This window comes from Opisthocomus hoazin, chromosome 2 (assembly GCF_030867145.1).
Source record: "Opisthocomus hoazin isolate bOpiHoa1 chromosome 2, bOpiHoa1.hap1, whole genome shotgun sequence".
NCBI classification, from domain to species: Eukaryota; Metazoa; Chordata; class Aves; order Opisthocomiformes; family Opisthocomidae; genus Opisthocomus; species Opisthocomus hoazin.
The window spans coordinates 37,112,465-37,184,553 of record NC_134415.1 but is presented as its reverse complement, the minus strand read 5'-3'; the positions used below and the strand labels follow the sequence as shown (position 1 = coordinate 37,184,553).

The window sequence follows — 72,089 nt, the reverse complement described above, 5'->3', positions numbered from 1 at the left end:
CTCAAAATAGAATTGTAAAGAGACAATAATTTTACACATCTGTGTTCCTGGTGGAGTGCCTAGAGGGACTGCTTTTTAACCCTAAGGTATTTACATTTTTCTTTTAATCTGTGAGCAAAAGTGCAAAATCATCACAAATTTAAGTTTGCAAGGCAACTCCAGTTTGGGAGAAGTGGGTCAGTGGCAAAGAGAACAAGCTGACTGCTCTGAGTAATGCTGAGTCATTTGGTAAGCCTAACACAAGGAGATGGTGTTCAGTAAGGCCAAGTGTAAAATCAGGCTTGTGGCAGGGAATGCTGAACACACTTAAGGCATGGGAATCTCTGTCCTGTGGAAAAATTTAAGGGTACAGACCAGGTGAAAAGGACTTAGAGTATGACCTTGAAGGCTAATGTAACAGTTGGATTTAAGAGCAGATGAATATAGCACTGAAGTGGAGAAAGTCCCAGCGCTTGTCATGCTGATGACTGCAGTAAGGGTAGCAAAACGCGGAAACGACTCATTCCCTGGTGTGTTCTTCATTGCCAGAAATTTTCATCGAGAGTGGCTGTTGCTCTGAAAAAATTCCTAGATCAGATTAATTCGGGAAAACATGTTTTTGCACACCAGCTGAGACCCCATGCCTCTTTATCAGTCAGACCTGCTGCATGAAGGAAAACTTTCTTTCACTCTTGATCTTTGAAAGCAGTGGGCAAGGTAACCCTTACACTGTGGTTGAACAGCTGGTTTTTTGCTTACCAGGGCACTACAAAGCAACTAGAGTGTCCTGTTATCTCTCCTACGGGTATGACTTTGCTATCAAAATGTATATGATATCTTAAATTAACTCCATGTCTACAGCATGGAGATTTGATAAGGTTTTGCGCGTTATTGTAGGAAAATTCTGGATCCTGTGCTGTTTCTTGGGTGGATCATCTTTCCAGTGTTGATTTCTTACTGCTGTTCTACCACATCAGTCTCTCTTTATAAGTTGTTAGATGCCACATGGGAATAATTTCTTTTATCTAGTTAAAGAGCTGTCATACCTATGATAGATAGATGGTGCTCTGCTTTCCCTCCTTTTTATGTTCTTCAAACTGCCTCCATCTAGTTGTTGCCACTAAATTATGTTCAACTGTAATAACACTTTTATTTGCTACAAGTTCATTTTGTTTTCAGTTCCTTGTTTGCCAGCTTATGAGTGTTAGGTGAAAACCAGTACCTCCTATTGATAATAGTTATAGCTTTAATATGAAATACTGGAAATATTTTAGGAATTTAAGTTTATTAGCTTTGAACCCTCTCCTCTGGTCAGTTAATGTGTGAATACTGAAGTGCATTTTAGTGGGCTTTAAAATCTGCTAGGTTTTTCAGGTACAAAATTTGTGAGAACCTTTTTGTGTCACTGCCACAATTATGTTCAGAATGAGTGTGTGTATATATATACGAATGAATGTTGATAACACTTGATAACTTCTACGTGGGGATTTATATTAATGTAAGTATATAATCACAGAAGTACCTGTACATAAATATGCATCTGTGAGAATGGAATTTGTTAAATAATGCATGCAGAGATCTTTAGCTGCAGAGAGATAGCAATGCTATCTGATGAGTCTAATGGCTTCAGCACGGTGTTTTGTTAACATCTTTTGGTTCCTTTCTGAGCTTCTTAAGAAAGAGAAAGCAAGCATCTGATTTCACGTCTCTCATGAGTGGAGTGTGTCGATTTATTTTTCCTTAGACTCTTCACAGTTTTTGGGCGGTTGATCAAAATACTGTCCAGAGTGGAATCTTTCAGCCTTCCTATGTGTCTCTTGCCGCGTTATGCTAACTAAACCTAACCGAGAAATTTGTCATCATGAGTAAACGCTTGTATATTACTGTGTTGCTAACTCTTTGTGACTGTTGCCAGTGACCCAAAAAAGTCAAGGTAGAGACCTTCTTGTTAGTTGGTCTTTCCAGGTGAGGTTGTGTGGAAAGCTTATCTGCCTGTGTTCAGAGTGCGTGTTATCAAGAACTGTTGAATGGACATTTTTCAAATTTCATTAAAGATACATAATAAAATCAAAGTTCTTATGGTAAAGACAATCATTGGTAAAGCAAAGATCTAATTGACAAAAGGCTACATGAAGTACTCATTTAGAAATATGTTGCTGTTTTCTGATCAGTGATAATGGAAAAGTTAAGATAGGATTTGGCTGCATGCAAATTTATACTAGTTCACTGCATTGATTGAAGTAAAGCTATACAAATTGTTGTGGACAGACTTAGTTAAGAAAGGCTGCTCCTAATTGAATTGAGCTGTACTGAAAGTCTGGCTTTAATGGAAATAAGAGATCCCACATACTTGTTTGCAGCAATTTAGCTTATGTAGTTTAAAATTTAACAGAAGCAAATTATAGTGTAGATGGCCTTTCATAGATTTGAACTATACACATGGGAGTAGACTGTCAGCTGATGATACATGCCTGCTGAAGTTCTCACCATGTTCATAGTGGTATCTGCAAACTCTGCCTCCTTTCCCAGGTGTTCTGTGCTACTTTTACTGAGTGCACACAGCGGGGATAGGCGAATTACCTGTGAACCCGAGGTTTGACTTGATACCTAGGGACGCTTAACTGCCGTTCCAAAGCTGTTTCAGCTGTTTCAGAGATGTGCCTCCTCCAGATGAGGACGGATTGCAAATCCTGTCGTTCTGCACCTGTGCCCATTGTCCTTGGAATACCCTGTTGCAGTTCTGCAGGATGGAGTTTCATATATTTAAATGATGGGCACCAGTATATTGCCTGGTGGACTGGGAAAGCTTACATAATAGTGCTTTTTTAAGAGTAGCATTGGCAGTTACATGCATCTGCTCATATGAATAAGCAACTATGAAATTGGTTTGTTTAACTAAAAGCAACTCCCAGTCCTCCAAAGCAGCCACCCTTTTACAAATGCGGAAAGTCTTTAACAGAAAGGCGTTTATCAGATTTCCCTAACTCTGCAAGCCTTGTAAACCTATGAAAAAGAGATTATGTGTATGTATTTACAGAGATGCTAAGAAACTTAACTGCACGATGGTTGCTACTTTCCACAAAGAAAGCTATAAGAGTGATTGAAATTCATATGTGTACACTAAAATACTGATGCTGGTAACTTCTTGCATGTAGGAGGCATCCTGTGATGTCAGCAGAAGGTCCTGGCGATAAGGGGACTGTCAGAGCAAAGCAGACTCTCAGGGTTAGCAGTGTGCACAAGCAAATGTGGAGAAAGATATTATGTAAGAGTGTGGTGGGTTTTTTTTAATGCATAGAGAACACAGAACATTAAATGAGATTTGGACAGTGTTTGACTATGCACAATATAAAATATAAATAATATAAAGTCAGTAGCATCATATACTTTATAGAACAGTGTATCCTTGTAGACGCTCAGACTGACTCTTGTGGGCACCCACAACAGTGTACCTGCATGTAGAGGCAGGGGATACCATGAAACGAGCAGTTTAGGCATCCACTCAAATGTTTCAATCAGTTACTTAGTTAAGATTACAGCTTCCAGTTGTATAGTTTAAAAATACATTACTGAAGCTGTAATGCCCTCCTCATTTTTAATCATTTTCACCAGAGCAAATTCCACTCCAGAGGTTCGTCTGCTCTAACAATGCATTTGATACAAACTTCCCTAAGGCACAAAGCAAGATGGGCAACCAATTTGGAAATTATAATAATCCAGTCAAGGTTAAGATTGCCTTGTTCTGCTGGGATATTATAAAATTTGAACCATGTACATACATCTAAAATAAATTAGCTGTGGGTGGTTGCTGGAGTTTTATCACTCCAGGGAACTCTTTCTTTAAATTTGAGATACATTGGACTCCTATTATCTGGTAATGCATTAATTTCAGTGGCATATATTTTTAGATTAATGTTGGCTGCAAAATTATTTGAGTATTTGGGATAAAGTGGAGTCATAAGAAGACAGTTTGAAAGGCAAAGAATATCATTATTATTTTAGAGTCCATGACTACTGGCAATTTAAAATACCTGCTACGCTGTGAAGGAGTTAACAAAAAAGCATCACTTAGCTGACTGATGCTGATGTTCTCTGCTTGGCATTTCTAAGCAATTTTAAATATATGCCATACCTTATAAACTATATATATATATTTTTCTCTAAAAATATGATCATTTAAAGCCCTGTATTCCCTAAGCTGGTGTATGTAGTCTCTGCCAAGTTCCACTTTGGGGCTGCAGCAGAGCCCACAAATTCTGGAGCAAGATCAGGGCCTGAATCAGTCAAATCAGACACAGAGAGGGAGCACACAACAGTTTGAAGGTCTTGTCAGCCAGCTGTGATATTTTATGAATGTTCTTTTGTCTTGTGTTTTTGTTGTATGTATATACTGACAGGTATGCCTGAAGTGTTGGTTAAAGTCATGGTGGTTCTATTAATCCGAAAGAAACATGAAAGCTTTGATAATCACTCGGTACTGCATCTAAACCAACCTGCAGGTATGCATGTTGGTGTGACCCAGGCTCACGTTCTCTTGATCAGCTGTTGGTTACCAACCATTCCCCAGGAAAGGAACAAGTAGCGTCGGTTCGTATCTGCCATAAATTCAGGATATGGCTAGGGCATATCTAGTTTAGATACAACCTCTGGGAGCAGTCCTAGTTCTGAGACCTGTGGTGAAGACTTCTGATGACTCCTAAAAGAGGACATGGAAATGAACTTGGTGTTCATTCTTAGAAAATACTGTCAGGCACCTGTTGTATCATAGGAGGATTTCAGGCTATTTCTATATGTTACAAGATCCAGACAGTGAATTAGACAGAGACTATTAGTGATACAATTAAAAGGAAACAAAGGAGAAAGCTGGAGGGAAATAGATCTAGGAAGCAAAATAAATAGCATGCTTGGGGGCAAACAGAAGGGAGTAAGATGGTGGTTAGGGAAAGGAGACTGGAAAAGTGTTGTCTTTTTGTTGGTTTGGTTTTGTTAACATTATACAGACCAAATTATGGTTAAATACACTGACAAAGCACCTTTAAAGGGGGGAGAGTGAGAGGAAGTCAGTGCAAATGTGTAGAAGAGGGTGCATCTGTCTATGAAAAGCAGATACCAAAAGAGGAAATTAAACCTCAAACAGAAGCGAAAAGGATTGCTGGGTATTTGTTAGCTTTGAGACAACTAATGAAGTGCTGTGGAGCATGAGAAGGAGCTACTGATGGAGAGGGATAAAGTGTAGGCAGGAGTCAGCAGGGCTAATGACCTAAGAAACTGCACAGAGATGAAACAAAAGATATTTAGGAGTAGAAGAGGCAAGATGAAATATGAGTTGGGGAACTCTGAAAGAAGAAGTTGGTGCAGGCGCGGAGCTTCCCAGGAAGTGCTCAGCAGCTGCGTGAGGAATGGAAGGCAACAGCAGCCGGTGAGAAATGAAGTACGGCTTAGGTCCTAGGTATGTGTTTAGGGTATGTGTGATAAATTGCCTTCATTTGTCCAACCATCCTGTCTCGCAAAGGGCAGCACAGTCATTTTCTCTTGCTGTTAACTCTACATTTCTCACCGGAGTGTCTCAGAGGAAGTGAGTCACTATGGCTTCGGCAAGCTCCCCAAACAACCAACCGATCAAACGTAATCAGCGTAATCCCCTTCCTGCTAAAAACTGTAACAGGTATTTGTGACAAATTTTAAGTAGAAAGTCACAGAATGTGATGTGGATATTTTTGCGAGTTTACTGCAGTTACTCCTTTTTTTCTTGGTGTTTTATGATCTCTACAACAAGGTAGGTTTAGAGGTACAATATCTTGCCTGTAAATCTCTTCCCAGATTATCTAAGCTCCTATGCATAATATGATTTCTGACAATTCTTGAGGAAGTGTTATGTTTTCTCTTTCTTAAGGATGTCAGTCTGCATATGAAGTTAATGTAATTAAACAAGCAAACCTGGCCCAGGCAGGTGGTTATCAGAAAGGTTTGTGCATCCTGGAACTGGTGTATGTTCAAATCTTGTGTTTCTTACCTGGCTTCATACACTAATAAAGAGGTGAGTATCCCAGAGCCTCAGGCACTTGGACCAAAATGTATATACTATTTTTTTTCCCGTATGCTCACTGAAGAGTCTGTGTAACTCTGAGGAGCACCGCTCCACGAAGGTGCCTTGAATATAGAGTCTCAGCGCACCGAATTTAAATAAAGGCTTGCCCTTGGTGTGCGCATCAACCCTTGCTGATGGGAGCACTCCATAACGTGCAGCCACTGTAGCAATATGGTGAGACAGAAAACAACATAAAAGCCATAAAAACAGTTAATAAAAAAGTTATTTACATTAACCTTGCAGTATTTTTCATGTTGAAGTATATTAAAAAGACTAAAGCTTTTATGTCCATTTGTGCAGAGAGTTCTTTCCCAAGGGCCACCGAGTTAATTGGCTGCCAGGCAAGAGTGTGAGTGTACGCTGCAGCAAAGAGGAATAGAGGCAAAGCATTCAGACTTCTGAGCCTGATAATCTTTATTACCCCTTGCGAGATTAAAAGAGTTTGTCTTCATCCCATAGGAAATGGCACAGTGCAGCAGTTTGACACAATATGATCAGTATTCAGTATATTGTAAGGCAGATTCAATTCCACTTCATAAAGCTCTCACTGTATGTTGCCATAATCAATAGGAATAGTACCCAATAGTAAATATTATATAGAAGCAGTTTAGCGTCTCTGTCAAGTGGCAGTGGATGTCCTGACTCTTAGTGATTCACTTCTTAGTGTAAATACTGTAAGTTTTAACTATTTCTATAAACCGAAACCTCAGGTTCCTGGAGGGAGTTAAGCTGCCCACTCGGCAGTTCCCACATATCAGTTTCAGCCCAAGCGTCCCACTGTTTTCTACAGAGCAAAATCAGCTCTGCCCAGAGACCAAGCTCAGGCTCAGCTCTCGCCTGCTGCGTAGAGAGGTTTCGTTCTGAGAACCACATCTGTGCAGATGAGAGTTACCAAAGTGAAATAATATGTTTTTCCAAGATTAAATAGGTATTTTGAAGCTAAAGACTGAGTAACAGTGACACCTATACACTGAATTCTTCCTGTTTTTCTTTTTTGGAAGCATTTTAAAAGTATCAGCTGTATATAATTTTTATGTCAAAACCTGGCCTGATCTTTCCCAGTGAAAGGAAAACCAGTAAGAACAATTGTGTTTGTGGTGGTTACGAGTGCTAGGAGGAATCTGCTTGGATATCACATTTTCTTTCATTGTGGAGAATTATACTGACAAAATTTGATATAGAACAAACTTTGAGCATGATGTTAATCCCTGTTTATCCCACAGCAATGAAGTTGTGAGAGTCAAAACAGTTCACTGAAAGTAGAACGTACACCAGTTGTACTACAGAAATACTCTACATGAACAGAAACTAAAGAGATTCCCTGTTTAGTTGAGAAAGGAGATTAGGTGTGGGGACAACAGAGAAGACGACAGCGGCAAGGTGTTCAGAGAGTAGCTAAGGTAAATCAGGTGCCCTTCTTTGTAAGGCAGAACCAAGATCAAAAAGTCTTAAAACTGTGGTCTGTGTACAACCTCCGGTTTTAAAGAATGGGTTGGGTGTTTTCATACTTCAGGAGCTGAACTCTTCTTGCCTTTGAGACAAGGCAACAACAAGAACTCTTCTTGCCTTTGAGACATTGGTATAAAAATGCCATTTGAACTTGAAGCTCTAGCTTATAGATCATTAATTTGCTGCTGATTTCAGTGACAGCTGCATGACATTGGTAGGGCTCTCCCTTTTCTCAGGAATGCTGAGCACCAATCACTTGAAATGACATCAATGAAAATGATCAAGGACTGGTTTCCCTGAGAGGTTAATCCTTAATTTCTTCTGTAAATCACGGTTTTATACCCTGGAGAACAATTGGTAAGTAAAGGAGTGGACCATTTAACTGATTCACTGAAAGGACTCTGATTGTAAGTTGTGATTCTCGATAAATTCAATGGAACTGAAGTACAGCCGTGCCTTGTGACCTGCTGAAAATGTTTTAATTTTGAATAATCTGGTGTAGGCATACCCTTGTGACAACGTATGTGATAACTGTGATTTCTGATCTTTTGTAGTTCAGGTAAAAGGATATTTCTGGATGTAGCCTTTACTGCCAGTAGACGAATATTTTGTTTGCTAATGTGTCTTAGATTGCTGTTCCACTCTTTCAGTGCCAGAACACAGCAACAGAAGTATACTGATGTTCTGAATTCATGTGTACTACGAATCACTGCTCAATCATTTGACTCTGAAAGAGGAAAGCAGGTTTCAGTAGAACAGACAGTATACTGAGTGAGATCTTCCTGGTTTTCAGGGCCTATTCTTCCCGTTATTTGTTTCTTTCCCCTTCTGGCTTCTGTGTAATTGGTGCTGAATGTTTAAGATGAGCTTTTTTATTTTCTATTGTGGTTTGGGTACTGAGTATTTGAATTTTTCAGATTCTGGATTTTTGGACAAGAGGTACCCAGCTATATTTGTACTACGTTTATATGTACTTTATTGTTATTTATTTTTTTGACAGATAAGATTAAGAAAAGTGTTAAGGTAGAGGCTGAGGCTTAATGTTGCATTGCTAATGGCATAATTATTGAGCATAGATTAACCTGATTTAAAATTTAACATAATTTTTTTGTGTTTAGTTATTTCAAAAACGTCAGTCTTGCTGGCATGTTGCACAGCAGGGTTTCCTGGACTTTCCTTTTCCATCCATGGGTGTTAGTAGGGGCAGCAGTGCCCAGTTTTGTGCCAGGATATATGTTTTGAAAAAGGTTGTGTAGGGCTGGTTGTCTGTGTATCAGGGAAAGCAGTGTGGGGGCTGAATCCGGTTCCTGGGAGGTGGCTGCTCTTGGTGGCGGCGGAGAGGAGGGTGTGCAGAGGCAGCGCTTGTTCAGCTAGTGCAGCAGGCAGGGTCTGTCCCTCCATGCAGCAGGCTCTGGGGGGCTCGAATTCACTCCCCGGTCATGGGGAGCAGCCTCCAGCAAAAGCATGTGTGTGGTTTGAGGAGGATGGTGCTTCCTAGGCAAGGTCCGTGAGTGCACCTCACTGCAGGGATGCGGTCGCTACAGCAGCTCCTGACCTTGTTCTGGGAGGGTGCAACTTGCAGCCCTTGTGTGGCGATTTCCAGACTTGACTGAACTTATTGTCAAAAAACAGCCTTTAACTGAATAGCTGCATTTCTTTTTGATGACGCTCAGAAAAAGGGGAAGGAAGAAGAAGAAATAGATAGGTGGGGAGGATCATGCTTTCCTTCTCCGTTTCAGCTACAAGCTGGAGCTGGAATCTTATTCTAGTCTGTGGTAGATAATTTGCAGTGGGGATAGTCTTTCTTTTTTTAACGGCCATGAGTAGCTGGCTGTTTTCTTTGTGTTTTGAATGCTCTTAATGAAGTGGAGCACACTGGCCATATTTGTGCTCCGCAGCACTGTGCTTTGCCAGCTGTGCAGTTCAGTGGTGCCTGTGTAGCTCTGTATCGCTTCTGAACCCACCACCCTCAAATGCTTCCCCCACCTTATTCTTCTGTTCTGTTTCTGGGTTATAACATCATGCCTTTTAAGTGACCTGTTGGTATATAAACTCTGTATTTCTTTACCCTTGTAGATCTTGAGTGCTCAGTTGCAAGTCTGTTTGGAATATCTTATTTTTTCAGTGGAGACTGAGTGTCTTTGGGGATAATTTTTGTATTTTATTCCTGCTGCAATCTATGAGAGAGAATACTGTAACAGCAATGCAACTGCAATGAACCAATGTTTTCTAAAGTCTGGCTGGTTTATCATTCAATATCTGTGGTATTTTTTTGCTTATTTGTATACACTTCTAATAGATTAAAAAGAATTATTAATAACAAAAAGAAAAATATTTGATCTTATGCTGTATTGTTATTTAAGATACAGAGAGGTCTTGAAATGTTCTTGAATACATGCAGAATATTTTTATCCAGCACATTTGCAGAATGTTTTTTCATCTCGCTGTGCAGGTCAATGGGTTGAAAAGGGCTGAAAACAAAACAAACAGCTCCCACGCTTTCCAAACCTTCCAGAAACTGCAAGTCTGTTACCTTAGAAAGATAAAAAAGAATGCGTAAAAATTTCTGTTGCACTCTGTATTGTGCTTAGTCACACTGTTCTGGCGTGTCACATTACATCATGTCTGATTTGATATAGCACACCCGTAGGTAACCAGAGGAGAACAATATCATGAGGTTAGAAACCCTTGCAGTCTTTGAAAGTCTAGGATTTTGGATGTTACTTACTTGTTCTAGTTTTATTAAATAACAGTGACTTTAATAACTCATTTTTTGTTTTCTTTTAGACAGACATGAGGGATAATGCAGCAGTCCAGGGTAGATACTCCTTACCTGCTGTTATTAGAGAAAGCGTTGCAATATCTACCAGACCTGTAGGGGTTTCATTTTGAATATAGCTTGCAACAGCGCTTTTGAGACTTTGTACCAGCTGGCAGAATCACCTCCCTCACTCTGCTGGCCACGCTTCTCTTGATGCAGCCCAGGATACAGTTGGCTTTCTTGGCTGTGAGCGCACATTGCTGGGTCATGTTGAGTTTCTCGTCAACCAGCACGCCCAAGTCCTTCTCCTCAGGGCTGCTCTTAATCCATTCTCCGCCCAGCCCATGTATCTGTGTTTGGGATTGCCCTGACCCATGTGCAGGACCTTGCACTTGGCCTTGTTGAACCTCAGGAGGTTTGCACAGACCCACCTCTCAAGCCTCTCCAGGTCCCTCTGAGTGGCATCCTTTCCCTTCGGTGTGTCAACAGCACCACACAGCTTGGTGGCATCGGCAAACTTGCTGAGGGTGCACTTGATCTTGCTGCCCATGTTGCCGACAAAGATGTTAAACAGTGCCGGTCCCAGTACTGACTCCTGAGGAACACTGCTCATTACTGGTCTCCACTTGGACATCGAGTCATTCTTTTTGAGTTAATTATTGGTTGGCAGGTGTATTTCTAAAACCTTGTGATTGGAATAAATTAAGTGGATTCAAGATGTCAAATAGCTGAAAAAATATGAAAAAATAATGACTGCTGAAATGATTTAAATTCACTTTGAGGAGCTTAAGTGATAAGTTGGTCTGTTTCTTTTTTCGTTCTATCTGGCATGCACAGTAACTTGTTATTATTTCTATTGCATCTGTCATCCAGCAACAACTGGAGCATGATTAGTTCAGATGCTATATCTATAAATTCTGAGGGGTTTCTGGACATGAAGAGTTTATAGTCTAAAGTAACATAACAAGAAAGACGATTTTTGGAGATTTTTGTTTGCAAGAAGAGGGAGTGATGCTCAGAGCTTCACATGATTTTCCCAGATGTCATTGTAATAGTCCATCAGAGCTGGGAACCATGCCCAGATACTTTCAATCTGAGTGCCACTGCCTCAGATGCAAAGCCCATCTTCCTCTTTAAGGGGACGAGGTTTTTTTGTTGTTACAAAATTATTTATAGTATGATATCAGATGGTCACAGTTTAAAAGGAGTTTTATGCTTAGCTCCTGCTATTACTTTGAAAACTTCCTGGTAGCATCTTCCTGTTTTTAAAAGGAGCTCTGAACTTGAAGAGCTCTAGCACTTCCAAGGCAGCTTCAGACCTTGTCTGGGACTAACCGTCTTTGTTATTGAAGGAAACAAGTGGGATTTGTGTCATATGAGATTGACAGTATAAAAGGAACACATTCTCCAAGCATTTTTTTGTGAAGTAACGCAGAATTGAGCCCTTGGCCTGACAAATGCATTTGAGGTTCTAGAGAGATGTGCTTTATTTTATTCCTCACAATTTTTTTGGCCTATATCTGACTTTCTATATGCTACATTTGACATATTTAAACAGCTTAGTTCACAAATTATTTCTCCTGTCCTGCTTCTGCTACTCAGATAGTAGGCAATGGAAGATATTTATCAGTGGCAATATTTCATTTCTTGGCAGAAACTGCAGGCAAATGAGGTAATTGTTGTTATGGCTTCTGGAACTGCTCTTGGAGTGTGTCACACAGCTGATGTAATGATGAGTTGGTTGGGCTGCCTTGTCCACCTGGACACACTTTGGCTTTGATTCTTCATTAATTCTGTAGGAAAAGAAGCTGCTGTGCCAGTCCCATGCACCGAGGGACTGTCGCAGCTGACTGCTTGTTCTTAAGAGGAAATGGTGTTTTCTCATGAGTGCATGTTCTTTGGGATTCTCCTCTGCAACTCTCAGGAAACCTGTTTGTTGCCCTTTGAGATGGGGCAATATGAAGAAGTAGAAGCTGAGTTGCCCTTTGAGATGGGGCAATATGAAGTAGAAGCTGAGCGCTGGAATTCAGAGAGGGATTGGAAGACTAATAAAAGTGTGACAAACGAAGTACTTATCCTAAAGGGAAAAAGACTTTTGCATATTGATAACCTCAAAAATTAACACTAAAATATTAATGATGGTGTATTGTGGACTAAGCGCGTGTCTTTGTGACTAAACCAGATATGAGACCGGATCTCAGGATATTCTGATTCCAACAGAAGTAGTTTTCATCATTTGTTTTACTGGTAACGGAGACTTAATCAAGTGTCTTTACGCTACTTGAAATTCTTTTAAAGTTTTATTATTAATGTGGTATTATCAAAACGCTCAAATTAATAAAAAAGAACACTATAACAGTAAATAATGAAAGAAAATTAATTTGTGATTGTAATGTAAAGGTCAGTGAAAGTGATGATCTTCTCTGCTAGGTGTGAATCCTGCTTTCTTTCTTGTATGTGGGAGGAAGTATTGAAATTTAACCAATAGACAAAGTGACTGAAATTATGTAGTTGAATGTTTTGGGGAATAAATCAGAAACGTATAGTGAAGATTTTTTTTTTTGTGCCTAAAGCTTATCTAGTTACATTAAGATCCCGTTGTCTTTCAGCATTGCGTGTATTGGAGATGCAGACTTCTAGGTATGTATATGCAATTTTCACAGTTAATTGGGAAACATGCTTTCCACAGCCAAAAGGGACAGACCACACAGGTCTATCAAGAGTAACTGGTAGTTCCTTCCAGTTAGACCATTATTGCTCCTTTCTCTTTCTTTTGAATTTCGAAGGGAGTTCCAGTGGAGCTGTGGCACTGACCTTGAGTGCTGTACATGTAATATTCTCAGAGGAAGAGGTGGCAGAAATAGATGGTAAAATGAGAGCAGCTGGCCAGGGATGGTCACAGTTTGATGCTTTACAACAGAAAGTTTTGGCACATCCTTATTTTCCCTGTGTTCGTGGCAGAGAAGAGAAGAATGCACAGCTTGGTCATGTTCTTTAGAAGGCTTGAAGCAAGTACATGGTTTGGGGCTCATGAGACATCCCATTGATATCCGGTGAAATACACTTAAGTATAACACATTTCATTTTGACTGTGATCCTGTTGGCTGAGGCCTGGAAGCCAGCAAAACACTTAGGCACATGATAAAGTACGCATTGAAGGAATTCAGAATTAATTAAACTGTACTGAGTGACCCAGTAGCATTTAGCAAAATGCTTCACACGTGCCAGTGGGCTCTACTGAAAATTTCAGTTATGTTTCATCACGTGCAGGCATTTTGTGAATTCTAGTTTTAGAAAACTGGAGATTTTGGCCCACTGTGTAATTCACTCATTGAAAGTAGTCACTTCTAGTGTTTAACAGTGCATGGGCAGCTTAGAGCAGGCTGAAGAGTATCTGACCTAAAGGAATCGCAACGGGAATTGGGGGAGGCAGGAGGCAATTACCTGAACTGGAATTTGGCCAGGAGATGGGAACTAACGTTGCAGTGCTTATTAAACCCGGTGAGTAACGAAGAGCTGTCTTTTACTGCCAGATAGTAATGGATGCTGTTGATCTTGGAATGACTCAATATGATTCACTTTTTCTGGCAAGAAGTAAATGACTGACATTGTCAATAACTATGAAGTACTCACTGGATAAAGCATTTCTTTTGTCTAGTGTCTAGTGGGCTTCTGTCTGGCAAATTCCTTTTCCTCAGTAAAAGCCATGGTTAGAGTACCAAGCAGCCTGTAAAGAGCATTCTGCTTGATTTGCTAGGGGAGCAGCCTCATTCTTTGTTGCCAAGACTTGTTGAGCATTGCAAAATATTTCTGAAAATTGGCAAAAAGGGAGTTTGTAGGTTTTAATTTTCTTTTCCAGGATATTTCAAATGATCATACAGAATCATTGTATATCATAATACAGTGTATTTATCAAAAGTTATTCTGCAATTTCTATAAATATCCTATTACTATTCCTGTAATATATTATAATATTTTTTCTTTTCAATATGGAATAATGAGAAGTATGTATAATAGATTTGAAAATACTTAATCAAGATTCTGAATCCTGCATATTGAGCATATGTATTTAACTTACAGGTTTACACGATTTTTTAGGTTCATCTGCCTCCTTTATTTGATAATTCTTCCAAAGAAATTGAAAAAGTCTTGCCGAAGGCATAGTGGTAGAGCTGCTGATTTTTTCTTTTGTTTTTTAAGTAGAGATGAAATAGAATTATTTCAAAGGCCCACATTTCTCAGAGGAGCAATGGGACCCAACTAATTTCAAGGAATTCTTTAGGAGACTCTCAGAAATCTAAATTAGCATTGTCTGTATATTGTGCCCACCCAGAAACTGTTAGAATAACCACTAAAGTTTGCCTGGGAAGGCAGTATGGTTTTGTTGATAACCTAAACATTAGAAATCTTGGTTTCTATTCCAGTTCAGTTTCCGCCTCTCTATCTCTTTTCTCTCTCATTTTTTGCTGCTTTTGTTTAATGAGACTGCCAGACCTTTGGTCAGGGACTGTTTTACTGTTTTTATACACTGTATAGTGTAATTATAATCTTGACAGTATGTGAGATTCTCAACACTGTATAGAATAAATTTCAAGTACTTTAAAATAATTTGAAATTACTGATTTCACCAAGACACTCATTCGGCAAAGCACTTGACTGTGTGGTTCACTTTTAGCCTATGAATTCCAGTCTTGATTATTATTGAGACCACTTTAAGGCTTGAATTTGAACACCTGTTTGATGTGCTTTGTAGTGAAATACATGGTAGAGCAAAGCTGCTCAGAATGCATTTATAAATATAGTTTAATTCATTCTAGCTCTATCTGTCTTCTGACAAGCTTATGGGGAGGAGCTCAAAACACTGCTTCAAATCAGACTTCAGAAATCTAAATAAAAATGAAGGAGGTTTTTTTTTTCCTTGAAAATTAGTAAAGTTTTTTCCTGTATATATGTGCATGGCTATGAGAGATGTATTTAGTTGCAGTGAATTTCACTAGCCCAGAGAAAGGCCTCTAAGAGGTATGATAATGCAGTGACTCCATGTTATAGTCTACTAGATTGTCAGCTGTTTGCACCCAATATCTGAATGTTGAGGCTATCATTTAGGCTGGCATTTGAATTAAAAGTTTTGGTGATTTTTTTTCATTTTTAAGTGCAGATGGAAGAGCTGGTTAATAAGAAAAACAAGGAAATAAATGTGAAACCTGGAACACAGCATTGTTTGTCAGCTCTCTTATGACTGGGGTCTTGATGCATTTAACGAAGGCACATTGAAGCAAAAGAAACCCTGAGAATTTCAGTGAAACAAAATAGGCAAGTCTTGCCTAGATGAAACACATTTTAATTTGAAGAATGCTTCAGTTTGTGGGTGTACTCCACTGCATAGCGAATTCCATCTCCCATGCCACACAGCTGTATGAGCAGAGAGTAGTACGGGCAGTGTATATGAATTTCTGTAAACTCCCAAACAAATATTCCCCCTTTGCATTTATGTATTTCCTTTCACTCAAGGTTTTTCTTATACTTTACAGACCGCAGGTGGGTGTGGAAGGCCCACTTGGAAGCCCTGGAGAATGTAACAGCAAAGAAAGATGGGCCGGCTTTCCTTGCTGGTGGATAGCAAAGCTGGGAGCAGAGCATGGAGCTGTGACCTATGGCCACATGTTTTAATTTTTTTGAGCTTGATCTAAAACGTATTAAAGACAATGCTGTAGTTTCATTCTCCCACTGTTTTTAATAGTCTTCAGCTGGTTAATTGAGGTCAGTGGGAAAGCACAAGTTGAATTTGAATCCTTTGGATTTAGCCAGTCTCGCTTTCCCTTCAACACTGCTTATAGACTGGCAGTCTTTGACCACCTTCCCTGTCCAGTCAGCCAGCTATGGCTTAAGGTCTTTTCAATTTGAATGCATTTTTGTTCGTTTTTTTTCCATTTCTGCTATCAGTTTTAGCTTTATTGTAAGGTTCTTGATTTACCTGGAATAAAGCTCCACTCTCCACAACTTCTTAAGATGCAGAAGGCTATCAGGGAGATGTGTTAAATTTTATTGCAGCATTTCATAAATGGATGCTGCTTATTGAAGAAAACCCATTTCAGCCAGCTAAGTGAAAATAAATAGAAAGATATGCATTATTTACGGGACATAATGTGAGTAAGTAGGCTGCATGCACAAATAGCAGATGAAAAACCAGCAGATGTTGCTAGGAAAATGGCTGTTAGGGAAAAACGCTTGTCTTCAGGCACACATGCTGTATATATATACTTTGTTAAAAAACAGAGGCAAATCAGTTTTTCACAATAATTCTCATCCCTGGAGTTTACTCTGAGAAACTGGGGACGCTGGCATTCGCTTCATTCAGCAGTTAAGACTACATCTTGATTGCTATCTTCTTTCTTTACGTAAACGGGAGAAAGATGTTAACCTGTTTAATTAGGAGATCACTGTCCGCGCTGGCTAAGGCTTTTGCTTGATTTTCCTAGCTGGTATTTCCATATGCTGCAGAAAATGATCAGCAACCAGCATGGCGTGCATAATGCTGGCAAGTAGGATTCAGCCAGGCAAACTCTTCCTCAAAGCCATGTATTGTACACCTCAAATAATGTACAATTTTCTTGCCTGTTTCATGGTTAATTCTGATCAAAGTGACATTTTTTTCTTCATGTGGCGTTAACTAGTTTGAAAAATCTCCCCAGTTATATCTACCTTGCTAGACATAACTTGTCTTCTTGGATGTAGAGTGCTTTATGTCATTGTCAGCTGTCTCAAGTTGATTAGGATGGATAAGATAGGGTATCAGAGGCTACCAACATTTCTGAGAAGTCGAAGAGCAAGAGTCGGGGAGCAAAAGGACAGAGCTGTGCTGCAAGGGAAAGCAAGACAGGAGCAAAGGTGACAACTCTGCATGCAGGGAAAGGCTTCTCACAGGTCTTTTTTCATAGCAGTACTATGCCAGGTTACACACCATACCACAGCAGAGCAGCTTTAAGGGCAGTCTTCAAGTATTCAGGTTTTCTGAAGCTTTTCTGACCTTACCGGAACTTTCTCCTTCAGTAGAAAGTGGCTAAGAACCTTGCAGACACAAGTCACAAGACAAGGGATGTGATGCTCAGAACTCCTGCATGGTCCAAGATGACAGATTCTGTGTTATTAGCTGGTTTAGGCTTTCTGTGAGGAATTAGCAGAACTCAAAATTAAGAAGGTGGGATAAAAATATTAAAAATACTGAATGAAATATTAGGCTGATTTCTGTTCTTTTAAGAACCATTTTACTCATGATCTGTCAATGGCATAGATTTATTTATATCTGTGCCGTGTGGGCCTGACCCAAAGCCAGAAGCTGCAAATGATCCTGCATCATGCTAGAGGGCTCAGAGGAAAGAGAAATCCCGCTATGCTGGTGAAGGAAAAGGAGCGGAATAGATCACATTTCTCTGCGTATGTCTGAATAAACTCGAGGTTTCTGTTGATAAATACATGGTAGCTGCTGTAAGGAACATTTATAATATGCCATAAATATAAATGAGTTCTGGGATGAAGAGATACTATCTTGGAAGATGAATCATGAATGCGTTTTTTTTATACACAGGGGAAAACTATATAATTATGTCTTAGTTAATTCATAATAAGAAAATCGTTATAGTTTCCTTCTATAAGTGAGCTACTAAAGAAGCTAGGACCTAGGGAAACAGTGCTTTACCTGATAAATTGTCTTCATGTGACAAGAAGGAGAACTGTTAACATAGTTCACTGATTACGTTGTGGAATGGTGGAATGATCATTCATTAACAAAACTAGCCATACAGTAGTCTTAATGTTTATACAAGAATCCTCCTAATTAAGATATGAGCTGTTGATAGTTGCATGTTTTTCTTAATAAATGATGATTTGTGAATGAACTCCTACTTTTCGATAGGAAAGTTCAGAACAACCTCAAACTCTTCAGGTTTGAAAATGCTGAACATTTCAAATGAAGATGGCTTGTTTTTAATCAGTGTTGCAAAACAAAGCACTCTGCAAAGAGCTACAACAATTTAAGCATTTTTAGCTTAGGCTTATTTATTATACTTCATATATACATTATACTTATTATACTATAAGTTTCAGGCTTATTTATTATACTACAATGTATTATATATTGACTTGCCTCCTCTTTTGACATTAAAATTAGTGTTGAAGTGTCGGAGATTCTCCTGAGATTGAAATTGTGTTTTCTAGATAACTCTAAATGCATCTGCTTCTCTTCCCGTACTGGTTTGATTTCTTAATTTTTAATGCCATTACTCTTGATTTATACCACTAAATGAGAAGGTGTTTTTTAAACCAACAAACATGAGCCACCTGGGTTTTCTTAATTGCTGCAATGAGTTGTTCACATATGCCTGCTTTATATGTGATGGAATTATTTTATTTAATGTCCAGGTTTCCATTCAAGAGGAGGAGTGCGTATTTGCAGTGCTGATGCAGCTGAAGTTATTTATCAGTGTACTGCTGTGCAGTGTTGTGTGGATTTTCTAAATCTGCTAATAGGCCATGCCTTTTACTGTCATCTTTAAAAGCCAGTATCTTTGTGCCTTCCTTTCTTCTGTTTCTGAACTGACTTCAGTGGGTATCCCAGCACTCTCAATGTAGATACATTATGGATAAATCTGTTTTACTTGGGTGCTTGAACTACACTTTAACTTTTAGGTTTGGGACAGATGCAATAGACCCTGCCACAGTGAACACACAAGTGGATAGAAGAAGCCTCTGGAATGTTTTCCATTGCAAGGTCCAGTATGTTCCTGTTAATCCAGTGTGTTGGGGAGACAAGAGATTATAAAAAGGACATTTTAAGAGAAAAATTGTTTTAATTTGTGCAACTTTCAAGGAGCATTGTACAAAGATTTGGAGTTGCTCTGTTTGGAAGATGAGGAGAAGTAAATCTGAGTCCTGGAAGGACATTCTGTATGTTCATAACTATTTTATCCTTACTAAAGGAGAATCTAATTAAAATAGTATTTTAAGCTTATTTCGCTGACTTCCACTATCTTTGGTCTTGTATATACACCCAGTATGAATGCAAAATTAGATAGTGGTTCTTTATCCCACTTGCTTTGCATCTGGTGTAATAATTTATTCCTGAGCAGCACCAAAGAAGAGTGAGCTTCCTTCTTGCTGTTCATTGCTTTTTTGGTCCCTTTTCGTTAACATTAAGAACTTTTTGATGGCACATAAATAATATCACCAAAAATATTTAAGCTTACAGTTGAAAAAGGCTGTATTTTACATAGAAACATCATAGTGTTCACTTTCTGTATGATTAAATTGAACATTTAATAAGCACACTAATTACACATTTATATTGATGCTGTTGACTGACAGTAATTTAGTCAAAAGGGTGAGCCTGGCTTCTCTGGAGGACAGCTCTCGCTACCCAGCTAGGTGGAGGGCTGGCCATTGTGAAAGTAGTGATGTAGGAGGCTACAAATGCTGGCAAGTAAGAAACCCAAATCCTCTCTCAAACCGTGAAGACTGAATCTGTCTTCTAATACAGACATAGACACCACTGCTGCTGATGGCCATAACTCATAAATACTGCCTCTTCTTTCACACTTAGTTATGTTTCTGTGTTTGAAAAATGGGATGCAACGTTTATTTTAAATCACGGGCCCTTACACTTGTTAACGCAGGCTTTATCTCTAAGGAATGAGCTGTGCCACTTTCCTGTGACCTTGCCTTGAGCCAAGCGGCCAGGTGACATCTGGGCCAAAACTCGTGGCAACCTGTGCTTCTGGCTACAAGGGATTCTTCTCTTTGCTGCCTGGGATGTGGTGTATCGTCTCATCTGTTATCCCCCGTGCCCCACTCCTTTCAGGTAGGAGCACTCCAACAAGAAAGTTTACTCCGGCGGTACTCCAAGCTAGTTTTTGTGATGTTCTCTTGTACATTACGTGTGTTAGCAGTGCAGCTGTGGTTCGTAGAGCATCCCGACATGGTGCCTCTTTCAAACCAAATTTTATGAAGGCTTTTGTCTTTCCTTCCCAAGTCCTCACCATTTCCACCTTTAACGCTAGGCTGCTTTCCTTGTTATTACAAGGATTACATTGACTGCTAAGGAAATGGCAGTGATATATTATTACTTTCCCTCTTCCTTTTGTATATACCTTGTCTGTTGGGACTTTCTAGTATTCGTATTGGATACATCAACGAATAGCAATTTCTAGACAAATTAAATGTTAATAAGTCCTTGTAATAGATGTCAAGAAAAGTAACACTAATTTAATAATACATGATGTTTCACTGATAAGAATCACTGCTCCGGTCCATAAAGCCTAAAAATCTTACATTCAGGTGCTTGTTCAGGACAAATTAACATGGATTCCATGTTACAAAAACAGCCAGGCAGGTTTGTTGAGATGCTGCTTTAGTAGCTTAAAGGACATCTTGGTGCAGTTTCTTTCTCATTTCACTTTAGACTTTACTTTCTTTTAAAAAAGACCTATTTTAAAAGGTGTTACCTTTTAAATGCAATTTAGCTTTTAAATTCCATTGGAATCAAGGGACGATATTTCCATGAGCTTTAATGACATGAGAAGGGGAGTGTTGGAAGTAAGAATTCTGAGTGTAGATAGATGTAGCAAAATTTGTGCACTGTTTCTACCACCAGTTGTCTGTGGTGAATGCTGTTTTGTTTTTTTTTTTTGAAGTGCGGCTGCAATAGCATAACTTATCGTCTGTCTTTATTACCTTCTCCGGCTGGACTCTGATTTGTGACTGCTTAATGGTTTGAGCTCGCAACAACATCCCACGAACTTGATAAAAATTATTTTTTGTGAGGAGGGTGACTGAGCAAGGGATGAAATAATACTACATACCAGAGTCCTAGAAAATAATCAGGATGTGAAACGTGTGTTTCATAATGCCTTCAGTAATGAGGAGTGTTGTCTTCATTAAGCTAGGGAGAAAGGATTGGTTAAGATTGGTTTAGAGTTTTCTTTATAATGTTTTAAGGAGCTATTTTTTCCTCATACTGCTGGTTCAGAGACAAATGCATGGTCTGAGAATGAGTCCCCTCTCAGTAGTATGCTGATGTATGCCAATGAAGAGAGAATGTGCCTGTCATATTTATATCTTGTTAAAAATATTTCATGAATCTGAGGGGAGAAGCATGCAGAGTATTTTTATTAGTTTGCATGTATGTGACAAATAGCAGAATTTTGGAAAGCCACTTAGCATGCCTTGTAAAATGTTATTTTATTAGCTATACTTATAGTTTGATACCATCCTGATATTTTTGCAGATTTTTTACTGTAAAATATTTTCAGTGCATGAGTACTGTAAAATATTTTTAGTGCATGAGTTGCTCGTTTACATACATTTTGTTACCACTACTGGGATTTTTGGAACACTTTCTTAATACCATATTATACTGTGTGATAGATCTAACTGGATAACTTTGCTCATTCCTGCGAAATAACTACAGAAGGGTCAGAAGGATTTGTCCTCCAAATAATTCCACAGTTTATCTCAGTTTCTGTCAAAAGAAGCGTGGTGTGTTTGGAATATGAAGGTGAAATCAATGCGTCTTTTACATATTGTCTCTCAAATCTGTTGCAAATCTTTAAATAGAAGAATGTAGCTCCAGAATTTAGCTTTGTAGGCAGACTCCTGACCCTTTTTGGCCTATGTATTTTTTGGTGGTACTTTTGTTGTCGTGGTCTGCTGAAACAATTTCACTGTGCATTTCATTCTTTGCCTGGACCACTGGGGATGTAAATTGTCATTCTTGGTATGTCAGTTGTCATTGGAGGTGAGGACAGTTGCAGTCATCTGTGTTGGCCTGGTAACGTGCTGTGCTGCGTGGGTACCTGCTGAGGTGGCCCTATGCTCCTATTAATCGTAGGACAGCCATTTGGGACACAGGAAAATATCTTTATGGCAAATTCTGCCTAAACGGGTTCAGATGTCTTAACTGCAGAGGGAAGCTTGGCATCTTGTATATTTCTGCCTAAGCTAAGCAGGCCATTAACTTAGGGAAGGCTTTGCAAAATCAGCTTTGGTGTATTTTCCCACCCCTCTAATCCCATCCTTTGTGCTTCCTTTTAGTGAAAGATCTCTGCATCCTAAAATTCCCTTTGTTGGCATTCCTGTCAAACTCTAAGGTCATAATGAAGTTGGTGGGAATTTAAGCTGCAAACTGAATTATTTATCATCTATCTCACCGGATTTGAGCAGCTGTTTTTTTTTAAGTAACATGCACATAACTGTTAGCACCCTGATTTAGTTTGACAGCACTATAATAATGATAGTTTGATCCTACCGCAACTGAGTACAGTGATTTTTGGATCCTTTTTTCAATGGCAACTTTATTGTTCTGCAGCTGCACAAAGAATATAATAGAATTGTTCCATGAAGGTTATAAAGCTTAACCCAAGTTTATTTTCCCATTTCATTTGTGTTAGTAATATAGAAGCTGACTTTGGCTACTATGTCTCCTGAGACTATTTTAGATGTGCTTGTCTTAAAGGCAGGAGATAAGGACGGAGTCTGCTAAGGTCGCTGAGTAGTATATTGTGTGCAAAATGCCTGTGTTTGAAATTGCAAGAAGAAAGGTAATAAACCAGCTTAAAAATTGGTGCATTTTGTCAGAGTGAGAAACGTGAGCGAGTCTGATAAAAAGGTAAACTACTTCATGGTGAGGAATTGTCTAGCTATCTAGCTTGTGTATGTGCGTGTATTATATATGTGTACATTCAGATTGCTTTAATCCGGTTGGATACATACCCAAATTTGCCAATACCTAGCAATCTACTTCATTTGAGCAAATAATCCAAATTTGAGAGAAATGTGGGTTCAGAATGAAAGGTGTTTTCATCAGGGTGAGTGGGGAATGAAGAAGGATAGAGTAATTCTTCCCCTTCTTGTCTCTTGGAATTTTACTGCTGTAAAGTGATATCTAATGGTCAGAGGCTGAAACCTGTGGGAATTCAGCATACAAAAATGCCAGAAACAGTCTGGGTCCCTCCACAAGTGCCCAGTGTCTCCATGGAGGCTGGAGCTGGAGGCCTCATCTGGAATCCACTGAAAACTATATTTAAAATTACGATGTTAGTCTACTGCCCTTAATCCTTGGGTACAGTTATGGAAGCAGTCTGGATGGTATTTTCTGTACTTAACATAGGAAAAATTGCCTAACCAAAGAAAGAAATGGAAGTTTGTGATATAAGAAGTTCCCTCCCTCCAGTGTCTCTCTTGAAGTGGTGCTGCCTGGAATGCTTACATTGGGTATGTACACAGTTATTTGGTTTACAGGACCTGTCAGCAGAACATGATCATTTTATGCACGTCTTCCTTGAAGACAGTGAACAAAAAGGTCTTTTTCTGGACTCCTGTTCATGATGCTGATGTTATTGTGTTTTAATTGTGTGATAAGAGCAAGTTAAATTGAATTTATAGTTAAAAACAGTCGAGTTGACAACAGATGTATTCAGAATGCATGTTAAAAATGTTCACAGGGGAGAAAGATAAACTCAACGTGATGAATATAAAGCTCTAAATGGCCTTGAGATTTTCAGTGTTTCTGTTAGTGAGTGCTTGATGGATGACTGTTTATATGTTGCTAATAAGCTTTTTCTTGCAGGTTGGATGAAAGTATTTTTTTCCCCACATTGAGTCCCTCATGCTCGTGGTGGCTTCCTTTCCCACCTGCACCACTCACACTTTTGTCATGTTGCCCCAGTTTTTCCCTCCCATGTTCCACTCCTCCATTCTGCACCTCCCCACCTATAAATAATGTCCTGTTACTGTTAATGTGCTCTTGGCAGCGCTGGCACAGTGCAAAGATACTTATTTATAATCTTTGCTATCCTTTATTAGTTCCGGGTGGGTCATTCCCCCCCCCGCCCCCCTCCTTTTCTACTCTTGACAAAATGAAGCACTGCAACTGCACTGATTGTTTTGGAGCTTGTTTCAGGATCTAAATTTTCCATGCATCTTTGAGATGTCGATACATTAATGTGGACTATTCGGTTACTATGAAAGTAATGGAGTGAATCCATCCAAACAGTTATCCTGAAATTGTTGAGTCTCCACATAGAATAGAGCTGAATTGAAATAGCTCTGTAGAACACAAGAAGCTTCCATAGTGAAAAATACCAAATTATGGCAACAAAAGGTATATAGTTGTTGTTTTTTTTTACCAAGGCTGGGAAAAACATATTATTTGGGTAACTGTAATTACAATGGAACATCTGTAGCATGAAACTCTGTGGGAACTCAAATGAAACTGGAGAAAGGCATGAAAGAATTTCTAGATACAATACAATTCCATACAATATTATTAACAACTCATTTTTTAAAATGAAGGTACACTCAGTAATCCCATGTGTCTCCATATGAGTCATAAATGTAAATGCTGACTTTTTATACCAATAGAAGCAAGATCTAGAAGCATCACTGATTATTTCTACGTGATTTGGGAAATAAGGATTTCCTAAGCATTGTATCCACATCAATTTTTATATATTCAGCTCTACTAAAATAATGGTAATGTTACAAGTGCGCCAGCTCACTCAAGCAATTTCTGATAGCTATGTCACCGTAAGTAATATTCGAACCTGAGCACAGGTTAAGACAGCATCTGAAGAGCCCTGGCCTGGTTTTGTAGGACTATTGATCTTGCTTGCTGTCGTGCCACTTTTCAGTAATCTGCAAACAAAAGGCTATATTGACTTTGTTTACCCTCGGCTCTTGTGGCAACCTCTGTTCTGATCGTCTCCCACATCTTTTGAAAGGTAGCATTCCCGATGCTACTTTAGCAGTAATTTCCTTGTTATTTTTCATGTGTAGTGTGCTTGTGTGAATGCTTTTTGCATAATTGCTTTCCACTGCAATTTGAATTCTTTCCTAGACACCCCATGGAGGTAGTCTGTTAATTTTTCTTGGTACAGAAAAGAAGATCCTATTTGTGTCAAGCACGGCAAGGCTTGGCAGGGAGTGATTGCGAAGTAGCACTGAGTTACTAGCATGCTTGCTGCATTTTGGTTTTGCCTGCTTGAGAAAATTTTTGGAGGTAATTCAAAAACGTTACTTAAAAGAAGCCCCAAGCCTCAAGCCACTAGTTTGTAATTTTTATTCCTGTGTATTGATAGAGGGACTCGGCAACAAGCACCATGCAAAGTTAAGACTAACCTCTTGTGGTGGCGTGGATAGAAGGGCAGACTGAAAAAAATCTAGGAAAAATCTGTAATTTGCTAAATTACTGAGGCTGAAACATGGGAAAGGAACTACAAAAAGAAAGCATTATTCTGTTCTGTTGTCACCCAGCACTGGTTGGGAAGCTACTGGCAATCATATCCTGTTGCACAACCTTGAAGAACAGAAACTAGCAGTAACTCCAGACTGTCAAATTCTGACCTCCCTGATAAAAGGGTCAGTTTTCTGAGTGTCTGGTAGGTGTCCTGAGTCTCTGAGTAAGTCTGGACTCCTTACGGTGTACCATGCTAAAAGTCAAACTTCTGGTAAAATAAACTTTATGAAATTACCGTTGCAAGCTGTTTTACTCTTCATAAATGTCCACATTATCATCATAGTTAGAGCTGACCAGAGTGGGGATTTTGCTGCCACTAAAATAAAAAATTATACGTTTGAAACCTTCATTAACAGTAAAGCAAAAAAATTCGAAGTGCATGTGAATGGCAGGGGGACAGGCTGCTGACAAGCAGGGCTTACTGGAGAAGCAAAATGAGAACACGTAAACAAAAAAAGTCAGTGTTATTTGCCTTGTGAGAAACTCGGACTGAAACCAAAGATGGTACAAAAAAAGCTCTGAGTTATCTTACTGCCTTTAAGTCAAACTGTTCAATGGTGTTGGTATGTTTCCATGGAAAATGCAGTTGCACTGAACCAGTGTTTCCTGAGATGAGCATTATTTTGTCAGTGGACCATTTCTGTATTTTCTTCCCCCACAAGACCCATGACCATTTCACGGCACAGAAATTAATGTTGCTCAAGAAACACGCACCCATTCAGTGTTTTGTTCTATCACGGGGAGCCTCACTTACTGAACTCTACTCTGACCCTGCTTTGGAAGCAGAATGAATAACTGCTGAATTTCTTCTCTTTCTTAGAAAAGCTTCTGTCTGATTAAAGAAAAATATAGGAAATGCTATTTCAAGAGAGAGGAGGCTTGCTAGAACTCTGAGAGGTTATGGGGACCTTTTCTGTGCCAGGGTATGTGTTCCTGTAGTGAAGTAGTGCAAAGGCTGTTCTCTCTCTCGGATGGACATCATGAGCTGTCCTGGGGGACGTCAACATTTTCAAGCTCTTTGACTGCAGAATGCTTAGTTTCTCTTTCAGCAGTGCTTTTAAAATGACTTTTTTTTTCCCCTGAATTGCACAATATTTTATAATTAATGGGTAAAATATGTGAACAGGAACAACAAGGCCCACAAAGGATCTTTTCAAATGCACTTTTTTAAGATTGTTATTTAAATTCCACAGGGCTGGAATCAATTGAAAATACAGTCTTGACTTCCTCAATGCACAAGCCAATGGAAATCTATAATAACCTCTGGGGAGAGAAAATCAACGTTTGCGGGTTCAGTGACCATGAGAAGACTCATCAGCTCCAAAGCTGAGTTTGCGTAGTGTCAAAGCAGTTTTGTACTAAACAAAAGTATACTTTTTGAAATAATTTCCTTTGGTTTATTTCTGCAGTAACTGCACTGCCTAATCCTTATTAAACTGCACAAAGGAAGGAAATGTATTTCTGCCTGGAAATTAAGATCAAACAGTAAAGAGCACCTGTAGGACTGTAATGATGTATCACTAATGGATAACTTCGTGGTGTTACAGGCAATGCAGAAAAACAGTAAAGTGGCCAGATAGTAGTAATTGGTGGTTAATCACTCACTAGGAAGAGGAATGACACAGATTAAGGTAATTAAGATCCATATCCAATGAAAGGACAATGTAGACAATTAGAGGGACTGCCTTGAAATAGTTTTATACCTAATTCTTTTATCATGTCATCTTTAACTTCAGCTGAAGACTCACTTTGGTTGAAATTCGAAGATTGAAATAAACAGGATTATGTTAAAAAGGGAAGTTTGGAACTGATAAAAGAGATACATTTCTGTACAACTTTTGGTTAAACTGTAGAACTTTCAAGCAGAGGAAGCTATTGAGGTCATGAACATAGTATTTCTGAGATGATAAAGTAGGTATTTATGTGGATATCTATAACTGCTCTAATTAATGACAAGTATTTCTGGAAGAATTTCAAACATTGAGCTTCAAGGTTTAAACAAATATTTGTTGGAGATGAGGCTTGGGACCACATTATTCTGCATCTTCTACCTTGTCTGGAGGAAGAGATAGATTGAATTAACATATTGGTGTTGCACCAAAGCAAGCCACTTGCACACCAGTTAGCAGGTAGACAGCAGCTTGAGGGAAGAGATTATTCCCCTCCATCCAGCACATGTGAAAACACACCCGGAGTGCCATCTCCAGTTATGGGCTCCTCAGTACAAGAGAGGCACGGACATAGTAGAACAAGTCCAGTGGAGGCCACCAAGATGATCGCGGGGCTGAAGCAGATGTGCGAGGAGAGGCTGAGAGAGCTGGTTTGTTCAGGCTGGAGGAGACAAAGGGCAGATCTTACTGCTGTTTACAAATACCTAATTTGAGAGAATAGAGAAGATGGAGCCAGACTCTTCTCCAGCATACGCAGTGATAGAACTGGAGGCAGCAGACACAAGTTGCACTGTGGGAATTCTTTTTTCGTAAGTTTTGTTGGTTATTTATTTAACGGTGAGTGTGGTCAAACGCCACCTGACATGTGAGGGTGGAAGAGCTTGTTTGGAGAGGCTGTGGGATGTCCATTCTTAGAATTACTGAAAATGTGATGGGAGATAGCTGTGAGCTAACTGGCGTAAGCTGACAATAATTCATAGTTAAATGAGAATCATCTAAAAAATGCTTCAGAAAATATTTTGTTGTCAGAACTGAAACCATTTATGACATTTGTCTTCACACTTAATATCTGTTGCTTATGGATAGCTGGGCAAAATGTCAAATGTTTCCAGTAGTCCCATAGGTTTTCAAGGGGTGTTTATATCTGACAGGGGTTTTTGGAGCTGTGATTTTTGTGTGGTTGTTTGCTTTTATTTTTGGTGTTGTGTGTTCACTGACCACTCAGGACAAAAGAGTGGGGAGAGTCCTGGCTGATACATTATTTGGAATATGAATGTCTCGAAAGCTCTATGCCAATTCATTTGAATAGGCGTGTATGTGCCTTTTTTTAGGGTAAAATTCCCTAAAGTGATTCAAAGATTATACAGTGAACTTAGATGATGTCAGGCTTGCTCTTGTGCATTACACTGTGTATATGTGTACTTAAATAATCGTACTTAAATAATCTCTTAGAGAGAATGCTTCTATATTAGAACTTGCATTCATGCAGTAAGCAGGTGCAAGATGTCTATATTAAGCACTGCCGAAACAGATATTTTATGGTTCTGAAACAGTGTGCAGATTATATTATGTTCAACTTTATAACACCTTCAGCTAATTTTTAAATGTAATCTTTCAATAATTCTGCCACTCAGTTGTCTAACAAGTTGCTCACAGCATAATGAATTTTATTCTTAGACAGTGAAATACAGAACAGCCACCTCTGCTGGGTTTATACTGCTTTTTATTTTGAGAATAATTTTTTTAAGGAAAGAATGTACCTGAAGGTGGATGCCTTGGGAAGCTGATTCTGGAACTGATATTCTGGAAACACAGCAGAGGGGTATATGAGAGAGAGTTATGGGTAATGGGATGCTGTGGCAAGGAAAGTGAGGAACATTCAGTGCACTACTAAGCTAGTTAGGAGAGGAAAAGGAGTTGTTTTAGCAGCACTTAGAGCATTAACGAACTTGTGGATTTGCAGAAGAGGAGGTGAAAAACAAAGATCATAGAATTGTGGAATAGTGTGGTTTGGAAGGGACCTTTAAAGGTCATCTAGTCCAACCTCCCTGCAGTGAGCAGGGACATCTTCAACTGGATCAGGTTGCTCAGAGCCCTGGCCAACCTGACCTTGAGTGTTTCCAGGGATGGGGCATCTATCACCTCTCTGGGCAACCTGTTCCAGTGTTTCACCACACTCATTGTAAAAAATGTCTTCCTTATACCTAGTGTGAATCTACCCTCTCTTAGTTTAAAACCATTGCCCCTTGTCCTATCGCTACAGGCCCTGCTAAAAAGTCTGCCCCCATCTTTCTTATAAGCACCGTTTAAGTACTGAAAGGCTGCTATAAAGTCTCCCTGAAGCCTTCTCTTTTTCAGGCTAAACAGCCCTAAGTCTCTCAGCCTTTCCTTATAGGAGAGGTGTTCCACCCCTCTGATCATTTTTGTGGCCTGCTCTGGACCCTCTCCAACAGGTCTATGTCTTTCCTGTGCTGAGGGCTCCAGAGCTGGACGCAGAACTCCAGAGGGGGTCACACCAGAGTGGAGTAGAGGGGCAGAATCACCTCCTTCACCCTGCTGGCCATGCTTCTTTTGGTGCAGCCCATGGGCTGCGAGCACACATTGTTCGCTCATGTCCAGCTTTTCATCCACCAGCACCCCCAAGTCCTTCTCCTCAGGGCTGCTCTCAATCCCTTCATCCTCTAGCTTGTATTGATAGTGGGGGTTGCCTCGACCCATGTGCAGAACCTTGCACTTGGTCTTCTTGAACGTCATGAGGTTCACATGGGCCGACTTCTCAAGCTTGTCAAGGTCCATCTGGATGGTATCCCATCTCTCAGGCATGTCAACTGCACCACACAGCTTGGTGTCATTGGAAAACTTGCTGAGGGTGCGCTCGATCGGGCTGTGTAGGTCATTGGTGAAGATGTTAAACAGTACTGGTCCCAATACTGATCCCTGAGGGACACCACTCATCACTGACCTCCATCCGGACGTTGGACCATTGACCACTACTCTCTGGGTCTGACCAGTTCCTGATCCATTTAATAGTCATCCATTAAATCCATATTTTTCCGATATATAGAGACGGATGTTGTGGGAGACCATGTCAAAGGCCTTACAGAAGTCCAGATAGGTGACATCCGTAGCTCTTCCCCTGGAGTGATGTAGTCTCTCCAAAATGATCGTCCTGCCTTGGAGATGAGAAGAGTAATGGAGCTAGGAGTTTGAAGGGAGATAAGTTAAACTGAATGTGACTTTAAGAATCATTCCCATGGAGGGGGGAGCTGGAGCTGCTCAAGAAGATGAGGTTGTACGTCTTATCTGACTGTCTTACAATACAGTAAGAACATCTTTAACAAAGCTATAAGCCCTGGTTCACATCAAGGCAAAGAAAGGGTGAATAACCATTAGATATTATAAAAGATATAAAGAAATGCCACATCAATAGCAGAGGACATCACTAGTGAGAACAGGACAGAAGTCAGAAACAAATACAGAAATAGACTGAGACTAAGTAGTATAGGAAAAGAAATTTGAGTGATTCTTCCTTGTATTACTGACACGTTGCCTTCACATTCATTTATAATTAATATCACAGTGGGAAACACTTTGAGAAATCAAGCAAAAAAAATATAGGCTATTCAGGACAACAAACTCTTACATGAAAAACACCTTCCAGACTTTGTAACCTTTAAGTTATGTGTATGCAAGTGGCTGAATTGAAGCAGCTCTGCAGCAGTACTGAATTGAAAGTAAGCAATCAGAAAAATCTGAAGACTTTTTTGTGGAATTAATTCAGTTGTGATCTAAACTGCTATGAAAACTCAGTTCAGCTATGTACAGAAATGTGAAACACTTGAAGCAACTTGCAACTTGTAAACACCAAATATTTTCCCTAAGCCTGTTTGCATTTCTAGCATTTTTGTCTGCTTGATAGGAATACTAAATGAGGCATTACTGTAGTTGCAACTATAGGAAATGCACTGTGTTCATTTGTCATGCTGCATTAAACTGGAAAGGCATTAATGACCAATACAGGGAATGGTGTCATTAAACAGAGGCTTAAATAGACAGATCTGAGATCATTAATGAAGCCAGTAGATAGGAGATACAAACTTTGGGGACGAATTACCACCATGCCCAATTTATTACTGTATAAAAGTCCACGGGATGTGGAAATAGCGTTGAAAATCAGTTGGGATGTAATGCTCATCTTGTTTGAAATTAAGGGGTATCTGTTAAAAAGAGTAGCTCCATTACAGGCTTTGGATATTGCTTTCCATTGCTAGTCCCGTGGGAGCTCGGCCATATGCAGCTTAACCCCTTAAAATGAAGTGCTGGATTTTCAGACTGTGTGATCTCATGATACCTGTTTATGTAGCTGTGCTGAAGCTGCAGTACAGATGTACTGTCTGAGCGGATAACTGGATAACTCGGTAGTGTACAACCAGTGTATGGTCTCTTTTACAGTCTAGCTATTTGTACTCTGTACACAGTCTCTTAGTCAGCTTATCGCAAATGCACAGTCCTAAACTAAAGTGTGCTGTCAGGTTTTATGAGAAGACATGGATTACATTTTTCACAGCATTTGAGCTCTGTTTCCAAAGAAGGTGCTAGCAACACTATGCATTGCACAACTGCATCTTGGGTGGTAGGTTTTGGCATCTTTGTGCCAAACAGATTTTATGGAGTGAGTGGTGGGGAGGGGGTTGCCTACTTAGGATGGACTTTACAGTGTAAAGTCCATGGCACGTGAAGAGAGGAAGGAGCGGAGGGTGGTGGGAAGGCACCAATCCTAAACCAGCAGAGAGTGAGGTGAATCTGGAATACAGTTTCTCTCACAAACTTAGGTGACTTCTTGGCCACCAGTCAGGGCCTTCATAAGAGGTGGGATGGCTCCGTTGCTGCCGTTGCTGTAGGTAAGGATAATTGGTAGCTCTGATCCATGTTTTATGAGGTACCACCATAGATGGCAGAGCCCGATTTTTCTGTAATGGCTGAACAGCAATTGCAGTCGCACAGAAAGTAGGGAACCTCAGATACGAGTCCTTCCACAGTGTGAGAGGGATTGAATACACATCTCCCCAAAGAGTAACCGCCTCACCTGCCTAGGAGTGAGGCTAAGAAGTCACACTCCTGCCTCCCACCACATCTCCTGCTGATCTGGAGTCGCCGGGCAGCCGAGGCACAAGTTCATGGAGCCAGGCAGCAGGAAGCCAAAGGGATTCGGTCCCTGTAGCTCAGTTATGAAGGTGGCAGGTCCCACCTCTCTTGGCTGCTTGTGTAGTTTTAAGAGCAGAGCCACTGCTCTTTAGCACAGTGATGTGCCCTGCGCATCCCTGTGGGAAAGAGGTAGAGAGAGAGCTTTCAAGTCTTACCGGCTGCCACCACTTCTGCCTCCTACGCCATCTTTTTCGTGCGATAATGGACAAAGTGGTGGCCTCCTCACTGTTTCTGTTGTGACCAGCACCCAGAGGAACCTGGGAAGGATGGATGTCCTGCGTATGGAAGCTGCTAACTGCAGATCTGTGAAAGAGTGATTGAATAAAATACATGAGCAAGACTGCTGCCAGATAACCTAGTCTGAGGACCAGAAATAGCACAGTGTGTTAGCATCGTTTGGGCCACAGTGGAAGTGGCCCGAGCACTTCTGACTTACGATGAATAATGTCACCATACGACACTGAGGATGTCTCCCCTGTCCTGTGCAATGTAGACATGCCCTTGAATAGTTTGTTGCCCTTTGAATGCTGCTACCCAAGCAATAGCCAGGGTTTTTTATGAATCCTGCTTTTGAATGTGTAACTCCAAATTCCTCCCAAGGCACATTTTAAGGCTTTCATTTCTATCTCGGAATACATTTTGTTTCGCTTGTGTTGCCTGGGCACATAAATGCATGTCAACCTGAGACCAGAATGAGACTCAACAGGCGGGCTCCAGAGATGTGGAATAGTCAAGGCCCAATTCATTGATGTAAATAACAAGGGAATAAGGATCTTTAGACAGGGCTAAGAGACAGCCCTGCAAGCAGAAAGACTTGTGAGGCTGGAGGAGCCATGAAGCTTTAGAAGATGCTGTTCCAAGGGATGAGGCTGTTTAGCAAATCTTAGCTGGTTCATCAAGGGGTATGTGCTCCATCCTGTGCTGGATGCTGAAGAAGACCTGTTCTGGAGATGTGAGGTAGATACCTACTTACCAATGTAGCTGCACCTATCATTACATTTAAGCCTGCTATTTCAGTCCCACATCTGGTGCCTGTGTAATCCTTTAGTGTGGTCAGAGCCAAATGCTCTTGGCAAGGGAGCAGAGGATGCTCGCAACAGCGGCTTGTGATAACCCCAAAATTAAGAGGCAGGAAAGGGACTGGCCTGAGGTCAGCACACTCTCAGGGAACAGAGCACCCTGCTGTCATGCTGTTACCTGGGGAGCAGGGTTTTGAAATCCAGGGTCAAGAGAACCAAAGGCCAGAGGTGGACTTGAGCAGTTTGACTACAGAACCGGCTAGGTCCCGTGCTGGGCATAGCAAACACTGGGGACAGACTGGTGTTGAAGCAAATGTACCTTGAATGTCTAATTCTCTTAAGTGCTCTGGAAGGTGGGACTGTCTGGAAGGTGTACACAGATGTTGTGGAGAGTAAGGTGGAAACTTCCTTTTTGCTTTCTGAATACTTTTTGCTTGTGTGTGAATGTTCATTGCCCCTATAATGATACTTCCAGAAGGCAGATGAAGTAAAATTAACAGTACTTTTTCTTCATGACTGCTACTTCAGTACCTCTTCATGTGCTGTCTGTTGGCATGGAAACATGATGCTGAAGCTTTGAGAGCTCACCCGCAGAGGCCAGTGTTTCCAGCAAGACCCCCACCTCTCCTGGCTGTCTCCAGCTGATCTGTTGTCTGCAGCTAAATCCTAATTGGAAACTGAGCACAAATTGGGGCAGTGTTCGGGGACGAAGAGAAAGAAGAGTTTGAGCTTGTTAATAATGAATACAGCAGGCTGTAAGGAAAGATCAGAGGGTAGTGGAGGAAGCAGCAGTCTGAAATGTGGAATGCTATCTGATTTTCTCAGTTAAATTTACTTGGCTCTACCAGTGGCAGATTCTGCCCAGTTTCCATAGTTTTATGGCAGTAGTACACGTTGAGCAACATTTGCTTTTGGTCTGCTGATGTGACTGTGGTTATAATAATGAGCAGGCTAAGAATTAATGTCTGTCTTTCTGATGAGAGTACACTGGTGTATTTATACTTTTTAAGATAAACGAGGTAGAAGTTACTAAGAATTACATTGACATGCTCTTATTGTGTTTATTAAGTCAATTTATTTGACTAAATATCTTTATCACATCTCACTGTAGAAATTTTTGTGAATGCTAGTCTCTGCTACTAATAAAACTACCCCCATACTCATGCATAAGATAAACATGTTTGTAGGTAGCTACTGCCCCTAAGCCTTGAAAAAAGAAATGACATAAAAATGATTGAGAACGTGTTAAAGATTTCTCTTCACTGTAATGCCTTCACCTAGTTGCTCTTTGACTGCATTATAATTATTTTCCTGTGAAATAGTAACGAAGAACTGCTGGATAAAATAATTTTGTTCTGCTCTGCCTGGTGCCTTTTTCAATCACGTCATTAACATGAAATCTTTAGCACGCTTGTGTGGAATTGTTGCCCAAATATTTTCAGCATGTCTTTGTTGACTTACTTTGTCACAGGGGTTCATTTAATGGGAAACTCGAAGGGGGTATCACTCATATCTTTTAATGCACTGCACGTTTGACACAAATCCACAAAATTGATGGTCATAGCTTCAAAGTGTCCCACAGTGGCATAAATAGCCTCTCATTCTGGTGGAATATTGTTTTAACATGTCAAAGTGTATTTGAGAAATAATATGATTACCCGTGGATAATGCTCTTGGCCTCATTGTGCTGATTAAATAGATGCTCGGTTTGCAGCGGGTTCTGCAGCCCTCTGTTAAGCCTGACCTTTTCTCCTGGCTGCAATGCACCATGGCATATTAGCATGTGTTCTGCTCGTTACACTGAGAGGCAATTGCCATCCTGAAAAACGTCAGATATCCCAGTTAGTACATGATCCGCTTTTCTGTTCCCTTGGCCTTAACCCACTGTCACTGAATATCCTGAACAAATGCTGAAGACAGTTGGCAATATCATAGAAAAATTGATCCCGGCATCTGGTGCAATGTGTTTGGCACAAGCTAGCACTTGAAGAGCGAGTGTTGTGCCTCTCTTTGTCCCTCTGTCTCCCTTAGTCTTGCATAAATATTTGTGTCTTTAATTCTGAGTCTTCCATATAGCTGGAGGAACATAATGCTAAGGTGCCGTAACTGAGGCTCAGGATGAGTCTGGCATATAAAGCAGTAATAAAAGGACCATAATGTATTCAGAAAAAGGGAAATCTAAAAGGCCAAATCTTGCTTTGCAGCTTAAGGCACATTTCTTGAATGTTCTAGCAAGCTGTTTTGGTGCTCTTGCTCTTTGGTGGCCTGGGGGTTGGTCGTGGCAGGGAATTTGTGTGGCCACACCATGAGTAACAATGGAGACTGAATCCTGATCTTGTTAGATATGAATTAGCTTCACTGGTCGCAGTGGAGATGTTTCAAACCAACACTGATGTAATGAAATCAGAATCTTCTAACAGAGAGATGCAGTGTTCAGCAATTTAAAAGACAATAGTATTGATATGGCTGGGGTAGTAAGATAGGACTGTGCTACCTCAACCCTTCCTGCTTTTGGTGATGCTCTTCATGCTATCTCATCCCATGCTTACAGGGCTATTGCTGTTGTTACTGCACGCTGCAAGGTGTTGAGTCTGGCATCGTGCTCTGCATCCTCTTAGGTGAGAAACTGGTAACCACTGTAGATGCGATGGAAGAGCTACTACATGATGATAAGGGGGTACGTAAGGGATATGTCTCTTAAGAAAGGAAAAATATGCAAAACGTGGTTGCATGATAACCAAAGCAAATTTCTCAAATAAGAAGTAGTGTTTGAACTCCAATTCAGACCACAAAAGCTCGTCTAGGAATGCCACTGAAGTGGGACCAGTATATTAGTGAGTTTGTCTTTCATGTAAATGCTGTCTGGTTGAGCTACTGTAGCAACTGGCCAGCTCGTGCTTGAAATCCTAATACTTTCAGATGCTGTTGGATCCTTTTTGTGGAGGGCCAGGGTTGCAGCGCAGTTGGCTTTGAGTGATGGACTGCTTTTCTGCAGTGTTCAGTGCTGCTCTGTATTGTTAAGCATCCTTAACAGAGCCTACCTTACAGAGGAATATTTCAGCTCTGCTTTTATTTTCTCCTCATGTGAAGTAAAAAACTGAGTTAACTGTCTGCAGAGTGGGGTCCAATTTTAGTTTTACATCAGCATTTAATTAATCAAGGACTTTAATTAAGTTAATTAAAATTAATGTGGTTGATTTAAAATAGGCTTCTAGTAATATAATAAACATGTAACTACGGAAGGACTGGAATTATACATTAAAAAGAGTATAGGTTTTAGTCTGATCTTACATAGCTGCAAAGCTTCCTCTGTCTGTCTATATGAATAAGTCTTCTGAATTCAGTGTAAGATCAGAAATAGTTGGATAATTTGACCTTCTGAATCTGTTCTAATTGGCTTCCCGCTGCTAAGCAAACTATCCTCTCAGACACCGTGTTCTTTCTTTTGGAGAGGCTTGTGTCACTTCACTGAAAATAGAGGTCATATCCTCAGTTCATGTATATTTTCCAGTTGCATTCAAGTTAATAGTTATGTCTGTTTTCTCATAAACATGTTGTGTATATGGAAATAGATAAAAGCAACTAAGTGGGAAGAGATGATTTCAATATGTAATGAGGTAGATACGCTCAGTTTCTGTTAAAATCTCCAGCATGATCTCTAACACCACATTATTCACTCCAGTGTTTGTTCTCAAGCACCAGGGCTCCTGCTTTAGCGATGAGTTAATGCTTGATCAAGCCTTGAAGCTTAAAGGTTTTAAACAGAACACTGAAAACAACTTCAGCTAAATGGTGAATCAGAAACTTTGATACTCCAGTCTATCATCTATTCAGAAGAGAGAATCTTGCAAGATGCACTGTGCATACCAAAGCTCCTTATAATCCCTGCAAGTTGGGAGAAATTGGCATTCCTTGATACTAAATTAATCTTTTCTTTAAAAAAATAAAAACAGGGTGAATACAGAGCTCAGAGATAAAAAAGTGAATTACTGTACTTTTGCTGCAGTGTAGCTCTGAAAAATGAGCTGTGTACTGAAGTGATGGACACTTGAGAACAGTTAAGTTAATATTACCTCCTTCAGTTAATCTTACCTTTTAGCTGCATGTCCTTCAATGTATTTTCCATATTTTATTGTTTGAATTACATGCCTTTGCAACAAATGGCTGCAAACAAACTAATAAATGAAAACACTCTGAGAACTGATAGCTTCCCTAGTTGTGCGATAACCCCATTATTTATTGTCTGGACAGCCAATACTATATTTTGTTGCATAACGATGTTCTTCCCTTCTGCCTATATGAGCATCTCAAAGTGGGACTTGAAAAAGTACATGGGGAAATGACGTTCTGCCTTGTTTTCAATTTGATTATCAAGGCCTGTTTCCTTTAAATGCTTTTTAAAATTCTTTGGAGAGAAGGGGAGAAAAGAATATGCTTTCTCAAAAAAGGTAGTGTGTCTTCTGTTTTGAATTTTGATCTGCACTAATGGTTTCAACGCTTAGGTCTTATAGCTGTCCATTTAGCTTAAAAGAAGACATGATGGCTTAGGTTTGTAGGCCACATCTCTGATAAGGGCATTTGCTGTTCCTGATGCAAAGCTATTAGCTCTTTCTCTGCAATTGAGTTTCGGTCTTTTTGGTATTAGTTGGGAAATGATGTGACGACATGGCAATGCTTGCTATTCATTTTTGTCTGTGATATTTAGCTTGGGATGACAGATCCTTCTGCTGCCCCAGCTGACTTCCAGACATCGGAAAATCTGGCGTGATGACTAGGAGGAACAGAGAGATCTGACTCCTGCCCCAGTTGTACGATTTATGAGCTAGTTAACTTCTGCAGCTAGAACTCTCATTTATTTGCATCACCTTAGCAAGATCAGGGCTGTAAAAAGGAACGCTGTTGAAAACTTCTGGTGAACTTTTGGACTCTAGTAGTTTGCTATGTGCTAGACTGCAGCCTTAGAGTTGAATCAAGGCTGTTTTTTGTGTCCCTGAGGAAGTCACTGAACCTCGTCTTGCATCAGCTGGTGAGGATTAATTCATTCATGTTTCAAAAATACTTTGAGAGTGTCATCCGGATGGAGTTATAGCAGTGCAAGTGTAAACAGTGCACCACATTTTCAGCAGATGTTTTTGAATGTTTACTCTATTGATTGACGGTAAATATTCGGTGTTTGAGCTCTGTGCCTACGAGCTCTGTGCCTATAGGCTATTGATCAGAAGCATTTTGTAATGATTTTTCTGCTCCTTGATTAGACAAACGTGCAAGCACTCTGGCACAAATAATTGTATGGGTGAAGCTGAGGCTTGCTTGCCAGGAACACTGTTTCTTGGGTTTTAAAAATTTCTCCAAAGCCTTTGGTCAGAAAAATAAGATGACTCAAACGTTTTCAGAGAACCAACCCAGAGGGCTCAAGAAGGGCTGACAAAGGGCTTAAAATGTCCAAATAAATTGTTGTGGATGTATTTCTTTTAGTATTTTCCTTGTTGTATTTAGAACATAGAAGAAGGTCACAGAGTACGGAGATCCAAATGATCACATCTGTAAATAGCATTAGCACTAAAGATTACTGCCTAATCTGGGAGAAGCACTTCTGTTGGTCCTCATCCTTCAGCTATGATTGACAGAAAACCCCACTGGGTTTGATCCAGCTGATGCCAGTGGGGATATGGGCAGCACTGCCTCCTCCATGACTGAGTCCTTAGCTGACTGATGTCTCAAGGTCTAGGCAGCAAGCTAAGATACATCTGTAAAAAGAAGAATATAGTCTCAGTTTCCAACAAAACCACTGAGATCTCTGTCATGCTGAGGGCTGGGAATAAGGAATAAAAGAAAACTATTAACTAAGGTCTCCTTAGAGCAAGAAATGCTGCAGCGTTCCTTATGGTCTGTGAAGCCCCTAGTAAAAAGTAAAGAATATTAGAGCTACTGAAAACACTGTTCAAACTCTGATCTGACTCGTCTGAACTTGTCAGCTTTATCTCATAAGCTCACTTTGGTTCATGCAGGGGGGTCAGGGAGAAGAGCAAGAATTGTGCTCTTCAGCCATCGAGCCACTGGGAAATGTCAAGCTGTCAGGCTCTGACAGTGCGAGCCAGCGGAGCTTCTGAAGTCACAGAGCATAAGATGGCATCTCTTCTCCGTGGCACTGCTCTAAATACGACCTCAGCTATGTGGATAAGCTGAGACTCAAGCCTCAGGGAGAGCAGAAGAAGAGAAGTGTGGATGCCAATAAAACGTTTCTCACATTCAATAGTGTGACAGTGTTTGAGAGTCGGAGGGAGGTCAGTTCATTTCACCCTAGCCCAGGTTTTATCTGCTATCCGTGTCTGGGCATGTGCTCTCTGTATCTTTGCCAGGGTTCATAAAGTGGTTTGTACTGGGAGTAATGCAAACTGAATTATCCATTTCACTTAATGTAGATCTTCATAAATTGTTTGGAAACTGCGAGAGTATTTGTTCATACTTACTTGCCAAAGGCTGAGGTTTGCAATATATGTGGTATTCTTCAAGGACCTCTCTTTCACAGTGGAGCAAAAACAAGGATCCAGTGAAACTAAATGAAAATTTTGCTCTTGAAATTGGTAGGCCTAGGACTCACGATGTATTGATTAATCACCCTGACTGGGCTACTGAAAAATTTTAAAATAACAAATTATTGCATTTCAAATAATACAGTTTTCTTGCATGAAATCTTTATACATCCTTTTTTCTGGCTTGATGAGCAGTCCCGCTGACTACGACAGTCCTTTTGTTGCTTTGCTTCCCCTTTCAGCAGTGGTCAATCTGTCCATAGTGGATTTCTCTGTTGGGAGGGACCATCATTTTGAGGGTGTTTTGAAAGTGCCTATCAGTGTGGGCTCTGCTAAAAAAAATAGGTGAATAGTACACTATTAGTCCCCTGTAGTGAAGAGGGAGCAAGAAGGCTGATGCATGTGGAGAAACGGAGCTGCACTGCAGAATAACGAGCAGATGGGTAGATTCCTTTTGCTACACATGACTCTGCTACAGTGGTTTCCCTTTCATTTATTTAGCTATGTTTGCGCTCAAGCACATCTGTGCAACAGCCATTTTTCACCTCTGTTTATTTGCCAGTATAAGGCATATATATATGACATCCCTCTTGCTCAAACTGAGAGCAGCACTGAAAACCTTTCTTTCATATAGCAGAATATACGGAGTGCTTTGAAGGTCCTTCAGTGAGACAGCTGTAGTGATGTAAGACTTAAAGGCACACAGAGCGCTCAGGGACGCAGGTTAAAATTCTGGTCTTGGCCTTGAGCTTTGCTTTTACATGTTCTTGTCGGCTGTTTTTTTGCTGCCTTCCAGTTTTGAAGTTGCTGACATAAGACGATCATGCTTCCTGCAGTCTCTCTGTAGTGCCAAAAATTGCCAGACTTACAACAGAGAAAGAAGTGCAGGCAAAACTAAAAAGACCAATAAAACCCAACCAATGAACCAAACAAAACCCCAAAACTTTGAGATTCTGATATCTCCTGTAATGGCAGTTGTGGAGCTGATTCTGTCTTTAAAAAGATCTTTTGGGAGTCTTCCATCTTTGCGTAGTGATCCCTGTAGACCGTTACAGAAGCCAGAATCATGGTTGCATGCATTTGCCTTGTTCACGGTATATGTTCATTTTGTTTGTGGTGTTCGTGTTCCAGTTCGGCTGAGTGTTATTTCTGCCACAGAGTACACCATGTAGCTGTGCAGTTGTGACCAGTTTTGGTTTACTGGGAGGAAAGTGTGGCTTCTGCTAGGCTCTGGACCCTCTCTGCTAGCCCACCTGGGAGAAGGGTCACAAGCAGAGGTGAATAAGTTCTGTGCAATTTGGGCTCAATTATTAAAATCTGGCAGCTGCATGCATCATCATATAGTTAATGGGAGGTTTGGAAAAGGCTTTTACGTGAATGTAAGGGTGATTATTTTTCCTTTGACATGTAAACGAGCTTGCACATTGCTCTGACTTAAAACACAGCTATTCCTGGTTCTTATTTGTTACATCTCATTATATCTTGTACTTTAATTTACATTTCTTGAACTTTTAACTTTTTCACGAATGTAATTAATGTGTTTCTGGCAAGCATTTGTGTATCATTATTGACATATTTCAAAGTAAGCTCGTTTCTCATTTTCTCATTGCTTCTTGGAATCTTTCTTTTTTCTTTTTCTATGGAAAGAGAACGTTAGGTCCAATTCCTAAAGGATGTAACCTGGATACCAAGGGCACACATTTGTCTGCTGTTTGTCTATGCAAAACTCTAATCCTGAATGTAAATACTCATCTGTTAATTATTTGCATGCAGGAAAGATGGTGGATGCGTCCACATAAAGCTCCTTTTTTTTCTTTTTTTCCTTTTTTCTCTCCCCGCTTGTGTTGGGGAAGAGCTCTGTGATGGTGAGTTACCATGGAGTTCAAAAGGAATAAAATAATCCGCACTATTTTGTCAGCAATAACAGTAACAGCTGGAAAAAGCTTAATTCATCTATACCACTTATACACTAGTTTTATATACTGCTTATATTACTGATTTATACTCTTTTATTTCTTCAGTTTGGGATTGGTTTTTGTGGGTTTCCCTTCCTTATGGCACAATTCCATTGTTTTGGGGGTCTAAGACACCTACAGAACTAGGACTTGAAAAAAAATAGCCACACATTAAAGCATTCTCCCTTTTTTAAAGACTTAGATTTTCTAAGAGAAAATTATTTCTTGAAAAGATTCTTGACAGGCATTTCAGTGGTATGTAGGTTGTCATGTAGAGCACCAATTTAATTAACTTATTGTAGATATACCTGAAAGTTAAGATGTTGCTTGAAACCTCAGCCTCATAGTCTAGACTGATATTGGTTACAGCAGAAGTTGAAAGAATCTTCATTTTGACTCTGATGTGCTGGAGGCTTAAGAACCAGTTAAATGCCTTGCGAATTTGGTGGTAAAGCTTCTTGGGGATATACATTTGGTCTTGTATCAATGTGACTGAGCCTGTGTGAGCCATGGTGCAAGGTATAGATGTGTGTGAGAGAGCATGGGGACTTCCAAATCATAAATATCATAAATAAATCATAAATTATAGCAGTACTTTATAGGAGTTAAACTACAAAATAAGAGACCAAGGCCACCACGTAAGATAATTGTAATGTTTGATACAGGTAATGAAGTACCAAAGCCGCAGTGGAGTTTGATTACTTAAAGGAAATCAGTTTGCAAGGGTTGCTAATGCCATCTTTCTCTGGGAAAGCAGTCAAAGCACAGTCCCAGTACTAAACGAACAGCAATCAGTTGTAGACAGTGAACAAGAAAAAGGTCTAAATCGTCTCTGTAGATTATTTACCCTGCTTTTATACAGTATGAAAATTACAAGTTTACAAAAGTATTTTATGGATTAGCTCAGAGCACCCTGAAATTCTCCAGTTGCATCCATTTTGGGCTGGAGAAAGAGACCTCCGTTCTGCTGCTATTGGTGATTGCTCTTCTGTTGTGGAGAATTTCTTACAAAGCTTTCCACTCTGTAGTGTGGGAGAGAATCAAAATCAAAGTGGCATTTATGAAGTACCTGTTCTGTTGAAGCCAGCTATTACCTTTGTTTCAGCGTCTTAGCTTCTGAAAGAGGTGACCTTTGCAAATGAAGAAAAAAGGCATATATACAAGAGAAGAGGGAGTAAAGGATTTGTGGTGGTGCATGAATTTTCAAAAATGTGAAGGTTTCTTCATTCGTTATCTTCTTCAGTGATTCCTTTCAAGGAACAGACAGTTTAAGTGGGGCTTGTTTTTCTTTTTAGATTTAATGAAAGCTAGAGACTGCATGATGAAATACATGCTTGCAATCATGAGGTAACAATATAAAGGCACTGTAAAGTGCTAAAAGAGTACCTTGTGCTATTTATTTAGTATATCACACATGTGTTAATTTGTCTGAGCTTTCCTGACTATCATTGTACCAACACATTCAGATGCCTATGGAATAATCACTGCAAGGAGGCACCTGGACTCTCCATGACATCTCAGGCCTGAAGCTGTCCCTTCCTGAGGCACAGCTAGGGCAGAGTAGATGTTCCACTACTAGCTCTTGCACACACAGAACAACTAATTTCCCTCCCACAACCTTTCTTCATTCCCCACAGTACAAAATGGCTACTACTCCTGTCACCCAGAATGGTAACACGTTAGTGCTAATGCTTGCTTTTTTTCTTCCCACCTGTGTCAGGCTCCAATCTGGATGGTTCTTCTTTTGCTGTCTGTTGAGGAACTAGCTCTCTGTTTCTTATCTGCCAGGAACTGGAGCCCAGGTAACTCCCCCCAGCCCCTTTTAATAGCTGCAAGCTCTCATTTTTTTACTTTCTTGATACATTTGGCCGTGCTTTACTAATCCACTGACAATGTGGAAGTGAAGGTTTTTTCTCCCTGCTATTACCATGCTGTACGGTTTCAGATCTTGTCCTTTTTCTTAAGGCCCTGTGAAAGTCCACGTTTGCCCGCGTCTCCAGCCTGATTACTTAAAATTCTGTCTTTACTCTGTTTTTGTTCCACTCATCCATAAACATAATTTGTACCTTTTTCCATATAGTCTTGTGTTTGGAGACTGTCTTTTCAGGTTGAGCTTGATAAGTCATTGCGCTTTTGTCATTGATATTCCTTCTTAACGCTTATCACTTCCATAAAGCCCACAAGAGATGAGTCTCTAGGAATGAAACTCGCATTTCTGGTTGAACCTCCATGTGTTTGCTTGACAGCAGAAGCCAAACGATCTTGTTCAATCTTGTCCTGCCTTCTTTTTCTTACTTGTGCTAGCTACATCCCTTTGAGAAGCTGTCAGTGAGCTCTTCGAGGCAATGTTTGTGACACACGTGAAAACCGTAACGTAACTGGCAAGTAAGATTTTGTATACTAAGCATAAGAGTGTTTATTTTAAAACAAAAGAAATGAAGTGGAAAAGAAAGCAGCTGAGTGTATTGTGCAACTGGTGCAATAGAGAGATTCTTGGGGAGTAGTGAATCTGTTGTAACAGATTTGCACAATAACCGTATGGTTGTTTTCTCTGTGAGAAGGGTCTTGCTTACCTGGATGATGTTTTTGCATTAGCCACCAGATTTGATATCCACACTCCTGAACAATCCTATTTCTGAATGTCCCGGATGCAACAGGATGTTTCTCACGCAGCTCTATTATTACACTCATTAGACTCAGCACTGAGAGGCAGCCTGGGATGGGGATGGAACATGGTTTAGTGGAAATTTCAAACAGAGATGTTTGTCGGGTGCCTTAAAAAACAAATAAAAATATTCTGAAATAGAAACAGCCCTATCCTATTCCAGCTGTGAATGTTTGTGGTACTTGTGTGATTTGCTGCAGATTAGAGGCTATGTGATAATGGGCTGAGAAGTAGGCAGTGGTATTTTTAACAAGAGATTAGTCCTAAAACTCTCTGTGTGCATTAGTGGAAAGAAGAGGTATCAAGTGAGATCTGCTGATTGTTTTTCATTTATTAAGTCTTGATTTACATCCATGGATCTTAAGAAATACCTGTTAATTTCTGCTTGACTCCACCTGTGAGTGGCTAGGGGCATACAGGGAACTCTCTTTGCTTTTTCACTTTTTTCGCTGTGCTTTTCCCCCCCACAGAGCCACACATTGCTCTCTAGCATTTCTACTCCAGAAGAGGAGCTGTCCTCTCCTCTCACCTGTATTTTCTTGCCCAGTTGATGAGATGTACAGGAGAGTACCCCAAACTACTCACTATTTGTAGTTCCTCCATCTGCCAGGAATTTTTTCTGCGCATCTCGGGTATAATTTCTCTCAGCATAGTCCTGTATGAACTCCCTGCAGTCTGTCTGTGCAATGATGATGTATACTCATTTCTCCACAATGGTGTGCATTTATAGTGTGATAATTAATTCAGGTAGCTACTTTGTGGCAAAATCCTAGGTGGAGTTAAGTGGTCCTTAGGTGAAATTAATATATTGTCCTCTCAACTACAGTTGACCTCAGGCAGCTATGTTAAGAGGATATCTATATAGTTGGTTTTCTTACAGTATGTTCTAGCTAAATCAGGTTAGTTGTCTTGCTGTCAAATAGCCAACTTTTTTCTGGCAATGAAAATATAAACTCAGTATACTGACAGTAGAAGAACTTCATCAGATGGAGTGAGGGTGGTGAAGGTAGAAGTTCGTGTTCTTAAGAAGGGAGTAGAAAGTGTCCCATTTGATTCTATGTGGAAGGGTGGGTGGTTTGGTGTTTTTTTTTTTTTCCTTTTTTAGTGGTTTTTTTTTTCCTTTTTTTCCCTGAGCTGATTCTAGTTTCATGAATGTTTTCTTGTGGTTTCTGTTTCTGTATTTGACGGGAAATCCTGACAGGTGCTATGCATGGGGACAGAGCCTACCTGGATGATTTGATTCATGATTCTGGAGAAGTTACATGACAAGAATTTGTCTGTAGGCATTTGCCTGTCATCTTTATTATCTCTTGAAAAATGTCTAAAAAAGTCTCCTCTGTGTCTGTGTAGATTTAAATTTCTTATACTGGTGGTTTTTTTTTTTTTTACATAGGGGAAGAAATTCCTTTTTTTTTTTTCTGCATTCGTACAATATGTACTACAGCAACCTGATGATCTCTGGTTAGAACAGTAAGATACTGTGGCTCCTAAGTATTCGTAATGCTTATAAAAATAACAGTGAGTTGTAAGGCAACTGAACAATTCTTTTAAAATTTCCTGTGTTGTAGCATACTAAACAGAAGTAAAAGTCCATTTTTTTTTGAGCTTATGCTTTAAATTCAGTAGCAATAAGCAACTGTGATCATAAATCCCATGATGCTTGGCAGATTTAACAGCAGTTGGATTACTGGCATGATTAAGATTGTCATGTTCCCTATGTATCTTACAGTAGTAGAAGTGACTCATGCTAAAACTGAGGCACTTATGGCCGGAGTGCTGTGTAGATGTGAAGTAAGATGTGGGAATTCTCATAACATGCATTCTTAGCAGGCAAACAAATGAAGGCTGGGATTAAGAATGATTAATGTGGCTTTGGGGTGGGATTTTTGTTTTTTGGGGTTTTTTCCCCAGAAAAGACCTGAAACAAGGAGAGGTGAAACAATGTGCACGAGGTCATACAGAGTCAGGAACCTGTTACAGAGTCAGGAACCTGTTACAGAGTCAGGAACCAAGTGCAACTCTTCAAGTTTTAGGTATGTGTTTGAATAAAATACAGTTTTAATTTGTTTATGAGATTCTCTTTTGGTCATCTGCACAATGTCATGTCAGTCATATTGGAAAGCTGTATGATGCTCACTGAATTGAATGTGTTCCACTTTTTCAGATGGTGCTCACTATTTATTTGGGAATGATCTTTCTTAATTCCTCCTTTCCTTTCAGTGTTGTTTCCTGCACCTAAAATGTATCCAATTGTGCAGTAAGATTATACATTTTAAAGCAGTTATTAAAAAACAAAGGAGGAAAAATTTTGCAAAACAACTGTTTCCCCAAGAAGGAATAATGTTGTGCACCTGCATTAAAAAAACCCCAAACCAACCAACCAACAAAACTTTTCTGTATTAAGCAAGTACAAAATACAAAGATTGGGGTTAGGGGTACATAAAATAAATTGTTCGCATAATGTAATTGCTAATGGTAGTTTGTTTTTAACACATGAATTCCTTGCTATTTCTACTCAAAGATCACATAAAAGAGATAGCAGAAAATAGCATAAAGCACCTATGGAAATTCTTGCCTAATACTTGAATGCAGTATCAAAAACATGACTTCAGATGTGACATTTTTAAACAATTCAAAATAATTCATTTGGAGTTCACTTGACCTCTGTTATGTGTTAAGAAGCCATTTTTAGAAAGTCATTCCCATTTAACTGCTTTTGCGTATTGCAGATTGTTACCTAAGGAAAAAATGTACAAGATTTCTTGCTGATGATCTAAAGATTGTGAGTAAGATAGCTGGCAGATGGCTTACAGATATCATTCTGAAATATCTTATACTGACAAATAACAACGGTGTGTATAATTAGCACTCTGCAGATGGTATGCAAAATGATCTGCACTTAGTACAGAAATTCTTTTTCTTTTCTTTTCTTTGGTAGACTGTTTTTGAGAGTCAGTTTTGAAAACATGGCTTGTAGTGCCGCTTGGGATAGACCCAGGCATAGCTGAGAATGTATTCTCTGTGTGGTTCTGTGTGAGAACAGCCCTGTGGCTTTGGGGTCCTGGTCCACGTGCAGAGCGTGCTGCCACAATATAAGTGATAATGACACATAGGTGGATCCTATTAGATGGATATAAAGTTTTCAGACTTGTAAACAGAGGAGGTTGACACAAGGCACAGTGAAATCATTCCATTTTAATCCTCAGAATTTTCTACTTAGTGTAGACTAGAGGCTACAGATGAACATATGCAGCTGCCTGAGAGACTGTAAGGAAACAGGAAAATGGTATTTTGTCATCTTAGTGTGTGACTTTTTTTGGTTATATTGTTGCTGAGTTAATATGCATTTTAGAGGGAAGATGGCATAAGGAACAGTGGGAAGACAAGTGGAAAGATGCTAAGTCAAAAAAACACAGCAAATAAATGATGGCATGAGAGGTCATAAGCCAGATAGGTACTGGAAGTAGTCTTTCAATGGGTAATGAAAGATTTTGGGGAACAGGTAATGAAAGACCTTAGAAGTGAAGGAGGGAAATTAGCTTATGACTTTTGTTATAGAGGAAGGATTCCACAAAGGGATGCAAAGTGAAAAACCTGATGTAGTTGAAGTGGAACTAGGAACATGAAGTTGTCTAGGAACGTGATCCCTCCTGCAGTGTTCGGGATGGCTGTGAACAGGTACAGCCTTTATTTTTCAGAACCAGAACAAATGATATTGCAGTAGGCAAGATGGAATTGAGAGTAGGAAAGTGAATTTTAGTAGCATGACAGTAGCCAGGCAGGAAATATTGTACTTAAAAATGATACACAAGATCACTCTACAGAATTTGTATATGTGCTCAGAATTGAAGATGCAACAGGGTTTTATCATCCTAAACAACAAGTGAAATGGTGAGTTAAAATGATCAGAAAAACAGAAAGGGCCTGTGGAAACGAAGGGTCAGGAGCTCTTTTTAGGTTTTCTGGCACTTCAGTTCACGGCTAAGAATCACTGAGAAGTTGGCCAAGATATGAATTTGCCTAGGAGACAAATACGCAGTGTGAGCAGGTCCTTGAAGTGATGACAAGATGAAGGTAATCTCTAATCTCACATTTCCCTGGGATGTGCGGTAGAAGGAGAACTAACTCCTTGCAAAAACGAGGAGAGTTAGATGGATGTGCTCAGGGATAATATGAGAGTAAAGAAAAAGAGAAAATAAAATCACAGAAACCAGAAGAGCTGTTATGAGGGAGGGCATGTCAAAGCACATGAAAATGGGAGTTCTGATTATAAAATCAAAATTGTGAAGCAGTCATTAGAGACCAGTAAGACCTGAGCAGAGCATGTGGGCAAGAAAAGCAGCAGCTAGTTAAGAAGGGGTTGAGCCTGAACTGTAGAAAAGGGATTCTTGATAGCTGGTATCAACAGTGTATTTAAGGATCTCAGAAGTGAAAGGTCAAAGAGGAATGTGACAAAAGGAAAGAGAAAATGGGTATGGAAATAGCAAGCATGCCTGCAGTTTGTGGGGAAAAGCTGACAGGGGAGAGAGGTTACAAAAGGAGATGAGCAGTCCCTGGGGCATGTGAAGGGATTAGAGAAGAAAAGAAAATGTTAAATTCTGCATCCATTGGAAGAAGGAGAGGAAAAGAGGAAAGGACGCAAATGAGAAAGAGGGAGACGATAATACATCATGTCAGTGGTCCCTTGAAGTCACTCAGCTCCTATGCAGAAACAGGAGTTGGAAGTGGGAAGGTGAGTCAGGCTGAGGAGCCAGAGAGAAGTTTGCAAAGATTATAGAAGTGTGCAGCAGGATCCTGACATGACCTTCTCTTTACAGTGAACACACTGGAAGAGACCAAAATGGCTTCTATATTCAATAGGCAAGTTTTATTAGAACATAAACTAGAAAGAAATCTTTGAAAACAGAGAAAACTTCCTCTGAGACAGATAAAAAGGGTTTGTAAACAAAAATGCCCCTTTTTGCTCTGCTCTTGCAGGGCGGTATCCTTCTTTCATGCTTGCTTTGTAACAACTCAGAGGCCTTCCTGGGAGAGCTCTCTGCAGGTTGTGTGGTGTCTTTTTCTTCCTGTTACATCTGAGGTACAGCTGTGTGGCTGTTTTGGGTAATGTCAGTCTTCGCTGGCTTCTGTGGCTCTGTCTCTCCTGGGCTACAGGGACTCGGTGGTAACCTCTCACACTCCCTTGCTGCATCTGTCCGCCTGCTCCACCCAAGCAGGCTGGATGCTTTCCACCCCACAGACTGCACACTTGCTCCTGGAAGGTCCACGTGACTTGTTTGTACTCTGATTAAACATAAATATTTACATGCAGCAACAGCAAAGCAGTCCTTACCCACAACAACGTGGGATTTAGTTCAAGTGAAAGGAGAGATTTGCCTAATGAACTAAATGTTGAGAGGACAAATCGGTAGTAGACACCTGAACTTTTTTCCTCCAGAAATATTGAGGAGGCAGGGAGGGAATGGTGCAGAGGAGCTAGAATTACCAGATTAGCAAATGAAGGAGGGGAGGAGAGAAGTGATAGCCAGGCCAATGTCACTAAAGAGGAAAGAGGCACCAGGGTGGAGAAGTTTGTGGTGCTGGAGCACAGGAATTAGCACTGCCGAGGGTAAGAGACCCCAAGGGAAGAGCAGGCAGAGATAGCGGAGTAGGGAATGACAGCTGTAAGAGAGAGATGAGAGGCAGCAAGAACAGTGTGTCCTGACAAGCTGTAACTACTGGAGCAGAAGGACCGAATCAGTGAGATGAGGACCTTTTCAGCTGTGGGTTGTGTGGGTCACAAGTGTGAGAGCTGACAGCACCAGGAGTTGCTGGGAGAGGTGTATGTCCGGGGAGGAACAGTACGAGGGAGCTGAGAGAAAGTCTGTGCAGCTCAGGAGAGGAGAAGGAAACGGAAGGTGTTTAAGCAGCAGGCAGTGGCACAGAAGAAGCCGGACAGGCCTGCTGTGATATGTGTATGTGATCTGAGGTGAGAGCACGTGGCTCTGTAAAGGAGAGGTGCTTCACAGGAACCTCACTGCATATTCAAGTAAGAAGATCAGTGTTGGGTACAGCTGAAATGTCTGTAAAGTGTTGGCCATCTGCTGTCGAGTACCTGTATGTATTATAGACCTCACAAGCCTGCAGCCATGTTCCTTGTTGTTATCCTTCTCCACACGAGCTTTATTTTCTGTTATCTGTATCTATCTCATCAGGGTGGGCAAGCAGCTGGTGGGATGAATTTCAGCAGTAATGAAATTGATTGTGGAAACAAAGCTAGACCAAGGTGGATGACGTGGCTTGGTTCAACTTGTGCTTACAGAGGCATCCAGTGCCTCACTGTTATCGATGTTGAAACACCTGGGGGAAGAGCTAGCAGCTAACAAAGAGCAGGCCACCCTGTTTGGGAGACTGGGAGGAATTTATGAAAAGCCACCTGAAAAACTGTTTTGGGACAGCATGTGTCTGGAGAGGAGAGACAGTTCTTTAGGAAACAGCATGCTGGATTCAAATTACAGCAGTCTGTTTTCAACAGCAGGTTCAATAAACCAGATTGATCTGCCTCCACCCAGCCCAGCATGCAGTCAGAGCACTATATTTTAATACTCCTTTGTAGCTTCCTGCTGCTGCAGTTATACCCACCTCCAAGATACGAGGTCAGCTAGATTTATTGCTTACTGAGAGTGAAATGAACACTTGGAGATTGAATAATTTTTTCTTTTTCAGTGTTTAAATCTATTGTGCACACCTTTTCTGCTGTTATTCCTAGTGAGGATGAATACACCTGGGTTGAGTTTGGCATTTAGTGGCGCTTTCAGAGAGTTGTCAGAACAGCACGCCCAGGGAGACGTCCTCTCTCTTCTCAGCTCTTCTTTTACTCTCAGATCTTCTGTATTACAATTTCTGTCAGTAAGTATCAGCACCTCTTCAGCCCGGTGGTACCTGTTGCTCAGCCTCTCCTTAAATTCAGATGGTCAGCTTTGGTTATTTCTGGTCTGTCTCCAGGACCACATTTAAATGTGATCTGCACCACTGTTTGCAATGGATTTACTTTGCACAGTGAGTAGACCTGAAAACTGCCTTTGGGTCCAAAGTTACTATAGGAAAGGCTTAAATGAATTTGAATACCGTAGGATTCTTTAATACACTCTTGAGATTTACACAGTGGTATTTTCCCCAGAGTTTGTGGTGCATAACTTTATAGAGTGATAAACCATACATCTCTAAATGTTCCTTGAGTTATATTAAATATATTGGGCTTCTACAGCTAAATAGAGGGTGATCATCTGCTTCTACAATTCTTGTCTCTGCTCGCAGATGATCCATTCAGTGCTTCCAGGGGGGTGTCAATGAACCAAAGTTGTGATGTGGCTGGTTAAACTGGTTGTGTACACATTTTTAGATTGAGCTGCTATTCTTGATTCAGTACCAACCACCAGAACAGCATGAGTGTATCTTTGTGGGCTGCAAGAAAAATGTAGGGGGTAAAATACCTCAGAGCCACACACACCAAAATAAAAATAGCTGGCATTTTAAAGAAGTACATGAATATAGTGGAGCACAGTAGAAGCCAAACTGATGTCTTCCTTTCATTATATGGAGACTCAGTCTAAAGACTTTAACATTTAAAAACACATGAGAGAATAAGGTAATGTTCCATGTTGGTATATTAAATCTCTTGTTTACATTTCACTTACTGGGTTCCCAGTTTTTGCAGTGACTGTATTCAGATCTGGAGAACTTCCTACGTCTTTGCAGGGAAGAAAATGATAGAAACACTCTTTGCCTGGGGAGTGTCATGGGTGAAAAATAGCTTAAGTTGTGTGTGTGTGTGGAGTGAATATCTGAAGTTGAGCTTCTGAATGTTCAAACAGAAGCCTGCTACTTGCCAGCTGTAGCCAGTATGGGCTGGGTTTAAATTTCATAATCTGGATTAGACTGAAGTGGCACGGCCTGAATTGTCCAGTTAACACAGAGAGATGAGAGAGAACCACCAATATGGATGGTGATCACTTGTTCAGCTTCTGTGCATAGACTATTTAGATATGGAAAAATGTCATATTGGGGCCTGGAAGAAGAGGGCCTGGAGGCCAAAAGAAGGGTTTCTAAAAGGAAGAAATGGTTTCAGGAAGAAGGAGGAGCTCTGGAAATAAGAAGGTGAAGGTCCTGGCTGGAAGAAAGAACTTGAAAGTGGGGGAAGACCTAGAGATCAGAGAGATACATGGAGATGAATGCTGAGGGGTGCCCGGGGACTTTGGCACAGAATGACCGAGATAGTTTACTGTGAGCGATGGAGCAGCATGAAATGAATGAAAGCACAGTTTTGAGGACAGTCCCTAAACAGGAAAAGGGAGAAAATTCTTCCCAAAAGCCAGATTAGACAAGAAGTCAAGAGATACAGGAATAAAATTAGAATTGCCACAAGCCAGACTGAGAGAGACCTTGGAAGAAATATTAATAGGAAATGGCAAAAAATTGTTCAGCCTTAAAAACCAAAAAGAGTAATGACTGAAGAAAGGTTCACTGTACAATGAGGGAGAGAGGACCATAATCCAAGCCTAGCTAAGAGTTGAACTGAATGGTTTGTGCTGGGATTTAGCAGGCCTAGGATGTTGACCATTAGAGCAAAGGAAAGATGGCTATCAGCAGTGAGGTTATGGAAACAGAAATTTCCGCTTTCTAGATGAGAACCTGAAGAGCTTAATCCTTTCAAATCAGGAGACTGACTAATTTCTGTCCCACAGTGCTGAAAGAGCTGGCACATGAAATGGCGGGACCGCCGGTGAATATTTTTAATAAGCCTCAAGGGAGAATGGATATGACTACAGAATAGCGAAAGCAGTACCTTTATTTAAGAAGGGGGAGAAGAAGTGATATGGTAAAGGACAGGCCATTAATCTCACCTCAGCTGCATGTGTAGCTTAGAACAAAGTTTGAAGGAAGGACTAATTAAGACACATGAGAAAATGGGCAATAGGATAAAAAGCAGCCTGGCTTTACCACAAGTAAGCTAAAGAAAAGGCAGGCACCTGACTTTTTTTTGTCTTAGAGAAAAGTGCTCAAAAATTTGAAAGTGTACTTCTAAGCACCTACTCTCTGGAGAAGATTCTTAATTATCTCTCCTTAGCGGCTCAGACTTTACAGTGGTTGTGCTCAGTGTTTCCCTCCAGAATTCCCTAAAGTTTCCTGCTGAATAAACTGATCTTCAGTAGTCATTTGAAACATAGCTGTGGTCTCCTCCCTGCATACCAGACACCAAAAACTAGTGCAAAGCTGAGGCTTACTGTGATATTACAATATTTTACATGATTGTTTCTGCAGTATTTTATTTTTGATGATGGTAATTGATTTGTGTGTCTTCTGCAGTTGTGTCCCCATTTCGAAACAAGGACTGTGTACTGAATCACCCAGAACATTAAAAAGACATTTTAGTGTGTTTAATTTTGCTTCAAAACAAACCCACAACATTCAAGATTTTTCAAATTCTTTTTAGAAGCAGCCTTCACTCTACATTGTTATGAACAATCAGTTGGTCAAGTAAGCACAGCGAAGAGAGCATTTTTCTGTGGACATTATGCAATTGAGTTGTATCTTAGAATTACTTAGAATATGTTCACACTGGGGCTATTTTTATGATTCTTGTGTAGTGTAGAGACATGTCAGGGAAAGTCAGGTTGTGTTAAGTGAAGTGCTATCTCAGCCTGTTTCCACTCTCCAGTTCAGCTGAGGTATTTCTACAGTACATTGTAATCTGCATTACAGACACACACAATGCCGCTTTGGCAACCTTGGCTGAAGCATGGGTGGTTGATTGTACTGGATGGCATGCTGAATCATATACAACTTTTCTGTTTCTTTAAATTGCTAGATCTGTATGCAACAGTAACCATGTATACTGATAGAGATATGCAAAGTAAAGGAACTAAATGCTTCTTGAAAATTGCTGTAACCAGCAATGCATGCTTGAAATGTATTTCCTTTAAATGTTAGAGTACACTTTTTGCTCTGTATATAAGTAATCCTTATACATTTTGAGCTGCTTAGGATATTGCTTCATCAGAGAACTTTAATTGTGAGGTCCTCAAAGCCACTGAAGTTTTTTATTCTGAAGACGTGTCTGATTAGCTGCAAGTTATCTTACAGACCGCCGCAAAACAGGAAGGGTATTGCTGCTTGTGGGGAAAATAGCAGTGGTGACGTCATCTGCTGTCTACCTCATGAAGCAGCAAGATTTACTGGGAGGCTTTCAGAAGAGTTTGCACGTGGTGCTCATATGTGTTAGGTAGGCCTGGCTTTTACATCTAACTCCTGCTCTCTGCAGATGAAGTAAGTCAGAAAATGCTAGACACTGAGAACAGGACCAGTACTGCTGAAGGGCCATGCTAAGCCAAAGAACTATGTGTCTGTCATTCAAAAGAGCTTGCAGTGAGGGAGAGAGGAACATGGAGAAAACACTAAATTCATTCTGACTTTAGAGATATTACTGATCTCAGCAGTAGGTAAAGAGCAACATGTAGAGTATTTAAGGTGGAAAAAGGGGTGAAGATACAATATTACCTTTGTGGTAGGTTGACCGTGGCCAGCAGCTATGCACCCACAGGGTTGCTTGCTCACTTGGCTCCCCCTCCCACCCCTGCAGGGTGTGGGAAGGAACAGGAAGAGCAAAAGTGAGCTCATTGGTCAAGATAAAGACAGTTTGTGAAGGAAAGAGGAAAAAAAACAAGTGATGCAAGTGCAAGCACTGAACACCTACTGGACACCTGTTGTCAAGGGCAATCTTAAGAAGCCCCTCTTCAGAGAGGTAGCTGGAAGAAAGATTGAGGTCTTTAGGTTCAAGTCACTCCAAACCTCCATGAAACCCTGTTTAAGATATGTGCGTATGTATCACACAAACACACGTGTGTAATGTTGTGGGTTTGTAACTGGGCATTAACTTCATTTCCAGCATGACTTTAAAGAAGACCATTATCTGAAAAATAAAGGGACTTTGAAAGAATCCATGTAGTTAGTTTACACTTCAGTACTAGATTGATTTTTATTGAATTACAGCTTTGCATACAGTCTACAAACTGAACAAGTTTATCTAAGTCGAAAAGGGTATATGTTAATTAAAACATGGAAAATTAAAGATGGCAAATGAGTGCAGCATTTTCATGGTTTTGTTTTGTAAAGCTGATAAATTATTGCTGTAAAGGTGTGAAAAATGCAGAGATTTTCACACAATAATTGAACTTATGATTTTGCTGTGAACTCTTAGGCACTTAAGTCTTTTCCTTTACCTATTCACATGAAAAACAAAAGAAACGGTAGAAATCTCATTTCCTCATTTCATGAACACTGGGAACAAAGAGTAGCTTCTACTGTATGACAAGTGAAGTCTCATTGCTATCCGTTGAAAGAAAGATTCCTACTAAATTGCTAATTTCTCTTCAGACCTGTGTGTTGACTTAGTGAAAAGTTTCACTTTAAATGATACTTGGCAGAATATGGCCGATGCTAAGAAGTATGTGAAAGACCGTGTACCCAAACAAATGTTAGAACTGTTTTCACAAGCAAACATGATTAAAATTGATGAGGTTAGAACTGGGATTAATATATCTAATTAAAAGTTTAAAATGAGGGATCATACCATGGCAAAAGGTATCGAATTTAAGCCATAAGGGAGATACAAGGATGAAACGCAAGTTTGTCCTGTAGTTGTAATTGTGCTGTAGCTGGGTATCGGGGCTGCACCTGTAACTAATTCCCTGGGTGGTCCAGGATGTCACTGATGTGTCTGCCTAGGTGTGATAGTCAACTGGTTTGAGACAGTGGATTGACTTGAGACAAGGTGATTTCTGAATCGTAACCACCTTCTCAAAAAAGTATTTGACTATTTATTGCAACAGCTCTTCAGGCAGGAATTTCAGAAAGTCCTGGAGGTTCCCCCAGGCAGCTCCTGCTGTGTCTAGATTGATTTGTGTGTCACAGTATACTGATGTTAATCAACATCAGAGCTGAGTGGGGAACCTGGCCATACTAGACAATCAAGGTGATTTCTACTGCAGAACCAACCAAACTGGACATAGATAAGACTTTTGTAAAGAGTCATTGGAAACGGTTCGTAAAAATACAGAAATGGTGCATAGGGTAGGGTAGTAAATAGTTGATGCATCATGCGTGGGCTGGAGCAGTCAAGTACGACCAGACCAGGTGGATATAAGAAATCAGCCACAGACAAGTTCAGGGAGTTTCCCCCAATTCATCTGAAGTCACTGTTGGAAGGACATTTGTGAATAAGTCTCGTTGTCAGTCAGAGAGCAACTGACCCTTGCTGTTCAAGAGGTTTACTTGCCCATGTAAGCATTACCCTACGCACAGTTCTCAATAAAGTAGGGTTTATTTTAAACACTCTGTGATCGCCTGTGTGACAATACTGGTATGTATCACTTCATAATCCATCACAATGGAGTGAGGTCTTTTTTCTAAGATACTGAATCACAGAATCACAGAATGGTAGGGGTTGGAAGGGACCTCTGTGGGTCATCTAGTCCAACCCCCCTGCCAAAGCAGGGTCTCCTACAGCAGGCCGCAGAGGACCTTGTCCAGGCGGGTCTTGAATATCTCCAGAGAGGGAGACTCCACAACCTCCCTGGGCAGCCTGTTCCAGTGCTTCATCACCCTCAGAGTGAACAAGTTCTTCCTCATGTTCAGACGGAACTTCGTATTCTTCAGTTTGTGCCCATTGCCCCTTGTCCTGTCGCTGGACACCACTGAAAAGAGTTTTGCCCCATCCTCCTGACACCCATCCTTGAGATATTTATAGGCATTTATAAGGTCCCCAATGAATGCAGTACGGCTGTAGAAATACTTACCCATGATACCATTGACCACTTGACTAAGTACATGCCTAGCATCAGTGGAAGAATGGTCAGTATTTTTTGAGTCCCCAGGGTCCCAATAGCTATTCTGAAATCAAATCACCTAATAGAATTTGCTGAATAAAAGTTACATTATTTCATTCTGAAAATCTTATTCCACCATCCTTCAGGTTTTCTAGTGAGTAATGGGGTTTGTTATTAGCAGCTAAAGCCCTCAGAGAATGGTGATTAGTCTTTAAATGCTTCAGAACGTGGGTGATGGATAGCTGGTAAAACTGCGACAAGGAGGCCTGTTCATTACTGGAATCATTTTGCATACAAAGCCAGAAAGGCATTAGAAAGATGTTAAACGACAACAGAAAGTGGAATGTGGATGGCAGAGCCAACAGAGTACAAATCCACAACAGACCTATGCATTTACAAAGCTAACCAAAGAAGTTGAACTAAATTCTTTTGTACGCTGTAATGCACGCTTCATGGGTAACAAAATAGAGAATGATTGCTTATTCATAGATGTTAATTTGATTGAGTTACTATTAATGACACCTGAGGGGGAGGTTTTTATTACTGGAGTAAAAATTATGATCAGGAAGTATCGAGGCAGGCAAATTGGAGAGGAAGTGTAAGATTGCACTAAAAATGGCATATCCTGTTGCCAAATGGCTGGTACCTCAGAGACGAATCATGTTCAGCGCTTGCCAGTTTCTCAAAGCTGAAACTGTTATTAGCCATGCGAACTGAATTTGGGCAGAAAAACAGAAACAATAATTGGGAATTAGTTAGGAATATTTCAGTAAATGTCTACAAATTGATGATCTAATCCATGATCACGATACTAAGCATGAGAAGTGCTCGTGTTAAAGAAAAATGGTGTGGCTAGACAGCGAGTGAATGCAAGCTTAATATCTTGGTTCCCTGGCGAATGGACAGATGTTAGCCATTTTAAACCAATCTGTACTTCGCTTAGTTGACTGCTTGCTGATGTAATTTAGGAAGTTGAGTTAAACAGAACTAACTTCATGAGCACACTTAATACGTTAGCATTCCTGAAGGGACAGCAGGGACCTAAAAGAATACGAATAAAACTTGAGTCACACCTCCTCAGTCTGGTTGTTCATGGGCTTACACAGCATTACATGCATGGACCCCTGTGCTTTATTGAGTCTTTCAAATGGAGACCGGGAGTTCCGTCTTTTCCAGGGGGAAGAAGGGGAGGAGCAAGTCAGAAGATTCTTCAACAGCAACTGTTAAAAAAAAAACAACTCTATATTTATAGATCTAAATAATTTGCAAAGAGCCTTCCTGGGTCACTGATGTTGATTTTTCGGGAAGTTTTCAAAGTCATGACAAACCTCCCTGAAATTAAAGAAAACAAGTTTGCAACATTTAAATACACTGAGAGAGACCATTCTTGGTAGTTCTTGGCCTGTCAGTCTGGCATCAGTCCTGGACAAAATAGCGCTAGACAATATACCTTTATAGAAATGTCTGTTACTATTGAATTTGAAGCATCGATAATTTAATGGCGATGTAATTAAACTTTGATAAGACACTGCATTAATACTGCACAACTTTCTCATTAGAGACAAAAATGACACAAAATCAAATTGTTATATGATATATATGGATGAAAAATCGCTAAGTGGTGTGTCTCAAACCTGAGCTGTAAACAGGAAGAAATGACTCCTGTCTGAAATCTTTCCTATTTCTTTCTTTCTTTCTAGAATTGGCTTAACAAGAGGACATAAAGCGCTGATGACGTTTAAAGTGATGCAAGTATTGCGAATTTGGCAGTTGCTGGAAGACAGAAGACAGCTGATGTGGAATGACCTGAATTGGCCTGGTATACTGAAAAGGGGAAAGAAAACTCTCTTTTAGTGTGAAATGCTTTCTGTGGAGGTAATGACAGTAAGGATGGAGAATTCTCTTCTGGCAAGTGATGTTGGAAAAGTCTTGAAACTCCTATGGATTATCACCCAGGTATGAAATGAGTGTAATGTTGTGACTGTAAGACTTTGGCTGTATACACAGGGAATTATCAAACGTTTGGCCTAGAGAAGGTACCTGAACTGTACGTTTGGTACATATACATGTGGTCACTAACAGACTAGAGTGTAGATCTGTAAAAGAATATTGATCCTGCCAAATCCAGACGTGAAAACCACTTGGCTGACTCACTGCATTTCGCTGTGGCACGAGGGTGCTGTTAGAAGGTCTCTACACTCTCCTCTTCTGGGAGATATAGATGCACAATACAGCAAATGATACACGAATAAAGCGTCCACACTATATGGCTGTTTAGTTAGGCAGGTATGAGAACAATAAAGTCAGGAGGCTGGGAGCTGAAGGTGACAAACTCAGTGGTGAAATAAAACATATGAACAGGGAGGATCATTAAATTTTCCCGTAGCATGACAAGCGTGGAGGTTGTCTGTCTGTCTTCAAGGACTTAAAAAGTGAAGAATGGTTTTCCTTCTGAGAGTGTACATGCTAGTCCAAGCAGGAACATTTCAACAGAACTCCATAGCTTACCTTATGCATGAAGCCAGTTGTAGACCACAGTAATCCCTCCTGGTATCGTGATCTGGATTAGCAACCTCACAAGTAAAAAACTTAAAAAAACCCCCATTGTACTATTGTATTGACTCGTACAACAATAGAGTTGAGATCAAACACACCTTTGCGAGTCTCCCGGTAAGCAAAGTAAGCTGTAGCATGTGGTAAAACAGTTCAAAATGCTCTACCTGTGAAAAAGAAAATTTCTGGCTCTTGATTAGCACACGAAATTTAATCGATGGCAAATTATCAAAAGGCAAAAGTACAGCCTGAGAACTTGCATAATTTACATTCTTCGCATAGGTTCAGTTTAGAAGGTTAATATACAATACGTGGACAACCCACGGGCATAGTGTCCTATCACAGAACAGTATCAAATGCCAGATGTGACAGCCCATGAGATGAAGGTCAAGAATTTATTATCCTTTCATTAAATAATCAAAATGGAAATCAAAGAACAATAAAAAGGGAGAAAATCAGCAGCTATAATGGCAGCAAGATTAAAACTAGCTCTTTCAGAAGGATTGCGGTTACAGTCTTTTAGATTTTAACGGTAAATGGCAAGGTTGTGTGTTTTGTTGGGGTTGAAAACCCTGATCTGCCTTTTCCAGTGTGATGACCTTTCCATTGTAATTTTCTTTTGAGCAAATTGATAATAGCAAAATAAGAAGGAAGGTAATCTTGCCCTGATGTGCTCTGCCCATTCACTGTCTTGCCAGATGCTCAAGATTCTATTTTCAAATGAGAAAAAAGCCCTTCTTTTTCATTTGAAAACTCATGAGCTAGAATAGCTTTAAATCACAGGAGATATGGCAACTTCAGTGATTCCAGTAGTTTGCGTTGTGTGAATAATTGTTTTTCCTGTGGGAAAATAAAATTATGACTTGGTTTAATATGTTGCTTCTTAATTCAAGAAGAGGTTTGTCTTTTTAAGCTCTATTATGAAGAATGCATTTTTCGTTTACTCCCTTTTTATTATGTCATTAAGAGTGCTAGATGTCTTTTGGCTGCGATTGGCTCAGACACTGTGATACAAAGAAAAGAGGAGGTATCTTCATCTTTGAATTATATGGTGACCAAAACAAACACATGAATTTCATCCGCCTTTAGACTTTCAGTGATGCTTACAGACGAAATGAATGCTACATCCCTTTACTTACTGCGGAAGTCAGGAAGTGTCCGTTTTCCACATAAGGTGCCCTATGTTTGAATATATATACTGATTATGGCATTAAATTGATAGAGCAGCTGTGTTTAAAATAAAGGCAGAGTCCTAGCAATTCTGGCAACAAATCCAGTCTCATAATAATATAATTATTTTATATATTATCCTTTTGCTAGGCTTTGATTCTATTTAAAGTAAAATAATATATTCCTCTTTTCTTCTGCACAGTAACAGAGGAAGTTGGGAGTAACAGAATGTTCTATTAACTGAACTAATGGAGCAGCTCTTTCTGCTAAACTTGTATAAGTCTTTGGAAACACCATGTGCTGCTTGTTCACTTTCAGTCTTGTTCCTAATCATTTTAGCAAGTCAAGTAAGGTCTCTTCCTTCTTTAAGGATGTTTCCCTACATCGTAGGCTTGAGCCTCACTTCCTGCTAATTGCAGTGATTGCAAATATGTTGATGCTAAAGCTTGGTGAGTGCTGAAAAGAAATCTGCAAATATTTATTTGACTTAGTAAGCACATTTGCTTTGGCAGTGTTCACACCCCTTGGAGTTTTTCTTTCACTAGCAAGCTCTTAATGGCGTGCATGGTTGCAAAGCAAGGTATTTTGAATAAATACTGCAAATTTCTGGAAAGCAAAATTCAAAATCAAAATGGTAAATATTATTGTCGTAAAACTGGTTCTTAAGTAGACTGTTGGACCTACTGAAGTTGGTGTGCTATCCTGTAGATGAAATAGCTTGTGAGTTTTCAGCAAAGCGTATGAGAGATCAGTGAAACTGCCACTTTACACCAGCAAAAAGCTTGACTGCTAAGCCATATCTGTAGAGCCATCTGGGCATCATTACTTGAGATGTGCACAGTTTGTCCTTGGGGAAATGAGGGATTTAAATGCCAAAATAAATGTACTGTGCTACAGTTTAAAACACAAACTGAACTGTTTTACCATTCTCATCTGTCTTTCCTTTTGGAAGCTGCAGAGCTCTGCAGTGATCAGTTTATTAGTGAACCTTTGTGAAAAATAGTGCTCAGAGGATTCCTATTGCTTTGTGTTTTCCAAAACTCCCTCCAGTGTTTCCCTTGCAGGATTTTTACCGTCAGCCCTACATACATGAGAACATAACAGTAAAAAAACATGCCAATAGGGTTGAAAGGGAAGAAAGATACAGGCGATGAGATAACAGGAAAGAAAGGAAATGACATGATGTTGACAAAGCTCTAGAAAGCATTTAAGGCAGAAGAGGGAGTTACATTACTCTGGAAAATAGAATGGTTGCCACATAATTTTTCTTCAGATGCTTCCCTTTCCTTTGCCTTAGTCCCTGCTGTTTCAGGTTTCCACATGTTGTTAGACAAAAATCTTAGATCAGTTTATTGTCGGTGTATACAGCTTTCCCCAACGTATTATATAATAAGAAGCCAAATCACCTGCAATGTTTGCAAGCAATTTAGTGTTGCTGTGTGTGTTCAGTGTCTTACAAAATGCAGTTAATTGTTTTAATCGTTTATTTAGCAGTATCTGATTAAACATGCAGACATATCACCATAATTAAGCTAGTTCTGCTCTGAACTTGATACATATCAGCTCAGATGCTAAGGTCTAATCACTGGTAGTTGTAAGCACCAGTTGCACCTGGTGAGAGAAGCAGATGAGTATCTTACAGAAGCTTGAAGCTCGGGAGGGGGAGTTTTTACCTGGCTTGCAGAAAACTATCACCCTGGCATTAAATGGTGTAAACAATAGCATGTACTTCCTTTACAGAGCTCTCAAACTACAAACTACAAACCTCTCTCCTTTTTTTCTTTAAAGTGATGTGCGAAGTCTTGGTAGGAGACTCTTTGTCCTGAAGATCATCCCTTTGAAGTGTACAAGACAGGCAAAGTGTGGCAGAAGGGAAGAACTGTTATAACTAATTTACAAGAAACTGAAGCTCAAAGATGTTAACTTTTTCCAAGATCAGACAGGAGGCTGGAACTGTGAATCACGATATGGACCTTCAGGGCAAGATGTTCCTTCTGGATTTGTTTGCTTAAATATTGGAAAGAAAATGTTTGTGATCTCCAGATTTGACATAGCACTGATAGTTCTCCCTTTGCAAATCTCCATGGAAACTCACGATGCAGGTTGAAATGGAGACTGCAAAGCAAAAGGAGTGCAGCTGTGGGCTGTTTAACTGTAGCAAAGAATTTCCTGTGTGGTAACATCTCCTTAAAAGTGGGTTAGGATCTGGGAGTAAAGGGAGTGCCTTTGTCAGGGACTAAAGCCAGAACTTTCATTGTTAGTGCAATGTTGTAGCAGTGTGGCATTTCTGTTATAGGGTTATCAGATTTTTAAGACTGAGAAGTCGGACAAATCCAATAGAAGAATCATTGTCAGAGAAAAGCAAATTTGCTTACTGCACCTGTAGGATAGAACTGTGATTAGGTATGCATAATTTGTTCTGTATTTTTCTGGATGCCCAGCAACCAGAAAAAGCACAAGGAGTCTTGAGTGACAGGCTTTTCAAATGGGTACAGCATTTTTCTATATGAATGAAGGTTTAGAGTTGTAGGAGTTGTCTGGCAAACCTTCAGCTTTCTTCTGGAGTTTTTGGGCGTAAAGGACAGACTCAACATATTCTTGGTGCAATGACACAGAGGAGAAATTCTGTAGTTTTCTTACATCTAAGATTTCAAGGTGGCATTAGGCATTGTGGTCCTGTTTATGCAAAAGTAAATACTTGAGAGACTGAGGTTGCTTCCGTCTACCCGTATACATCTTAATTTAAACCTTAATTTTTAGTTCCTAATTAATATGTAATTGGGCCTTATCTGTTCTAACCTGAGTGTGGAGATCTAATTTCTTTTGAGTTGGTGGTGCGGCTTTATCAGTTCTACCAAGACATAAACATATATATAGTTTACAGATATAAGCTACATTATTTATCTTCGTTGTTATGCTATTGCCCTATATTCTGTCCATAAAACACTGGCTAATAAAATTTTCCTTTAATTAGTACATTTTGATTTACTGTTTTGTAGCTCATTTAAGACATGCAGATTTGTTATTCACTTATGTTTATTTTCTTTCTATAAAGTTACAATTAAGTTCCTTTACTGAGAAACAATGTTAACTGTAAATGCCAGTTTGCTTTCTGACATGCTCTTTTGTATTTTAAGTTATGCCTAAGAGTGCTTGGAGTAACTAACAGCTCTGAATTTCCCCTCAAAGTTACAGTTAACATTTGTGCAGTGGTCCTGATTCTGCAGTTACCTTTGTGTTAAGTGCTTAATATTTCTGCATTTAAAATTCATACCTTCAAGTGTTGTTTTTTGAAGGAATAGGGTCTTTGTACATGCCAAAGCATGCACAAAGTGATAATGAACATATAATAACTCTAGGAAGCTTAGAAATCACTCCCATTGTAGGAAACTACTTAAAAACTTTTTAAGTCCTATATAAATGACCCTGAATTAATGAGACTTTCATGAAAGTAGAACTGACGTCCTTGCTAATGGTAAATGGAATCACAATTGTTAGTCTAATACATTGAATAAGAAATCTGCCCATTATAGTTTAAGAATATGGGACAGGCAAATCTCCTGATAATACATTCACAAGCAGAGGAGCTATGTAAAAACTTTTTAGTTGACTGTCCTCACTGGGAGGGTGCCCCGTGTAGTGATGACATTTTGTCCAGGCACAGGCACAGTGCCACTATGCCCAGCTAGCACACTTAAACAGGGCATCATTCCCTTCGAGCTTTGAGGCATGATCTACTGAGGGAAGCTGCTTTGAATTTTTAAGGAGGAGACAATAGTCTTGCTTTCTTGTTATAGGCACACAGACTGTGCAGTCAGGGGAAGGACCCATTTACAGAGAGCGAGTAAGAGCAGGAGCTAAATGCAAGTGGTCTCATGTTCTTGCTTGGAAAAACTCATCTGTCTCCATCAGCATATGGTGAGCCCAGGAAGAGGAAGTCCCGAACTGGGCAGCTGAAGTGGGTTGGTGAAATACTCTGCTGCACCCCTTGGCTAAAGCTAGAAATTCCATTGCCCCATCCCAGTGAGAGTACAAAATCTTTCAAGCAACTTTACTAGTTCAAGGGAACCCATAGATTGTGTTACAGCAGGAAGCTACCAGGCTTCTGGCTCTGGATAAGAAACTGCTCCAAGCTGCTGCGTTGCTGTTAGGGTCGTCCTGGACTACGAGGTAGACAGAGCCCGCAAGCCCTGCTGAGCATGCCTGATCCAGCAGTTGCAGGACTTGCAGTCTCCCACTCAGTCTGCTGTCAGTTAGGAAATGACGGAGTTATTCTGTGCTTGCCTTTGCATGGAACAGCTTGAAATTTGACCTCTTATACAGAAAAGGATTATTTAAAAAGTCAAGAAATGTGAAATTTTAAGGTAGAAATTATGATTCTGCTTTTCTTGGGAATGCTTTTGGGAACACAGCATTACTAAGTGAGAAATAGGGTCAGGAAGAATCAGAATCTTGACTCTTTTTAATGGCCAAACCTGTGGGCATTTGCCAGAAAAAGTGCTTTCCAGCTTGTACATAAACTTTCTCCTGTCTCCTCTCACTGGTCCTCCTATCTCATGAGACCTGGTATTCTACAATTACTCATTTCCAACAGAGAAGACTCCATCAGGGGCAACTTCTTCTTTTACTCCATGGACTTCACAACCTCCTCCCCCTTGTCTTTTTTCCCCCCTTTTTCTTTACAGATGGGTTAGGTTGTTGTTGTCAAGCATTGCAGCTGTTGATATTTCTCTTTATGGGAAATTTCTTTGGCTTTTTTTTTTCTCATGTTGTTTTTGTGGTAACTTGCCCAGAGTGGGAGATGGAACAAATTCATTTTCCTGAAATGTAGTTATGGGAGGGCTGCACCAGAAGATGAGAGAATACGAGAGGATCTCCATTACTGTGTTTATAGCTACCTGTCGCTATTGATCATTAACTAATCTTGCTAGAAGTATGGCTTCAATTTTCTTTTTTCAGTGTGGATTAAGAAGTGTTGCCAGCACACATTTTTCTCTGTCAGACATTACAGTAAGTATGTGGCACGCAAAAGTTTGAAAGCTATCTCCTCAGATTGCTGTTTAAAAAGGACTTTTGAATGACTCAATTGGAGATTTCATACTTACTGGCATTGAAAAATTATAATTTAACACCTTCAGCTGACTTAAAAAGCTGCAAAACGGATATAAAATGGACAAAAGAATTCAGCTGTTTGAAAGTAAAAAAAAAAAAAAAGAGTAGAGAGCGGTGGGGAAAGGGAGATGCTTGCTTTTGAAAAGGCTTGAATTGCAGCTCCCATTTAGCATGTAATTCATTGTTAAAAAACAACATCCCCCAACCAAAAAAGAAACCACCTTGTCTCTACCTGGGTCAGGGTAGCGCTGAAGGCAAGGCAGCTGGATATTTTCTGTGGTCAATAGTACCTCAGGCTTGTCTACCAGCCTGCACTAAGCACCTACACGTACTGAAGGAAAACAGGTGAAAATTAGTTCAGAGGAAACAGGCAAGCTTATGGAGAAGCTGAGATTTGGAAGTGGAGCTTGGCCACTCTATATAAAATGTCTAAAAGCAAAGGGCAAGACTAAAATCAGTGGAAGGAATAGTATGTCTTCATGTTTTGCCAGGGATAGCTGTGGGACTCTCTGTACTCTGAATGTCTCTTCTGGTTTGGATCCGTGGAACACTTACTTCTAGTGTTTCTAAGGCCAGAGCGTAACGCTCGATGTAGGAAAAACAGGCAGTGAATGAACAGAGTTGGCAAAACGTCTGTGATCTTATTGCTTAGCCAGACACTGGTCCCCAGCACAGCAGGGCAGGTGTCTGGCTACCTCACTGGAGTGAGGGGGAGCTGGGCTGTGGATGGGTGGCTGGCTTGCAGGAGGGGTGCCAGCTGGTATCCCCTTTCCGTGCACCCCTTTGGCTGGCTGGGGCTCTGTCCCACTCTGCCTCTTGCCCCCTGTGCCTCCCTGTGCTGTGAGAGTTGTCCCTTGGTATAGGGCAAGCTCCTTATCTGTCTTCTGCAGCTACAGGGCCGTGAGCTGATGCTGGCTGGGCACGCTAGAAGTTACTTGGTCCCCTTTGAACTAGCAGATGCATCAAAGAACTGCCGCAGGGCGATACTGTCTTAAGTGTAATCTGTGGAAGTTCAGTGGTCTCCTTTGCAAGACTGTCCACCACAACCCACATGGGAACTGGAGGATGTTACTGGGTCATGATTCATTGCTGGGAGGGAGAGCTGAGCTCTCAGTTGCTGGGATGTTTGCAGGCAGCTGTTTTGTGTTTGATTTACAAAGATTTTAGCAAGTCAGTTACTCTGGTTGTATGGTATTACAAAGCTGAGTTAGGACACATGCAATTCTGTAAGAAACATGGGAAGGAAAAGGTACTTCATCCAAGGGGAAATGACGTGGGAGGGACTTGATCTCCAGGACCTGTGGGACCAAGAGGTTGCAGTGCTGACACCTCTTGCCATCAGATGTCTGACTTGCAGCAGGCTCCAGACAGTGCAGCTGTCTCTGTTTTTATGGCACTGCAGTTCGTGTGTGAAAATCGCGGTAAATCCTCGGCCCTTCCTTATTTTTCCCCTGCAGTTAGGGTTTTCTGTCACTGGTTTCTGTGGGATCACTCACTTGTGGAGTTGCGAGGCTCTGCAGGGAGAGACTTAAGGCATCAGGTACATGTGCGGGAGGCATACCTGCCCTTCAGGGGATCCTGGAGAAAGAGCTGCCCTATCTCTGCTCTGCTCTCTCTGTCAGTGAAATGAAATCAGGTGACATGTCAAAGGATTAATTTCCTTGTCTGAAGCAGAGGTGGATTCTGTCTACAACCTGTAGCCTCCCAGTAGCGAAATGAGAATTATTTAGTAAATAGTAATAAATGCTACTTTATATAGTAGTATTTCAAGAGGATGATGCATGTTCTCCACTCAAAGTAAAAACAGTTCGTTGTCTCAGATGTCTGTCATTCCTGCGTGTTCCTCAGCTGGTATTTAGGTGTGACATACATATGCAGCACCTGTGATCCAGCTGAGAGAGCCAGGTTCCAAACCAAACTCCCCAAACAGCTGAAGACTATCCTGAGTTTAAGAGGCATGCTTCTTTTAGGTCTTTCAGGTTTCTTTTAGGGGTTTATTTTTTGAAGATTTAGATTTGGTTGATTTTTTTGAACAGCAATAAAGGAATGCCCCAATTGCCTTCTGATAAACAAAAATTAACACTTCATTGTACTTTATACATTAGCAATCTTTCTAGAGCTATCTCAGTGCTGGGCAGCGTGTGCAAGAAAAATGCAAGTCAAAGATTAGAGAATATACAAAGGAAGATGAAACCTGTCCTCACAAAAGAAATAATGTTACAAGTGAAAGAAAATATGAGAAGTTATGCAGCTTGCCAGTAGAAAACTAAAGCTTGCAGAGACAAAACAAATAACGTCAAGCCATCGAAAGTTACAGTAAATGCACAGGTTATTTCAAAAGGAGAGGTCTATGCGTAAATTTGGAATAGGCAGTTTCTTTCATATTGCCAGAATAAATGAGGGAGGCAAGAGTGGCAGGAGATCAAAGGGCACTTAGAGGATGTACTGAACAAATGAGGGAGAGACAGGCAGGCCAGAAAGCAGGATCAAAGGACACTAATGATAAAGAAGCTCTGCTTGCCATCTCCTATAAAGAAACACGGTGAGTCAGCAGAAGTTCAGAGAGTATTGAAAGAAAAAATCTAAAAGGAGATCACATAAGAAGCAAGCTACATGTATTTCCTGACCATCAAGGGATGAAATAATAATGGGATGTGGGCAACATTCATGCACAAGTTTGTTGAGTGCAAGTGCCTTTACCTTTCAAACTATGGATTAAAGCCTTCAAAGGAGTAGTCTGAGAGGAGCTAAAGCAGCCAGTGCATTAAATGTTGGTCTCATTACGGGGCTTGGTAGAGCGTTGTCTAGGGTGCTTTGAGTTCAGATCTATTCCTAGCTAATGTCCTACTGTCAGTAAATAGAAATGGTGCTGTGTTTATTTTTTTGTTCTTTTGTGTTCCTCTGGGGCAATGACAGAAATGTTACTCTTCACTACTTCTGGAAAGTAAAGTCAATTCTCACAAGTCTATTGATTAGCTAGGGGATGTGCCATTGTACAGGCAGTGAAAAGGAGATTCCAGCCATACTCTGGAAATGCACTTAATTAAGGATATCAAAGACTCGATTAGAATAATTAGTAAATTGCTCAGTATAATATTTAACACTGAGGTAATATGTGTCATCCATCAGCCTCAAAGGACTTCATGCATAGTATACATAGTATGCTTGTAGTACCTTTACTGCGGTTTTTCAGAGGCCGCTTTGTGCCTGAGTCAGTGAGTGATGCGTGTAGGGCTATGCCACAAATCCAGTGGAAAGCTGGGAATATAACTCATGCCTGAGACTGAAACAGAGGAGAGAAACGAGCCATTTCAGACAATTCACGACAGTACATTATATGTCGTCTGGAAGGAGCATTGTTGTAGTGGAACATTACCGACTACCTCTGGAATGAGGAAAGGAGAAAAACCAATGTGACAGTTCTTGCCTGGAACACAGATTTCAGTATCTTTACGCCTCTCTCCATCAAAGACCTTACAAACAGTGGAGTACATGGTCAGCATGGCACAGCAGGAGGGGGGAATCTTCTCAGGACATTCATTGCACTGTTCTTTGAAATGGAATGTGTGCTTTCCATTGCCTTGGGAGATTGATGGGGGAGGTGCTCCTGCAACCAGCCTCTCTGTGTGGAAAACCCTGTACAGGGTTTTCTCTTTCCAGTATGTGTACACCAGAAATTGGCAATGAGCAGTCAGTAACAGCAAGATGAGGGACTTAAGATTGCAAGGTAATGGGTCAGCTCCTCAGCTGGTGTAAATCTGTGTAGCTGAGGATCTTTTTCTCTCTCTTGTACTAAATTCCACTAAATCTTAAGATTTGCTGAAATGAGTGAAGCTGACTGCTTGTCAAGCTGTTTGTTGAATAGCTGCAGTTAATCAATGAGTGCTTTCTTCAGAGTCCTGTTCCTTTGTGCTGCCATTTCCCTGTGTATGCCTCCAGGAATTTTTCCAGTATGATGAATGTAAGCACTGAACCTTATGCCTTCATTGCTTTCTGCTCAGTTCATTCTAGCTGGCTTGGTTTTTGGTACTATCCCAGGTTTTTTTCATGCCCTTTTTTTTTTTTGTTGTTGTTGAATACACTATGGAACGAAAACAGTTTGAACTAGACCTAGAAATACAGAACTTCCTTAGCAGTTATTCTGCTGCTTTACCTCTCTCAATTTTAATGCAATTGGGCTCCCTCCTTTTTAACCCTGATCAATGTTTTAGTGCTCTTACATCTCATTTTCCTTATCTGCTTAAATAAAGTAGTTCTGATTTCCTGATTTTACTGCGTTTTTGCCCTAGAAATTTCTGCAACTATTTTAGTGAACACTTTTCTGTTGAAGTAGTTAGAAGAGTATATGCCAGTTACTACTTCTTTCCATATTCTTGAGAGAAATTTCCTCTTTTGGTGTGTTTTCTATGTCAAGCTTAAGATTGTATTTCTGTCATCCACAGTTTCCTGTAGTTAGGATTTTTGGTAGAAGGTTGAAAGTGCCAGAACTGCCAGATTACACAGAACCATTTTTATTTAATGATTCAGATTTATAAAAGCACATGCCAAAACTAAGCAATTTTTAGTCCTTTTACAATTTAATTATATGTTTCTGTTGAATGATGTCCTTCAGTTTATTTGCCAGGTTGTGTGGTGACTCTTGAAAAATGAGATCTGCCTAATGCACCTTGCTTGTTTGTGGTTTAGACCTTTTTAAGTGAAATGAAACTCAATGAATTAAAAGTTTTAGTTTGGATGGAAATATAAATTTAAAATCTTGAAATTTTAGCTCACTTTTAGCACTGTCAGACATGGCAGTAATAAGAATAAAGACCTCTAAAGACTTGGGAATTTTTTAGTCACTGGAGACATGGCAAAAGATACACAATTTTATATATTTCATATAATATATACATGTAATATATAGTAATTCTATAACATATATAAAACTTTTTGAAGATGAAGGGAAGGAGTCATATCCCCTTTTACGTGTAAGTGCCGTATGGTGCAGTCTCATATATTGCTATGCCAAAATGATTGCTCTCCAGAAATTATATTAGGAAGTTGCAATAAAAGCAGTCCTTGCCAAGCCGTGAGTGGTGGCATTAGAAGAAGATAAATGAATTTCAGCAGAAAAACTGAAACAACTCGTTCCAGTTGTGTGTGAATAATTGCAATTAAATGTATAATACACCTTAAACCCATGGCAGATTTAAAATTTTGCTGATGTAACAGGTGTTTGTAATTCATCTGCAGTCTCATGTGTGTCCATCAGTGCTGGTTGGCAGACTTGGGTTTTGCCCGTTTGTGGCTCACTACTCAAGCTCTTATGGTCCTACATGTCTATGCATCCTGGTCAGAAACAGCTGAAGACTGGGAGGTATGTTCCACATCATAGAGCACGAATAGAGGAAAGGATATTTGGACTTTTCACGTTCAGACAGTATACACCTTCCTTCTTAAATTATAGCCTTCCATGCTTTCTGATGTTTTTATTTTCTGTGTGACCCTATCTCTGTCATACTAGAGCACTGAAAGCAACATGACCGTTTGGATCCCATGACTTACTTTGATATGGTCAATTAAGTACTCCCCAAAGCAGTGGTTCTTCATCTATGTTGTTTTGGATTGTGGGCTTCAGACCTTCTGCCTTAGATGACAAGGAACAGGGCATATTTGCCAAAAGATCTGTCTATTGCGGTGTGGAGAGAAATGGAAGGAAAGAGGCTTGTGATCCCCCTGTGTTCTTTAAAGCAGTGGTTAATGTGACTGAGACTGATTTCTGAAGAACACTGCAGAGTT

The 72,089-nt window shown here is 40.2% G+C and overlaps 1 long non-coding RNA gene across 1 annotated transcript; it reads left to right on the top strand.

Moving 5' to 3' along the window:
- Positions 1 to 19,972: 19,972 nt before the first annotated feature.
- Positions 19,973 to 64,140, top strand: LOC142365309 (uncharacterized). Its single transcript, XR_012766416.1, has 3 exons — positions 19,973 to 20,130; positions 59,174 to 59,429; positions 62,985 to 64,140. It is a non-coding gene; the product is annotated as an uncharacterized LOC142365309 (long non-coding RNA).
- The last annotated feature ends 7,949 nt before the right edge of the window (positions 64,141 to 72,089 follow it).